This window comes from Paramisgurnus dabryanus, chromosome 6, assembly GCF_030506205.2.
Source record: "Paramisgurnus dabryanus chromosome 6, PD_genome_1.1, whole genome shotgun sequence".
NCBI lineage: Eukaryota > Metazoa > Chordata > Actinopteri > Cypriniformes > Cobitidae > Paramisgurnus > Paramisgurnus dabryanus.
Window position 1 is genome coordinate 8,463,239 of NC_133342.1, and position 72,089 is coordinate 8,535,327.

Consider the following 72,089-nt stretch of genomic DNA (forward strand, 5'->3'; position numbering starts at 1 on the left):
TTCTCCTACTGAAGGTTCGTAGCTGTGGGCACAGAATACACTTTACAGGTAATTAGGTCTTTACTCTCACTCATTACACTTTGGATTACACTTTGTGAAAATCATAAGAGATGCTGGCGCTGGCTGGCAACTTTTTTTTTTAAAGCTAACGGGGAAAGAGTTAAGCATGCTTCCAAACATATTTGATCCACACTCCAAAAGTTGCACGATATAAATGTTAATATTAATACATTAGATGAGTGTTGATTTATGAAAATAAACATCACAGTCTTTAATCATATTTTCATTGTGTCTTTGCTGCGTCTGTGTTGCAGCCACACTTGATTCTGAGGAACTACTTTGTTTGGTGGAAGATTAATATTTGTACAAATATAATATAATTACAACTTATTTGCTGCGTTTCATTTTATGAAAATCTGCTATGCATGTGAAGTAACTGTTTTATAAAAGCAATAAGCCCCGCGAAGCAGTGGTGTTACAGTCTATTTTATAACAGCTAAGGGGCGTTGTTAGGCAAAACGTGAAGCAGATCTAACCCTCTTAGCTGTTATAAAATGCACTGGTAACCCACTGCTTCGCGGGGCTTATTGTTTTATTTTTTGACATTCATTCTAAAATCATGCACAACATTTAATGATTTAAAGGGCTCTAAACCAGGGGATTTCAAACCTGTCCTGGAGGACCACTAGTACAGCACATTTTGCATGTCTCTCTCATTAGACACCCCTGATCGGGCAGTACTAGTGGTCCTCCAGGACAGGTTTGAAAACCCCTGCTCTAAACAATCCCAACCAAGGCAAGGGTCTTACTGTACAGTATCTAGCAAAACAATCATCATTTAAGCAAAAAAAGTACTTTTTAATCACAACCTCTCGTCTTGCACTAGCCGTGTGACGCACCAGCTCAACCTTGCGTATTATGTAATCATGTCGAAAGGTCACGCGTTACATATGTGAAACACAGTTTGCAGACCATTTTAAACAATAAACTGACACAAAGACATTAACTGGTATCATCAAACACAACTACATCTGAACGGTCCTCTTTCTTTACACTTGTCAACACTGGAGGGGTACTAATGAGTGACCTTTTAACGTGATTACATAATATGTGAGTATTTGTGGTTTAAAAGTCCTTTTTTTGGTGACAATGATGATCGTTTTGCTAGATAAGACCTTTATGCCTCGGTTGGGATTGTTTAGAGCCCTTTGAAGCTGTGTTGAAACTAAACTGTTGAAGTCCAATAAAGTCCACTTTATGGAGAAAAATCCTGGAATGTTTTCCTGTAAATACGTAATTTCTTCTTCTGAACAAAGAAAGACAAGCATCTTGGATGACATGGGGGTGAGTAAATTATCAGATTATTCTTTTCAGTAATGCGCGGGTCAATGTATAAACATCTCGCACCCCACCAAAGTTTTCAGCCAGTGGCGGCTCGTGACTGCTCATCCGAGGGGCGCTAATTCAAAATAAGTGTTCAGAGTGTCATGTGTGTGGTTCCTTTTTTCAAAATATTTGTTCGGCGCCTCGAGAGATCCTGTGTGCATCACGTGTTTTGTCAAAATAAGGGCCTGCTGCACACGCGTCAAAACCGTTTATGATTAAAGAGACGCTCACATTCACAAAATACATGCAAGACACTACCTTAACAGTAAACTCTGATTACACATGAGATTATGTGATTATCTAGCAAATGCGAGCGTCTCTTTTATCATAAACCCTTTAGATGCGTCTGCAGCAGGCACTTATTTTGACAAGACACGTGATGCACACAGGATCTCTCAAAGCGCAGAACACATATTTTGAAAAAAGGAACCACACACATGACAGGCTACATACATGTTGTTACAAACTTCGCATTGTGTGCCCTCGAAAAAAGAAGTAACCGGCCGCCACTGTTTTCAACTAACCCGCTTGCCATTCGGACCGCAAAAAAGATTTTGGATGACTCGTAACCCTCATTTTAGATCAACCCGTGCATCACTGATCCTTTTAGTTCTATAAGCATTATATTCTATATATTACATTACATATAAATATATAATATATTATTGTAACAGCAGTATGTTAAATCTGCGATAACACTGTGTCTCTTTCCTCCGTTACAGATTGCAGCTGTAATGTGACAGATGAGAACGGTCAAAAGCCTTACATAACAAACTTTTGAGGGCTTGTGAACAGCGTATAATAGTTTGTTCTTGTCCTTACCTGTTACACCTTCTCACAGTCATGGCCTGTATCAAACCTTTATGCGGTGGGTGACAGGAGTTAATCCTGTGGGATTTCAGCTGACAGCACTGCCGTAGCTTTTATAAGTAGATTTATGAGAGAAACACTTTAAAGCTTCTCTCTGCAGGTTTTAATGACAGATTAAAGTACCTCTTAATATTTGAAACGTTGTGTTGAAAGGTTAGTGTATCATTCACACATTTACAAGTGGTGCGATGTTAAGGCACTAGGCACATTAAAATGCTAATGCTAATAGATTCAGAAACAGTGTTCAACCTTCAACCTTTCTTGTTTGGCACCCATAAAATAAAAGTGCATATTGTTTTTGCCAGACGTGGAGGTGGAAATTTCATGTGATCCGTCAGAGCAGCAGGAATATGTTGTCATGACAACACAGACTGGTTTATGGAACCTCTCCTCCGCCTCATACGACACTATCGGTCATTCCCTTAACACGACCCATAGGGTTTACTGAATTAGTGCCCCATCAGCAGCAGGCAATGCCACAGAATGTATTGTGAGTATATCAGATGAGAGTTGCCTCTGCATTATGTGATCTGCATTCATAATGAGGCACTGCATAGTCATGAGCTCACCGTATGCCACTCTGACCTACATATCACAGTCCTGATATTCAGGTCATGTTTTGTGTCACTACACTGTTGAACTGTGGTTTATTGTGTATGTATGAGTGATGTAGTTCACTCACAAGCTATATTCACACACACCAGTTGCTGAGAAAATGAAGGAGTGATGTAGACATACATACTGAAGACTAGAAATTACATTTTCTAAAACATCACCCTCTGAATAACACATCACATACACAATGAAACATATCATCACTGGTGACACTAGCTGCAATTTTCATGTTTTTTATTTGACAGGGAAGATGAATTACCTCTATGAAAATGAAAAAATGAATAATTTAATTTAGTTCTGTGGCATTCAGTTGGCTAAACTGGTTTTGATTTATATTCTATAATTATATTCATATTTTTCATTTCGCCAGGAATAACACCCAATAGAGAAATTGAAGTGTTGCGAATAGAATAGGCTGCTGCAGGGATAATGTATTTTTGTAGGCCATTTCTGGAAGTTTGCGGCACATTGGTTCCCTTCACTAAAAAGCCCATTCATTTTTCCCGGCTTTGGATTATCACAAAAAAAAAAATGTATCCTTCTGTTTAACAAAAGTTTTGTATTCTTTTGCTATTGGAATTTTCAATATAACCACCAGGATTAATAGAGTGCCACAGAGGGATACCGTACTTTTGTAGGCCAACCACGGAAGTTATCACAATATTGGGTCCTTCAAAAAAATAAGCCCATACATTTTTCCCATACTTGAGGTGAAAAAGCTCTGTAAGTTAAAGACACTTACATGCTTTCTCCAACTAATGAAATGTAAATGTGTTTACTAGAAATATAAAAGATGAATTTTAAATAATCATAAAAGTTGTGTTCGTCTGTGAAGACTAACTTGTTGGACAAAACGTTTACGTGTTAACCTGTCAACCTGCTAACTTCCAGGTTAGCCTCCAAAAATACACAACAAAATCCCCAGAGTTAAATGAACACTGCTGGGTGTATATATTGTCCCAATCGTACATAGAATTAAAAAATAACACTGAAGAAGAGTTAAAAGCTGCAATCTGTAACTTTATCCTCTCTATCACCATCTCTGTTTGAAACCTAAAATTGCATTTTACATTTACTTGAGTTATTTTTTAACTTAGGTTTAGATGTTGGTTGTTTCATTTAAAGTCGCCATTATGGTGATCAGTGTTTGTTTTAGTTATACAATGATGACAGATGAATGACAGATACACTGGTTCAAAAACTGCGTCCAGAAGAAGTGATGATACTTCATCTTTGTTTGCGAAATAGCATTAGCTCTCATATGTCTCATGAACAATTGCTTCATTACGCCAGCTAAGAATGTGAAGCGCCATTGGCCGCCGTAAACAACTGTGTCATGTTCTTATGTTACGGTTTATGTTTAAATAATATCTGACTGTGTGCGTGTTACTTTCAGGGATTTTTCATATAAAGTGATTGTATGGCTTCAGTTGGCAAAGTTTGCTACACAAATAGTTTGTAATACGTTTATAATGTTGTTGTTGTTTTTTTAGTCAAGTTATACAATAAATACACGTGTTTGGGTGTTGTGTTTTATGTTGTTGAGAACTTGTTGGGTTTAGGGTAAGGGTGGAGTAAGATGCTCCAAAATATGTTTTAAACCCGAAATGTTTATGAAACGCTGAAAAATGAAAAGCATCTGATCTGATGTATAAGCAAAAAAAAATAATTAAATGTGACCACAGGTTTTATAAGATATTGGCCACTAAGACACTTAATCCTTTACACGAACCTTGACGTCGAAATAACGTGCTTGAACAAATGAACTATAAGGTTGTTATTTTTGAAGGAGAGTCTCGTCACACCATACCTGGATCTCTAGAACAGGTGCATGCATGCTAGTCTAGGAAAGATGCAATGGATTACAGTAGTAGTGAGAGGGTACAGAAAACATATAACAGAATAGATTGGTAAATATCTGTAGAATATCGTCATACGCAGACAGTATATGTAATACATTTCAGTGATGGACTGGAAGAGTTTGTATATAAACCGAGCAAGGTAATAATTAGATTTTGTTGGAATAATTTGAAATGCTCTACACTACAGTATATTTGCAACAACAGAAAAATGGAACGGCAATGAAGAGAAACAGTGCCACATACACACAAATATGTCATTACAGTTAGCTGCCTGATTGACTCCTGAATGAATGTCAATCATGCTCCATTTAATCAAATGCAATTGCTTTAGATGCTCATGCTCAACCACAACACTCCAAGCAGTCTCCCAGACACAGATGTGCAGGCACACACACACGCATGCTTTTTCAGGAAGTGGGAATTCTGCTCCTGAAATTGGAGCATAGTGAAAAGAGGGATTTGTGAAAGAGAGAAAGAGTGTATGTGGTGGGAAGAGCTAATGCTTTGATCTGCAATAGCTGGAAAAGACGTCTGAATCACCACGAGTTAAAAAATGTTCAAACTGCTCCTTTAAAGGTGCAGTGTGTAAATTTTAGCGACATCCAGTGGTGAGGTTGTGAATTACAACCAACGGCTCAGTCCACTGCTCACCCCTCGGTTTTGAAAAGCATTGAGAAGCTATGGTAGTCGCCACCGGAAAAACTTTGACGGAGACAACTTAGTAAAAAAGTTTGTCCGTTAAGGGCTTCTGTAGAAACATGGCGGCACAAAATGGCGACTTCCACGTAAGGGGACCCTCTGTGTATGTGGATAAAAACATCTCATTCTAAGATAATAAAAACGTAACGGTCCATTATAAAAAGGGCTTTATACACCCCTGATAATATAGTTTTGTATATCATTTTGCATTTCTGTCAAAAGACCCTTCTAAAAATTACACATTGCACCTTTAAGGCTCGTTCTCCTTTTTAGTTTGGAAATGCTGATTAGCAATGCAAAAAGTAATAAGGGCATTTTCAACTACGTCAATCATACTGGTACGCCATGTTTCTATAGCATCAAATTACTAGCTAAAAGGAAACTTATCACAAAAATGTACAATTGTAGCCTACATATATCAGCGTGATAACAAAACCAAAACCATCTTTCAGAAAATTTTATTGTAAGTTGACTCCCGTTCGTTTGCATGGAGAGGGCGGGGTTTATGACTTGTACTGCAGCCAGCTGCATTTCCCGAAAGCAACTATGGTCGCAAGATCTGTTGTTACCAATAGAGTTCAATGGTAACAATGACCATAGTTAACGATGCTTTTGGGAAATGCACCCCTAAGCTGCAGTCCATCTTTGTAGTGGGTGGAGCAGTAGACAAATATGATGCACAAGCTGTTTAACATTTTACAATACTTAGCATTTGAAATATCTAAATAATACAACTGATTCAAATTAGCTGTATTGTTTTTGACAGTCTATAAAAGTATGGATACTAAAGGCTAGTGACAGACCAATAATGACCAATCATTATTCACTTTTTAACAAGATGTTATATGGTGCGTTACTGGTGTGCAGCAAAGTGTTTTTCAAACAGTCTTGTGAAATGTCAGATCCACATTAATTATGTACTTTAACCTCTTCAACCCTGAGGACCCTGTCCCGGGTCCAGAATTTCGTATTTTGACTTAATATAAAATATTCTTTTAATTTTTGATGCTCCGTCATGGACCCCAGTAACACATATGAGATACTGTTTGAAAGCTTAGAGTCTCTACTTTCTGCAGATATGCATCACTTTGACACATCTTTTACTGTAAGAAAGTTATTTACACTTAATTTACACTATCACCCCCCCAATATTTTATTATATCATTTAATATTTACATATTTCATATTTTTCAAAAATGACAAACATGGGCAAGTCTTATATCAAATGAAAGCTCTCACTCTCAGGAATAAGGCTACAGTGTTATTTTTGTTCTAATATCAACACATATCCAACAATTGCTGAATGAATAATAAGGTAAAAAATGGTCTTTTGTAAACATATGTGAAACTTGAGTGTGGACTGCCTCAGATAGCACATATAGCCACAAATGATACACCATCTTTTATTTTAGGTCCTACTCTAAACAATGAGTCCATTCACAGCATTTTCTTTGGTTGTGTGCATAATTAATCCCTTGCTATTTATTATATGTGCAAAACAAAAAATTAATATTTATATGAAAAATGTATTTTCACACCCTTCAGTAAAATGAGAATAACTTTTGAATGCGACATGCTAAAGAGTTCATTCTTTCTTTGGGTGTTTACTGTCTGCTGCTGGTAACAACCAGAACTGTCTGCAGTCTGCTAGAGCACCCAGAACCAGAGTTATACACTATCAAAGACAGTGTTTACAACATAAAAAAGAAAATTTGGTGTTTCATCATATGAAAAACAACATAAATAACAATATTTGTCACAAACAGCAGCTTTTTGTGTAACTTCAAAGGGTTTTCTTTAAAATGATATAAAGAAATTGCATTTATTCCACTGTATGTGGTTATGGGGACACTTCAAATGTTCTTAGGCAGAAATTGTATACAAAAAGGGTATTATTCCTCCCTTCAGTTGGAGTAAAATAACTTTTGCATAGATTATGATAGAGAAAAAATTCCTTTTTCCTCTGTAAGCTGACAATTGCTGGAATCAAACAAAACTGTCTACAGGGACCTGAGATACCCAGGGCCAGAGTTATATACTTTCAAATAAAAACTTTAGAAAAAAACATCAAAAAGCGCCTATTTATTTTTGTGTTTATTAGAGGACTGATATCACATACAACCATGTTGAGCACTTTTAACAGTGTTTTATGTAATTTCAAAGGGTTACCTGTAAAATGATACCAAACTTTTGTATGTAAACCTCTGCATGTGGGTATGGGATGCTTTTGAAATTGGGTAGGCCAAATCCAGGCGAAAATCCCCAAAATAGCTTCAGGGTGTAAGAAGTTAAAGGGGTATATTTATAAATATTATGCATAACACGTTTATTTATTTTTACCAATTTTCTCTCATTTCCTTGAATTACATTGTGTTATATCAGCCTCGTATAATCGGCCATACTGCTTACTTAATCTCGGCCATTAACAAACATATAGGTTGACCACAATTGAAAATGACAATGATGAACATGTGTGAGCATGCAAACCCTACACATTTAGGTACACAGTTAATAAACAGAAAAGAAATATTACAAAACCATAGGTCTCCTATAATTGAAGGGGGACACCATAACTGTTTTTATATTCGAAAGGAGGAACAGTGATTGTGTGGTTTGTGTGCACTGTGGATTTGAAAAAAAAAAAACTGAACACATTGAGATCATCGTTAAAATTACTACTGGATTGTAAAATAAAATCCCATTTCTTTCCACCCCATTGTCTACAATAAAAAATATAGACACTGGTTTTAAGGAACTAAGAGCTCAGTTTGTTGAACTCTTTTCATTTCAGTATACATTGAGTCTTTCATTGCTTTTGCATTGGATATTCATTAAATATTTATCAATTCACTTGCTCCTCTTTGCACTTGTGGGCAGATAAGTGAGGAATTACACTAAAGTATCAAGACAGACCAAGATGGATTGCTATAAAGCAAGATCATATTAACAGTGTAGATGCTATAGCAACAGACAGCCAGTTGTTGTTCTGACATGATTTAATGTCACCTGCTTTTCTCTCACTGGATCAGAACGTGCAAACAAATGAGAAAGGCACATTATAACATTATGTTTACTAGTTGTCTTAGTTTAACCTAAGTGTGTGTGTGTGTGTGTGTTTTCCCATGGGGATTAAACTGATAACCATTTTGCGCTTCTTACAGGAACACTACGACCCTCGTGCTGATGGTGTGATATCAGCTTTTTCATGACTGTGAGTTTAAAGTCTACAGTAAACATTACAGATCTGCTCAACTGTACGGTCATTCGGTTGGTGCTGGGAACACAGACAAAAATTAATCTTTTATGATACAATACGTCTCAGTTTGTAGATTTCCATGTAAAAACTTGTGTATTCATTTTAAACAAGGGGTATGTTTGATTGTTGTTTAAAAGTGGTTTTTATACTTAACATTCAGTGAAAGTTGATAAACATCATACATTTTATGAACTGTATAATAAAAATTGTGTTTATTTGGCAAATGTTTTTTTTTTTTTGCAAATAAACAGTGCGGTTAGTGTTGGGGGTAACACATTACAAGTAACTTGCTTTACATAACAATATTACTTTTCTGAAGTAACGAGTAAAGTAACGCGTTACTTTATAAATGTATTTGAGTTACTTTTTAAAAAGGTAATACTTTTCAGTTTAATATATTCAATTCGGGAACAGTTTGAGTCAGAAACGGAGATGGCAGGCCAGACCTTGACATTTTTGCGATCATAAAAAACAGCTGCAAGGCCTGAAAGAGATCAAGCCTCAGCCGAGAAAAAGTAACAAAAAGTAACGTAATCATTACTTTCCATGAAAAGTAACTAAGTAACGCAATTAGTTACATTTTTGGGGAGTAACTTAATACTGTAATGCATTACTATTAAAAGTAACTTTCCCCAACACTGCATATGGTACAGTGCAAAATTTTTATTATGAATATGTGCTCTTAGGAATTGAATCAATGATCTCCGCATTACTACTGAAGTGCACAACCACAGGATCTATTACTTCAATTGGTAACCCTTAAAAAAATATGCTTTTTCCCTTAAAGTGAGTGTTTATTTTTTAGGTGTTACCAATTAAAGTATGTTTTAAGTTAATCCAACTTTCATTTTAAAAAGCTTTATTCACTTTAACATCAAGGTTGTTTCTGATTAAATTCAAACAGAATTGAGTACTCCCATCACATTTCTGTTGAATAAGACACCAGGTCATTAATCTAATTAATCTTGTCTCTACTTTTGGCCAGTAAAAGAAAGGTGACAGCATTCAATAAAATGTGTTGAAAGTTTCCAGTGAGCTATAAATCTTCATTATTGCACCATAATATACAGTGTCTAGATAGCAAAGAAATTGCAGATTGGCACAAAACATCCCCAAAGTCAAAGACAATGACAGAGATGCTTTTACTTTCTTTTAGCTGCTTCATACAGTAGAAAAGCTGAAAGCAATGTTTCACCCAGTGTTTAAATTTAGGGGTGGGGGGGGGGGGGGGTGGAATGGTCCCGGACCTCATAAGCATTGAGGGACCCACTATAAAGCACAAAAATATAAATTAGGGGGTCCCCTGGTTTTTATTAAAATCTAAATAATACATGAATTTAAAATGTTCATGCTGCGCTGCCACAAAGCGACACATTATGCTTTATTATGTGCATTATTTGTCCCAATTTCACAATAAACTAATCCTAAAGATTTCTGTCTGAAATAAATGTAAACTCCCAAGTGCACCTCACACTTTGACATAATTCGAACACTGGTTTCACCTACAGTAAATATATTTCTTAATCTATTTTTTTTTTGTTAGGCTAGTCACTGAATTTGTACAATTTCAAAATGTTTAGGTTAATCAGCATTTATCAATTCAAAGTAATCAGTAAAGCCTAATAAAATAGTAAATGACCTTTTATTATTCTACCTAGATGTAGGAATGTTCATGTCAGAGACATTATACTCACTGTATAATAAGAACAATAAAATATATTTAAAGTAGAGACTACAAAATAGCCCTGCGTGCATTAATAATTGAATGCAGATTTATGTGTTTCTAGCCCTGCACGGATACAAACAATCACAATGCACAGATTTCTTTGTTTGGCTAAAAGATTATGAAGTATTTGGCATGCAGTGTGGGTTATTTGGGGAGGGGTGTGTGTGTGTGTGTTTGTTGACAAAGCATCAATCATTGTGACCATGAGATAAGCTCTGCCTTTCTCTGCTGTATAAGGATTATAGATTATGCTGGAAGTGACACAATATTATTTTACATATTGTGTAGTGCACTGAAATATATGATAGTACAAATGAGATTTACAGTGTTTTTAAAGTAGATGATAGGCCAACATAGTACTCTGAAAAGAACTCATAACAGAAAAATATATATGTGTATGCGTTTTTAATCTTTGTGGAGACTTTGAGACACAGACAGTTAATTAGACTGATCATTTTTGTCTTATATACACATACAAATATAGCAGCAGTAAAAATGCTATAAAATACAGACAGCCTTCATCATACGAAACCTTACATAAAATTGTTTGTAATTTATATATTTGTTTACTTCTTCCAAGATCTTTTTGTCATTAGTCACGCAACACTGGTTTGCTTCTTGAATACGTTCCTTATGGGAACCCATGAATATAAATCAAGCTGATTAGATCTGTCAGGACAGCTCCGTGCTCTCGAGTTAGGCCCTCCTTATGTGCGTCCCCTACACCTGTGGGGTCCTTACATTTCAGGGCGGTCCTGATAAAAAGGATTTTTGAGTGATCCAGCAATAAAGATTCTAGTGTGAAGTGATCAATCACAGTTTATTTGTTATTTACGCACCATTTATGGCTGAGTTGTAAGAGATTAATTATGCAAGAATCATTGCTTTATATATGTTGGGTGACTCCTCTTTCTTAAAAACAGACTCTACAGTATATCCCAGATCAGTGGAAATGGAGTAGATTGAATAGATAAACTGAGGGTTGAGAACAAAGATCTCTGACATCTATCAAGTTTTGAGTATACATTCAGGAAAAAAACAAGATATATTCAATCATTTCATGTTGTTGCTCGGGGGTGACAGGTCTTTGATGCACAACTATAAAACCACAGAGACATACCAATAATGGGAAAGTCAGTCGAGTGTTTGTAAAAGACCAAGAGTTCATGTTTTTGATCCTTTTAGGATGGTTTAAAATGTCACAACTTTCCCTCTGGTGTGAGTTTTTAAATGCACTTGTTTGAGTTTTTATGGCGGTCCATCAGCAGCAGTATTTTTCTCGTTCAACACATTAGAAGTTATTTAGAACAAACCATAATAAACACATTAAACTATTACAATTATTCAGTATTGTTTTCTTTTTATGAAATGTTCTTTTTTACACACTAGATGGAGACATGAGCTTATTAAAATTATCTGCTTATTTTAAAATTATTTGCTTTTTCATTTAAAACTAGGGATGCACCGATAGGATTTTTTTTTGGCCAATACCGATACAGATTTAAACAGACAACTTCTGGCCGATACCAATATTAAACACTTGTATACAATACTATACAGTTGGTCTATTAGCTAGTTTATTTCTGCATCAAATTATTTTTACTGAACATGGATTTGATCTAATTAACATTCAACTGACCAACATAATAAGAGAGGCACAAATTAAGCTAAAACAAATATAAGAAGACAACTCGACAACCTTCAAAGGTGGTTTTTGCTATTCAGCATTTCTTTTATTAACAACATTTACTCATTTTTTTTTATATATAATGGATTTCTTTAATAAACATAAATAATGCCAGTGCTATTGCTTTAAACAGAGTATAAATACTTCTTTTCCCCCACTAAAATGCAGTCTGTTTCTTTTATTGTCCAAGACATTTGAGCCAGCTCAAAAAAGGTTTTCTGTCGGTGCTTAAGTATAGTGCACACCAGAACATTAAATCATTTTAATTAAACAACAGACATGCAACTCATTGCCTTTATGCGGTTAATTAATAAACAATCCGTATCGGCGTTTCTTGTGCTATTGCCGATATGCAGATGGTTTCAAATTCATAAAAAATCGGCCGATAAATATCGACGGCCAATACATCGGTGCATCACTATTTAAAACATAACAAAAGTAAGCGCAAACACATTAAGAACTATTATAAAAATGAACTAATAACCAGTTTATCTCATATATATATATATATTCTGTACTGAAATCGCATTTTTGTAATAAGATATCGTAGCAGAATAAATAAACCAGCAATTTTTTATAAGCATAATATTAGTTGTTTTTGAACAATTCTTGTATTTATTGTTTACTGGCAGTTTCTATGAAAGGTTTTCATGGGTGCATGTGCGCCACATACACATTCAGCTCTTGCGCATGGATTTTGGGTAAAACAAATGTTTTGTAGAGATTTACTGCGTTTGTTTTAGCTATTATGACAACCCCTAACTGCACAAATGATGCCGGTTTTCTTGGATTTCTTGATAAACATTAAACAGCCAGTCAACACGGCATACTCGGGTCCCTCGCAATATGACTACCATATGCTTTAGTAGCTCACATTTACATCAAAAATAAGGTCTGAGAATATATCCGGTTTGTAGTCCAAGGTTGCATAACGATTAATCACAATTAATCTTTTGCAGAATAAATGTTTTTGTTTACATATTTGTGTGACCTGTGATTAACAATTATGTATATATAAATATTCACACATGCATGTATAATTTTAAGAAAAAATATAATTATTTATATATAATATAAACATAAATATAAATATACAAATGTAAACATTTCCTAAACATGCATGTGTGTGTATTTATTTATACAAAGTTATTATTCACAGTACACACACATGATGTAAACAAAAAACTTTATTCTGCAATAGATTAATCGCGATTAATCGTTATGCAACCCTAGTCCAAACCGGCCATTCTCTGTAGTACTTGAAAAGCGGATTCTGTTGAAGAAAATATTGCTTGGCAGTAAACTTTGACTTTTATAATTTTGCAGGTATTATTTATGCTCTAACAGCAACCTGACACTAAAGTTTGAAAAAATGGGATCAGGAAAAACGTCCGCTTTAAGCAAAGCCATGATTTGAAGGTTAAATTGTGAGTTTGTCCTTTAAGACACAAGCAAAGAAACCTGAAGATGTTCCTAAGCTCAGACCATTTTCCTGCATGCTAAATAAACTCATTATTGAATCAGGACAGGAGAGAAATGTCTTATTGTTTTAGCATGTAAAGCTTATTGTATAAAGAAAAGCAGGTATTTATAACATCGACAACAATGACCTTAAAATGTTGCTCTGATATATTTCTAATATGAATATGGCTCCCTCATCTGGCCATATTGAAAAGCACTCATCTGATGATTCACAGGGTAAACCAACAAACAAGTGTATTATAACAAAACATCCATCAAACTCAATAAAAACTCATCTTTCAACAGACTGTAATTTAACTCGTTTTATTTTGATGTTAAATATCCTGTTTGGTGGTTTAACCATTGTGAATTTTTTATAGTTTGGTTGCACTTTTGAGCTTTTTAGTGGTTGCAGTCAAGCTCTTCTAAAAATACAAAGTCATATTTTTCCCCAGCACTCCCAGATGAATTAAAAACCAGATATTACCTCATTAGTTTGAAATCCAGTGGCAGGCAGTAATAAGAAATGAGTTAAAAGTCATCGTCTAGACATTTTTAAAAGTGGTACTACCACAGACTCTTTGGGTCAGGGGGTCTTTAAAAATATTTCAGAATAAAATTCTCAAAATGACTTGTTTTGGTGGCCCTGCATTTTATTTTTTAAATAACCATCATCAGTCATCATCAAATATTCAGAAATATCAGTGGAACGTTAACAGCTTTTTTTCCCACATAATATAATTATATTTCAATAATTAAATGAAAGTAATGGCTGGACCATATCACCACATAAACCTACAGAGCATTAAAACAATAACAGTAGATATGCATTCACCAGTCTTATGAATGCTACAGTACATTTAGGAGTGGTTTCCCAGACAGGGCTCAAGTCTAGATGCATGTTTAAGCTCCTCATATTTGACCTAAAATAAATGTAACTATTCAAAAACAGAACAACATAATGCAGGGGTGTCTGGTTTATGATCAGAGGATGCAGCAATCGCCTCCACTACTTGAATTGCTTGCATGCATTCTATTGATCATCATCTGCAGCTCTGCAGCCTCCTGTTGATGCCTTTCCTGAAGCAAACGCTCCTGTTCCTGTAATATAATATACAAAACATCATGAAACAAAATACCTGACAAAGACCCTTAACTGCAACAAAGAATATCTGACGTCCTAAAACCACAAATTTAATACCCAGCAAGCAATTTTGTGTTTAAAACACATCTAATAACAGTCCAAACACCCAGAAGTGTAGTCTTAAACATGGGTTTTCAAAATGGGGTCCGGGGAACGCCAGGGGGCCTCCAGGAATTTCAGAGAAAAATACATTCTACACACATTCCAGAATAATTTATATCTCACTCGCTGGGATTTGTAAGGCAGTATTTCTTGTAAAGCTGCTATGCAACAAGATTTACCATCATGAAATCCTACCCTAGGCATTTTCAGCAATATAAAAAGTAGTCTCTGATATCACCAGAATGTGTCTTTAAAGTTTCAGCTTAAAATACACCACAGATCTTTCATTATACGATGTTGAACATGGCCATTTGTTTTTGTGTGCGTTTCTTTAAATGCAAAGAACGTTTCTGTTCCCCTCCCCGTATGTAAAGTAGGGGGTAAAGCGCTTACACATGTGCTTTGGATTACATCAAAACATTTGTCCGTGGCAGAAGATTGAACAACGCGCTCATAAGGATAAGGAGTCTGTGAGTGGTCATGGGTGGGGCATAATCAATGTGACATCATATTGATAGGCGATGCCCAACAGATGTTTGACTGTTGCGGTTTACACAAAGGAGAAGAGATGGATTTGTATAATAACAGGATTATTCTGCACAAACACTAGCAACTCATTTTCTGATAGAAACACAATTAAAAGTGCATTTTCTAGGCTTTAAGACTTTTCCAAAGTTTACACATACAGCATTACTCAAGTAAAATGTGATACTATTAATAATATATAGTGTAGCCAATTATATACATACAATTATACAACGTAATAAATATACTTTCGGTAGAGGGTCTTTTACAAAAGGTTTATCACATAGATTGTAAAAAAAGATGACGCAACACCGCTTCCTTCCATTGTAATGAATTGAACGTAAAATGTCTGACAATGGGCGCTGACATGATACGTAAAAAACATCAGTTTGGAGCCAGGGCATGCACAGAAGGAATCGTCTGAGGAGCCCGGAGGGGAAGCTGCGGTAGAGCTGCACGATTAATCGTTAAAAGATCTCGATTTGACCCCCCAACCGATCTTAATCCAGCATTTCAACGATTCAGGTAATTATATTTTCAATGAGGAAAGACGCAATCTCGTCAGTTCTTTTGAGAACACGCAATCACACCGGACGCGATGACGTCGCACCCACTGTACAGCGGATGCTTTCGCCGAGAAGTTAGACAAAGAAACCGAAACTAAAGAGAATTAGTGAGGCAGAGCAATGTGCAGGTACGTCCGACAAGAACCTTGACGTAGTTTTAGTACCAAAAAGAGGATCTTATTCAGCATCTTATCCCTTCCCGGAAGGTTTTTAGCACAGGGGGAACAATGGCTGTGTCCAAATAACCACACTTGCTGTCTTTGCACTTGACTACTTACATTAGTTTCCTGTATTTGGCCCAAGTGCTCTGACGCTCCAATTCATTCTCTGGAATCCTCTCAAGCGGAGGTTTCTGCCTTCCGATTGTTTGCCGGCGAACGTTTCCGCCTTCGCCTTCTGATTGGTTGCCGCCGAATGTTTCCACCTTTGCCTTCTGATTGGTTGCCGCCGAACGTTTTTTGCCTTCGCCTTCTGATTGGTATCGGCCGAACGTTTCCGCCTTCGCCTTCTGATTGGTTGCCGCCGAACGTTTCCGCCTTCGCCTTCTGATTGGTTGCGGCCGAACGTTTCCACCTTCGCCTTCTGATTGGTTGCCGCCGAATGTTTCCACCTTTGCCTTCCGATTGGTTGCCGCCGAACGTTTTTTGCCTTCGCCTTCTGATTGGTTTCGGCCGAACGTTTCCGCCTTCGCCTTCCGATTGGTTGCCACCGAACGTTTTTTGCTTTCGCCTTCTGATTGGTATCGGCCGAACGTTTCCGCCTTCGCCTTCTGATTGGTTGCCGCCGAACGTTTCCGCCTTCGCCTTCTGATTGGTTGCGGCCGAACGTTTCCACCTTCGCCTTCTGATTGGTTGCCGCCGAATGTTTCCACCTTTGCCTTCCGATTGGTTGCCGCCGAACGTTTTTTGCCTTCGCCTTCTGATTGGTTTCGGCCGAACGTTTCCGCCTTCGCCTTCCGATTGGTTGCCACCGAACGTTTTTTGCTTTCGCCTTCTGATTGGTTGCGGCCGAACGTTTCCGCCTTCGCCTTCCGATTGGTTGCCGCCGAACGTTTCTGCTTTCGCCTTCTGATTGGTTGCGGCCGAACGTTTCCACCTTCGCCTTCCGATTGGTTGCCGCCGAACGTTTTTTGCCTTCGCCTTCTGATTGGTTTCGGCCGAACGTTTCCGCCTTCGCCTTCCGATTGGTTGCCACCGAACGTTTTTTGCCTTCGCCTTCTGATTGGTTGCGGCCGAACGTTTTCACCTTCGCCTTCCGATTGGTTGCCGCCGAACGTTTACGCCTTCGCCTTCGCCTTCTGATTGGTTGCCGGCGAACGTTTCCACCTTCGCCTTCCAATTGGTTGCCGCGGAAAGTTTTTTGCTTCGCCTTCTGATTGGTTGCGGCCGAACGTTTCCGCCTTCGCCTTCCGATTGGTTGCCGCCGAACGTTTCTGCTTTCGCCTTCTGATTGGTTGCGGCCGAACGTTTCCACCTTCGCCTTCCGATTGGTTGCCGCCGAAGTTTTTTGCCTTTGCCTTCAGATTGGTTGTGGCCGAACGTTTCCGCCTTCGCCATCCGATTGGTTGCCGCCGAACGTTTCTGCCTTCGCCTTCTGATTGGTTTCGGCCGAACGTTTCCGCCTTCGCCTTCCGATTGGTTGCCACCGAAGGTTTTTTGCCTTCGCCTTCTGATTGGTTGCGGCCGAACGTTTCCGCCTTCTCCTTCCGATTGGTTGCCGCCGAACGTTTCTGCCTTCGCCTTCTGATTGGTTGCGGCCGAACGTTTCCGCCTTCGCCTTCCGATTGGTTGCCACCGAACGTTTTTTGCCTTCGCCTTCTGACTGGTTGCGGCCGAACGTTTTCACCTTCGCCTTCCGATTGGTTGCCGCCGAACGTTTCCGCCTTCGCCTTCTGATTGGTTGCTGGCGAACGTTTCCACCTTCGCCTTCTGATTGGTTGCCGCCGAATGTTTCCACCTTTGCCTTCCGATTGGTTGCCGCCGAACGTTTTTTGCCTTCGCCTTCTGATTGGTTTCGGCCGAACGTTTCCACCTTCGCCTTCCGATTGGTTGCCGCCGAACGTTTTTTGCCTTCGCCTTCTGATTGGTTTCGGCCGAACTTTTCCGCCTTCGCCTTCCGATTGGTTGCCACCGAACGTTTTTTGCCTTCGCCTTCTGATTGGTTGCGGCCGAACGTTTTCACCTTCGCCTTCCGATTGGTTGCCGCCGAACGTTTACGCCTTCGCCTTCGCCTTCTGATTGGTTGCCGGCGAACGTTTCCACCTTCGCCTTCCGATTGGTTGCCGCGGAAAGTTTTTTGCTTTCGCCTTCTGATTGGTTGCGGCCGAATGTTTCCGCCTTCGCCTTCCGATTGGTTGCCGCCGAACGTTTCTGCTTTCGCCTTCTGATTGGTTGCGGCCGAACGTTTCCACCTTCGCCTTCCGATTGGTTGCCGCCGAAGTTTTTTGCCTTCGCCTTCAGATTGGTTGTGGCCGAACGTTTCCGCCTTCGCCATCCGATTGGTTGCCGCCGAACGTTTCTGCCTTCGCCTTCTGATTGGTTGCGGCCGAACGTTTCCGCCTTCTCCTTCCGATTGGTTGCCGCCGAACGTTTCTGCCTTCGCCATCCGATTGGTTGCCGCCGAACGTTTCTGCCTTCGCCTTCTGATTGGTTGCGGCCGAACGTTTCCACCTTCGCCTTCTGATTGGTTGCCGGCGAACGTTTTTTGCCTTCGCCTTCAGATTGGTTGCGCCCGAACGTTTCCGCCTTCGCCTTTAGATTTGTTGCCGCCGAACGTTTCCGCCTTCTGATTGGTTGCCACCGAACCGCGTCGTAGCTCATTAACATGAAGTAATTTCAATCCATGTGGCAGCAATTTGCGCCAAAACATTAATTTTTTATTTAGGCTACTTAAAATGTATATTTATTTTTTTTTAAATATAAAATGAATACATAATCACTCTACAATGAACATTAACTGAATAAAAAAATTATCTACACTTATCTGAAACTTTCAGAAGCAGAATTCTTTGCACCTGTAAAAACTAATGTTGACCTAATGTTCAGGGGTTGTACGTTTTTAAAATTAACAACGTTTTTGAGAATCGTGATCTTTATTTTAAGTAAAAGAATCATGATTCTCATTTTATACAGAATCGTGCAGCTCTAAGCTGCAGTAACAAACTTTTGCCCAAACCCTTGTGTGGATTTAGAAATGACCACACAACCCTGGTGTTCATCAATTTTTGAGGCGAGTGGTCGGAGAAAAACACAGACATTCTGGATTCAGACACCAATAAAATCCCTGACTATCCCCTGTAAATTATGAAAATACCTGATGTTCCCACGAGAAACAATTACCATCTGAATAGGGCTTTAGACATATGGCTAATTTTACAAATTGGCACAATAAAACAGTTATATATAATATATATGATAATTTATATATATTTAATGTGATATTGGGTAAAACTAATGTGTGTTAATGCTTTCCTCATAAACTCTGTGTAAAATATCTTAACAGTGTTCAGAAATCCTCTACATTTTCACAATATAATCCAGGTGCATCCCTCCCTTCTCTCTCTCAGCTCATGTCATGGCCTTGACGTATCTTATCTCCTTTCTGCTTTCTCCTCCTTAAACCTCTTTCTCATGGTTGTAAAAAAAACAACAACCAGCTTGTATTTCACTTTACTTTCATGCATGTTTTTTAAGAGTAAAACATACTGTGTATATATGGATTAAATGTTTAAGTCGCAACATGATCTCATGGAAATCCGTGTTATAGTCACGGAAAAATGCTGAATGCCGTGATATGGACACGGTTAAAGTGATACATTTTTGTGACTACAACACAGATTTTTCATGAGATCAGGTTGTTAAATGTATATATTCTTAACTAGATGTCAAAACAAAAATGAACTACAGTGGTGTGAAAAAATGTTGGTCCCTCTCCAGATGTCTTATTTTATTGCATATATGTCACGCTTTAATGTTTCAGATCATCAAACAAATTTAAATATTAGTCAAAGATAACACAACATGCAGTTTTTAAATGAAGGTTTTTATTATTTAGAGTTTTTAAACTGTAGGGGGGCAAACACTTTTTCACACCCACTGTATTTTGTGTCATTGTTTAAAAGAAATAGTAAAGCTACGGTAGCTGCCACAGGACAAACACATCATTATATGAGACAAAGTTGTGATCAAACAGGCTCTGTTAAACAGTTTGTCTGTTTAGAGCTACTGTACAGTAAAAACATGGCGGCACAGTGAATTTATTAGTCGTCTTACCCTTAGTTTGGCCTCCTGTATGCGTTCATTTTCTTGTCTTATTCTCTCTTCTTCAAGTCTTTGCTTCTCCATGAGTTGTCTCATATGCTCCTCGTGGGCTCGTTGTTGTTCTTCTAGTATCTGTTGCTGTCGCAGGTTCTCGGCCTCTCGTTCTCTTTGCTCTTGTTCTAAAAGAAGTCGTCTTTGTCTTTCCACTGTCAAGACAGAGACGGTTTAGTGCGTATAAAGACATAAACTCTACTGTAAAATTTTATATAATTTAGGTGTCATGTTTATTCCAAACATGGGAGACGAGGATGACGAATAAGTGGTTTATTAATGTATACTGGTGATACAAAAACGTTGCATAAATATTGACGAGAACCGAAAAAAGGCAAAGTTTATATATTATAGTCCAGATAATAGTAAACAGGTGATGGTAATGATACCAGGATGGTGGATGACAGGGTGCAAAGGATTATTGGAAAATGGAGTCCGGAAAGTGAAGGTAGCCGACATGGGAATCTTGAAACTAGGAAGGCATAATAAGATTTAGGGCCTGATTTACTAACATCTTGCGCCAGCGCAAACAATCATTTTTGCATTATGGATTTACTGAAGACGCACATTGGATAATTTGTGCAGAAGAGGTGTATGGTCTAGTTATTTTTGTGACTGACCTTATTGCATATGCATTTAAAAATGTATGGGAGGAGATTATTTAAATTATTCACCCAACATGATTTACTAATGTTTGTGCGTGAGATATTACTGGTATTTGCGCCATTTTTAACACCAAAAAAGCATGTCTTAAACCATTTTTACACTCTAAATGGCTGCAATTGTTGCTGATAGGAGGCATCACATGACGAAATAACGCAATATTTGTCAGCTCTGTCAAGTGTTGCATGCTAAAGATGCTGTTATATGTTTATTACCATATTTTACTTTTACATTTTGTTATTACTGGAACAGATATATAGTGTACGAAAATCAGCTATATGAATGTGAAGTGAACAATTTATGATAGATTTTTATTTTGTGCCAAAAATCATTAGGATAATATTAAAAGATCATGTTTCATAAAGATATTTAGTACATTTTTTACGGTAAATAAATCAAAAATGTATTTATGATTAGTAATATGTGTTGCTAAGGATTTGGACAACAACTTTAAAAGGCAATTTGGTAGCACTTTACTTGAAGGGGTGTTCATAAAACTGACATGACACCTTCATAATCATGACATGACACGGGTCATGAACATGAAGGAGATTTTATGCAGATTTATGACAACTGTCATGATGTCATTTTTAATGCAAAGATGACATTGTTTGAGATGTCTTTGTTATAACAACTTCACATAAACCAATATATTATAACTTGTCATGACAACTTGACATTACCAAGACCAGTGTCGGGAAAGTTACTTTTAAAAGTAATGCATTACAATATTAAGTTACTCCCCAAAAAGGTAACTAATTGCGTAACTTAGATACTTTTATTTGAAAGTAATGCTTACGTTACTTGCAAGTTACTTTTGCGTTACTTTTTCTTACTTGGCTGATGCTTGATCTCTTTCAGGCCTTGCAGGTGGCTTTTACAAGTTCTGCATTCAGAAATTGCATATTTTCATCGCAAAAATGTTGAGCCCTGGCCTGCCATCTCTGTTTATGACTGAAACTGTTCCCGCTCAAGCGCTCACGCAAAAAGTGTGTAAATCTTTGTTAATACGTTCAGTTTAATGCAGTTCATTGTAAAAAAAACATTGAATTAATTAAACTGAAAAGTAACTTGCATTACTTTTTAAAAAAAGTAACTCAAATATTAATATTTATAAAGTAATGCGTTACTTTACTCGTTACTTCAGAAAATCAATATTATTACGTTATGCACGTTACTTGTAATGCATTCCCCACAACACTGAACAAGACAATATAACCGACCAATTTTTACCACTGATACAAATTAAATCTGTCATTAAAATGTCATTAAGTGTTAATACTCTGCCAAATAGTATTATAACAGCATCATAAATATTCTTCAGTTCATATTTTTTATAATAATAATAATAATAATAATAATAATAATTGATAAAATTGTATTGTAATTGCATTTGGAGACCGATTCACATAAAATTTAAAGAAAACAGCACAATATTGGGTTTAGCCATGCAGCGTTTGGTCCATATTGCTGGAAAAATAGTTAATTACGTTAAATTTATAAAAATAAAAAAAATTCTATGTCAGAAAATTTCAGAACCCTCTGTGTGTATTTTGCACATACATAAAGTTAAGTATGATCTTTTGACGTGTCTGTTACATTTTTTTAAGGTATTTAAACTATTTGACAAAGTATTAATGCTTATTGACATTTAAATGAGAAGTTCAAATTGTACCAATGAAAGTTGAGGTCAAGAAAAATATTCATGATGTTGTTATAAAACTATATAACAGAGTATTAACACTTAATGACATTTAAATGCCAGTTTAATGTAATGTTAACCCATAAAGCTAGCTAGTTTCCTAAGTTTGATAATTATTCTGCTATGTCATGTTTATGACAAGTTATAATGTATTGGTTTATGTAAAGTTATCATAACAAAGACACCTCAAACAATGTCATCTTTGCACTAAAAATTACATAATGACAGTTGTCATAAACGTGCATAATATCTTCTTCATGTTCAGGACACGTGTCATGTCATGATTATGAAGGTGTTATGTCAGTCTTATAAACACCCCTTCAAGTAAAGTGTTACCAGTGATTCTCAATTTTTAGATTTTTTGCACCCTCAGATTCCAGATTTTGAAATACAGTAGTTGTATCTCTACCAAATATTGTCCTATCCTAACAAACCAAACATGAATGGAAAGCATTTATGTACACATTTACAAATGTGATATATTTGAGTTACTTACATTCTTTCTGATGTTCTGCTGCAGTCAGACATTCATCTGTTGCTTGAATCATTCTTCCAGTCTCTTCTTTCTCTTCCAAATACTTTCTTAATACCTCCTCGCTCTGTTAAAAAAGTTTAAAAAAAAATCTTACTTTTTGTACTATAGGTCTTTCTCGCTCTCTCTGTAACCCCATTCACACAACATGTTGATCCCAGAAAGTTCCCAGTGTGACTTCTGCGTGAACGCAAACACATCCTGTAATTGTTTCTGTACACAATTTAAATGAGAAAAATAAATGCAAGAAGTGTGAGTGTATTTTGTACCATTATTTGGGTCTGTATTTTTGATCTGTAATCTCTGGTTAGCTGCGCTAGTGTGTCTCTGTACCGTCTGTGTCCTCCAGGTTTCATGTAGTCTCTATTACGCAAGCTGTTTTCCAGCGGTTCAAACACACATCGCAGAACCGACTGACAGAGGTTCTCAGATGCTTCCTTATTCTGTTCACACAAACGCTCATATTGTGTTTGAATATTCATCTGCAGAAAGATATACAGAGATAAAGATGCTCACGCTATGACTCCATCCAGCTGGAAAAACATATGTGGTCTTTAACATAAATAATACCTATTTCCACAACATTGCATGTTTTATACATTGATTTATACCATATTTTATTATGGTTATGTACAATTAAGATGCATACGTCACCATGTTCATGCATTAATTACATTATTATATATTTTTTAATAGTTTTATTTGACTTCCTGGCTATCACCGCACTTCCTTTTCTGTTGTTTATCTGTATCTAACCGTTTACTGTAGTTTGTGTACAGTATGTTTGCAGGTACCGCAAGCTGTTGTTGGTAAGTTTTATCCGTGTCGTTGAATGACTTGCGAATGAAGACTTCAATGGCTTTATTCTTCGCATTTTCGTGAATATTAAACAGCTGTTTTGGGTCAACTGGAAACTGGATTGATTTGAGCATCTCAGACACGTAGAGCTGAAGAGCTTCATCCACTGCTTGTTCATTATGGATCTTAGCCAGGGAAATCACTGCGTTTTCCAGACATGGTACACTTCCACTGCGGATTGACTCCACATACACTTCGGCCAGATTACCCAAAACTGCCAAAACAAACATATTCACACTTCTACTTCATTTTCATTACTAAGTAAAAATATGCTCATTTTCCAGCGCCCAATGAGTTAAACATTAGATATAGTTCCTAGCCATATCTGCCTAGAAAATTGCAACTTAACTTTCCGTCAGTCTTAGTACACAATGTAACTACAGAAGAGTCAAGTTTTAAATAGGAAAAATATTTAAACTCTTTGGTTATTTTTAGCGTGATGCTAATGGTCTAATCAGATTCTATGGATTATGCTAAGCTTTGCTAAAACTGATACCGCCAGATTTGAAGATCGCCTGAATGGATTCCAAAACTGTAAAAAATCAAATGTTTAACTCTATGGGAGCTGTTGGAGTGTCCCTTTAAATATCAGAAGTAAATCCACGAACATACTTGATTAAAAGAAAAAATTGTGTTATATATAAAAACGGCATTTATATGTCTTATAATAGATTCTGAGGTCCTCACCGGTTCCTGTGACCGTGCAACCTGCCCCTATAGTTTTTGACGGTGCACTGTTGTAGATGTATTGACAAAAAATGTTTGCCTGTTGCAGGAACTCTGGATCGAGTTCAGCCTCCGTCAGCTTCTCCATTCTCTTCATGTCCTTCGGTGCAGCAGGTCGAGGGAAGACGAAACACTTTCTCGTCTCAAAGAAATTTCGCAGACAGCGGCGGGGCAGATTATACCGCTCAATTCTATCTGAGTCACCTTTGAATAATAAAGAAATACAAATTACCACTGCTGTAATCTGTAATGTATCCAAGACTGGCCTGGTCACACTTTCCTAGACTGGCAATCAAGTCACACTTTCAAAGTATTAACTCATTCCCCGCAAGCATGTTTTTTTTTTTAAGTTGTCAGCCAGCATTTTTTGTGATTTTCACAAAAGTTTCAGAAAATGCCTTCCAGGAAATTTTCTTCTGTAAATATATAAACATGCAAATAAACAAAACGGGTTCATCCTATCTTCATCTGGTCTCTTTTTATTACCTCTCAAATATGGGTGGGTTTCTTCAAAAATACCAAAATTTATTAATAGCAAAAAGCTGAAATAATTGCATTTTTGTAAAGGAATTTTGTTAGAGATTAGATTCAGAACGGTTATCATAACATAAACCGAGTTTAAAATTAATGAAATTTTTTTGCTTCAGTTTTTTATAAGTTGGGTAAAGGCGTCTAGTGGATAATAGCGAAATTACAGATTAGTGTAAAAACTCACCAGAAAATGTCATTTGGCAGGGAAATGTTATCTCTTAACTGACGAGAAAACTCTTTGTATAGACAGTTTCATCTGATGCAAATGCGTTGCTGCGGTTTCGCGCCTGACCCAAAATTAACTTTCAGTCTGTGCTAGTTTATCGATCTGGCTATTGACTAAACTGACCTCTAGAACAAATACCTTTTGGAAATAAAATGTTTTGGTTTCCAAAAGACATTGAGCATAATCCACTGTGTGCATTTGGGAGCTAGGCAAGAATTTAAGACACTGTACCTTACATTGTATACATTAAAATAACAATGTTTGTACATGATGAAAACCGTCAAAACGAAGGTCAGAACGTTGTGCTATTAATAAAATATTTGGACCATATTGCGGACTTCAATGTTTCTCCTTTTTTGATTTACATTTTGTTGTCCGGCACCTGAACCCAACCTGGGTACTTGGATGTGCAGACCTTTCGGCGTTGTGTTGAGTCGATGCATACATTTTTGCACTATAAAGAATTCTGTTTTTGGTATTTTAATAACTAAAAGTAACTTTGCAACTTCTTGTCAACTGCCAGTCATTAGAATATTGAATAGTGTTGGACCAGTGTTGGGGAAAGTTACTTTTAAAAGTAATGCATTAAGATATTAAGTTACTCCCCAAAAAAGAAAACTAATTGCGTTACTTAGTTACTTTTCATGGAAAGTAATGCTTACGTTACTTTTGCGTTACTTTTTCTTACTTGGATGAGGCTTGATCTCTTTCAGGCCTTGCAGATGTTTTTTATGATCGCAATATGTCAAGCTCTGGCCTGCCATCTCCGTTTCTGACTCAAACTGTTCCTGCCCAGGTGCACAAAGTGCATAATTCTATGTAAATATGTTCAGTTTAATTCAGTACATTATTTTATTTTACATTTAATTAATTAAACTGAAAAGTAACTTGGATTACTTTAAAAAAAAGTAACTCAAATATTAATGTGTACATTTATAAAGTAATGCGTTACTTTACTCGTTACTTCAGAAAAGTAATATTATTACGTAATGCGCATTACTTGTAATGCGTTACCCACAACACTGGTTGGGACGATAAATCGTCCAATGATGCTTGCTATGCTTCTTAATGAATAAGGGTAAAATGCTGCTACATCCAAAAGCCAGAGGGCGCTCTCGTGCAGAAACTTAATATGGGCCACAGAAGAAGAAACCATACACACACACAGCTCCAGGAAATGGCTTAAGCATAAATGTATTGCTGTTCTTCAAACCTTTTTAGGTATTTTCATAACAATAAAGAATATGAATAATGATTATGTTTGTTATAAACGACTCAAACTAACAGTGATTTCAGATCGATAAGGACTTACCACTAATTGAAGAGCCTGTAGCACATGAAAAAGTTGTGCATAATATCGGTTGTGCGATTCAGAATCGATATCGGAAAGGTGTTATTAGTGGGTATTGGCATTTATCTCATCTTAATCCCATCCCTAATATTGAATAACCTCTGAACCATAAAATTGTCCTCTGAAGTTTATCACTTGAAGTGTGTGTGTGTGTTTTTCTTACCTGGTTTAGGTTCCAGAGCTCCCTCCAGATATTGGTCAGCTGTGATTGGTTTATCGTCTTTTTCTAGCTCTAGACAGAAGTCACGAACGGTCCAGACAAAGGCTGGAAAAACATTCAAGTATTGCTCACTTTCATCCATGTCGTCTTGTTTCGCCTTTATACGGATGTGCTCTCTCAGTTCTGTCATGTATCTACAGCCATGGCATTTAGGAGAAATTATTCTGTGTGCTTGTGTGTGTACTGTATAACAAAGAGTGGGTTACAAATGACCATAAACCTTAGTACCCCCACACTTAATAAATAGTATTTCATTATTTTAAACCAAAATTTGTCATAATGTTTTGAGAATAATAATGGATAAAATAATTTTATTTTGAAACTGGGATTTAAGTCTAAACACTTAAAAAATGCTGGGTTATTTTCAACCCAGAGTTGGGTCAAAGAAGGTCGAGCCCAGCCATTGGTTTAAAGGGATAGTTCACCCAAAAATGAAAATTCTGTCAGCATTTTCTCATCCTCATGTTGTTTAAAATCTGTATGAATTAATTTTTTCTGATGAACACAGATATTTTGATAAATGATGGTAAGCACACAGATGATGGTAACCATTGACTTCCATAGTAGAAAAAAACAATATGATGGAATTCAATGGGTACCATCAACTGTGTGCTTACCTTAATTTATAAAAATATCTTCATTTGTATTCATCTAAAATTAAAATAAAAAACTCATACAGGTTTGTAACAACATGAGGGTGACAGAATTTTCATTTTTGGGTTTAAATTAATTAACCCCAAAATTGTTTATATTTGACCTAACAATGGGTTAAAACAACCCAGCATTTTGGTCTGAAACAAATCAGCATAGGTTAAATTACAACCCAATGGGCCCTTTTTGACCCAATGCTAGTTTTAAAATTACTCCGCATTTTAAAAGTGTATTATAGACTAGGTGTCATTATTATGAGATTAGGTTATAGTATTATATATAAGGATACTGTAGTCTTTCCAGTGCCATATTATCTATGACTCCCAAGCTGTTGTACACGAGGATGCTGCTGAGCAGAAGAGCCAGACAGAAGATCCAAGTGTCATGTTTCTCATCTCCCTGAAACATTCAGATGCAGTCAGCGGACAAATAGTTCAACTTATGTTAATAGCCCTGTCAACAGATCAATATGACAGTCCTTAACTCTTTCCCTGCTATTGACGAGTTATCTCGTCAATTAAAGGAATATTCAATTTTCTTAAAAGAAAAATCCAGATAATTTACTCACCACCATGTCATCCAAAATGTTGATGTCTTTCTTTGTTCAGTCGAGAAGAAATTATGTTTTTTGAGAAAAAACATTGCAGGATTTTTCTCATTTTAATGGACTTTAATAGAGCCCAACATTTAATACTTAACTGAACACTTAACAGTTTTTTTCAACGGAGTTTCAAAGGACTCTAAACGATCCCAAACGAGGCATAAGGGTGAAAGAAAAAAAAAATTCACTTTTAAAGCACAACTTCTCGTCTAGATCCGGTCGTGATACGCCAGCTGACCCCACGCAATACGTCATGATGTCAAGAGGTCACAGAGGACAAACGCGAAACTCCGCCCCAGTGTTTACAAGTGTGTTGAAAGAGGACCGTTCCTACGTTGTTGTATGTCAACTGATACTAATTAATGTCTTTGTGTCAGTTTATTGTTTACAATGGTCCGCAAATGTGTGTTTTATATATGTAACACGTGACCTCCATACGTCACTACGCATTTACGTTAGGTCGCACAGGAACGGACCTAGACGAAAAGTTGTGGTTTAAAAGTGCATTTTTTTTCAACAAATGACAATCGTTTTGCTAGATAAGACCCTTATGCCTCGTTTGGGATTGTTTATAGTCCTTTGAAACTCCGTTGAAAAAAAACTGTTAAGTGTTGAGTTAAGTATTAAATGTTGGGCTCTATTAAAGTCCATTAAAATGAGACAAATCCTGCAATGTTTTCCTCAAAAAACATAATTTCTTCTCGACTGACAAAGAAAGACATCAACATTTTGGATGACATGGTGGTGAGTAAATTATCTGGATTTTTCTTTTAAGAAAATTGAATATTCCTTTAAGAGAAAACATTTGCATAAAAAAACGTGTTTCTGATTAATCTATATGTTAATCTGCAATACCGCGATTTTCAACCTATAACAAACAATAATTTTGATATCATTCTATGTTACACATTATTTGTACACGTGAAGCGTTCCAAGAGTGCTGGCAAAGTAATTCTGTTATATTTGTGTAATTTAAAGCAGAGTATGTGAGTGGTCTTGAGTTGAAGCACAGTAATTTGCCTTATGCAATGAGCAGATTTTTCAGTAATTGTGTTTAAAATATCTCACATGAACAGAAACAAATCAGGAAAGTGTTTTTTTGTGATATATTGATGTACCTTGTCCACATCTCCAAGTCCTTCAGTGTCCAGCAGCACCAGAGTGTGTCCTGCTTTAGAGGGATGAGGGACACACCACATCCAGATGCCTTTGGTCTTTGACTCGATCGTGTTACCGAGAGCAAAGCCTGAGACCACAGCAAAATAAAATATGAAAGATATGAAATTCACATGTCTTTCTGTAAGAGAAGGGATATCTTTTAGAGTTTGGAGGATACCACAGTGTAAAAACAAAATGCTGCAGTGTAGGGTGCAAGTTTAAAGGGCACATCTCATAAAAATCTGACTTTTTCCATGTTTAAGTGCTATAATTGGGTCCCCAGTGCTTCTATCAACCTAAAAATGTGAAAAAGATCAACCCAGTAATTTTGTTTTGGTCAACCATTCTCTGCAAGCAGGTGATAAAATAGGTCATTGAAAATTGGCTCCCCTTGTGATGTCAGAAGGGGATCATATTATAATAATACCGCCCCTTAATCTGCACTACCCAACCATGCCACTGCCATTTAGTGCAGAGAGAAAGAGAAAAAATGGGTGGAAATATCTTGTTTTGAATCAGTGGAACTGGCCAAGACCAGTATCTAATATGTTTAGGTGAACTCTGGTCATTTTTATTACACAAACTCAAAAAACATTCATCCTTCTGACTAATAACAATTACATTTTGTCTACTTTTTGTTTATAAGACAGATTTAATGACAAACATGTTCATAATTAAAGGGGAGTTTAGAGGGTTAATGTTTGCCCAATTTAACTTATGTTTTAATTAAGTTTTAAAAAAATCTTTAAAACCTATTATTAAAAAAATCTTATAATAATTATTTTGTAAAAAGTGTAAAATGTTTGGACTGAGCTCTTTTTGCTTTTACAATGTTTTCGCCAGCAGGTGGCGCCATTTTTAGATGTTTCGAGCGGTTCGAAACAGTGAATCGTTTTCCGAGATTCAATTGATTCAAAGCTTCGAAAAGCTTTCTCCCATCACTAAATCAAAAAGTTGATATGAATTTTAAAGAAAGAGTGACAGCATAGTCACAAAAATTTTAAATGAACTTTACGAAAAAGATACGCCTCTCGTCCTTTGCGGTTTCATTTACACTTATTTAACCCTTATGTGTTGTTGGGGATGTTTTCATCCACTAGAGGGTTTTTTTTACTCTTAATTTGGCCACAACTTTTTCTCTGTTTTATCAAATTGAATGATTTTTGGTGACAAATCTTATATTTACATATATTTTAAGAAAATGCTTTGAAATTTTTTAAAAACTCAACGATATACCGTGGGCAAATTTACTACCCTTTCGTGTTGTTAGTGGATGAAAACATCCACTAAATTCAACGGCTGTAAAAATTTATCAGATGAATATTTTTTCCAAATTTTTTTTCATAAATCTGTTAATCAACCTCAGTACTGATCAAAACTACCAAATCTTCACAAAAATTCCATGATTTTAACCCTTTAATTGCCAAGTTTATAAGGTGTGTCACTGATTTGGGGAAAAAACACACACAAAATGACTGATTTTCAATATAAAAAGTGATTGTAAACTGGATTTTTGTTTACCTTTTTCACAGTCTTGGGCATGCCAAAGATTGGTAAAAACATTGGCTTTAAAGCATTTTTAGTTTTTGTGTAGCATCAGTTTTAATTTTTTTCTCCCTCATTTATTGTTAGTGGCTGTTTTTTCCCCATTGACTTCCATTATAACCACATTTTTTGATTGAAGAGCTATGACACCTTTTTATCATGCATTTTTGAATGTTGGTGTTTTTTCCTTTTGCTAAGAGGTCAAATTTGTCATTTTTACAGTTTATCACAATGTGGCACTATTAACCCTTTAGTAGCCCTGTGCAAAAACAAAGCTTAATTTCTGACTTGTACATTGAGTTATATGGAGTATAACTCCATAATAAAAGAATATTATTATTGTGTGTGTGTGTGTGTGTGTGTGTGTGTGTGTGTGTGTGTGTGTGTGTGTGTGTGTGTGTGTGTGTGTGTGTGTGTGTGTGTGTGTGTGTGTGTGTGTGTGTGCGTGTGTGTGTGCGTGTGCGTGTGTGTGCATGAAAAAAAGATATTCTGTAAAAATCTTCTCTGCATTAGACATTAGATTTATGAACATCATTATTATGAACACATAAGTGTTTAGTCATTCCAACAGGACTTGCAGCATATCACTTGGCGCTCTCTGCAAGTTTGTCTGGAGGGACAGCAACTCATGCACGAGGGAGGTGAAAAGCTGTTTAGGAGAAGGCTTTCCTAGAAGACCTGGGAAAATCTCTGCAACAATATTAAGGAGAGAGCATCACCCTCGCACACCAGTTGCTGCACTGGTGAGAGAGATTCAGTCTCCTGCAGCTGTCTCTCCAGACACAAATCCACAGACACCAGCAGGCACCAGCAGCTCAGGAGTGAAGGGGAGAACATGCAATTGGTGCAAAGAACAAACATGTCAGCACTTGCATCTGTTGTGGTGGACACACTTTCAGAGAGCACCAAGTGATATGCTGCAAGTCCTGCTGGAAATACTGAACACACACACCTGCACACATACACACTAAAAGTTAGTTTGATTGTTTAGTTCTCCATCCATCCTCTACTCTTGCTTCATTGTTCAATTTATTTGAAGTTGCTTTTGTGTTCATAGTAAATGATGTTCATAAATTTTTACAGAAAATCTTCCTCACACATGCATTTTATACCATACAAACTGTATATTCTATTCCCCTTACCTACCCCATTCCTAACCCCAACCATCACAGAAACCCTTCTACTACTTCACATTTTCAAGAAACATCATTTTGTTTGATTTATAAGCTTGTTTCCTCATGGGGACATCAAAATGTCCCCACAAGGTCACAAAAACACTGGCATTCCTATCTTTTACAATTGGTCCCCACAACGTGATAATTACCAGGTACACAAACACACACACACACACACACACACACACGCACACACACACACATACACACGCACGCACACACACACACACACACACAACAATATGATTTTATTATGGAGTTATACTCCATAAAACACAATGTACAAGCCAGAAATTAAGCTTTGTTTTTGCACAGGGCTACTAAAGGGTTAATAGTGCCACATGGTGATCAACAGTAAAAATGACTAATTTGACCTCTTAGCAAAAGGAAAAAACACCAACATTCAAAAATGCATGATAAAAAGGTGTCATAGCTCTTCAATCAAAAAATGTGGTTATAATGGAAGTCAATGGGGAAAAAACAGCCACTAACAATAAATGAGGGAGAAAAAAATTAAAACTGATGCTACACAAAAACTAAAAATGCTTTAAAGCCAATGTTTTTACCAATCTTTGGCATGCCCAAGACTGTGAAAAAGGTTTAAAAAAATCCAGTTTACAATCACTTTTATATTGAAAATCTGTCATTTTGTGTGTGTTTTTTCCCCAAATCAGTGACACACCTTATATACTTGGCAATTAAAGGGTTAAAATCATGGAATTTTTGTGAAGATTTGGTAGTTTTGATCAGTACTGAGGTTGATTAACAGATTTATGTAAAAAAATTTGGAAAAAAAAAATCTGATACATTTTTATAGCCGTTGAATTTAGTGGATGTTTTCATCCACTAACAACACGAAAGGGTAGTAAATTTGAACAATGCACAAGGGTTAACCAGTACATGTCGACAGCGCGCGCTGTTTTGAGCCGGTCCGGAACTTACAAGCAGTTATTCATGTTGCTTAAGGGACGATAATTTCAGTTTGTCGATTTCCCATCATTAGTTTAGCTTACTTGAATTTATTCTGCCAAACAACCGGCTAAAGTTAATCATATAAAAACTGTTTTATTATATCAAAAAGTTAGTTTCTCTGACCTGACTGATGTCCTGCCAGGCGGTTCATGAGGTAAGATTTGCCTGTCCGATAAAGTCCCACCACAGACACGACCACAACCGGCTCGGCGATGTCGTCCAAAATGACTTTAGCCTCTTCATTCACACACAATATCCCGTTTACATCATTGTCGATCAAACACACGGGAGCTGACATCAACCTGCACGACATCTCTCTACTTCACACACACACAAACGCAATAAGAAACTGTAACAACAAGCACATATTCAAAAGATAAAAATATGGCATGATACTTAAGATTTTCTTTAAAAAATACTTACAAATTAAATTGAGCTATTGGTCACCCTTGAATAAAAAAGCACTTAGGGGTTTATTCTTCAGTTCACCTGCTGTAAAGTCCGCTGCTCCTGCAATAAAGAAACTCATCCCGCTTCGGATTCATATGAATGCGCGAGTCACGTGCTCTTAGTGAAAGTGAAAGCGAATCTCTTTTTGTAGACCCGTTTCAAAGAAATCCCCATTTTGTGATCTATCACCTTCAACACAGGAAAGTACACGATGATTTTGTTTTTAAATAGAGGAAATAAGGGACAGGGGACACTCAAAATATGTGTAGTGCATTTATAGTGTCTGCAGTAGGCTATATTAATAAAAAAACAGACATGCAGTTCTGTCTTGTGTTTCCCCTATCCATGTCTTTTATTTTGTGGCCCATGTTTGTAATTCTGTGTAGTTCTTTTGTTCATTGGTCCTCGTGTTGATTATTTCCCAGGTGTTTCTTGTTAATGTGTATTGCCCTTGTGTTTCAGTTGTCCTTTGTCGAATATTATTTAAGTGTAATGTTGGTTCTTTTCCCTGTTCATGTCCTGTTTAGATTATCTTGTTTATTAAACCCTACTGCATTTGATCCACTGCCTACACTTGTTACAGTTATGTTTTGTTTTTTTCTTTCTAGAACTTTGTGGCCAGTTGCGTAACTTCTTCTAGTCTTAAAAGTTAGTTTTGTATTTTTTTCCTTCAAGAATGATCATAACTGTTTTAAGTAGTTATGTTACACAAAAGGTAAATTAAAATCGGACTTTTCCCATTTTTAGGGCTATAACTGGGTCCCCAGTGCTTTTATCAACCTAGAAAATGTGAAAAAGATCAACCTGGTAACTTAGTTTTGGTAAACCATTCTCTGTAAGCATGTGAAAAAAATAGGTCATTGAAATTTCTCTCCCCTTGTGATGTCAGAAGGGGATACCGCCTATTATCTGCACTATCCAACCACTGGTATTTAGGGCAGAGATCTGAGCTGCGTTCAGCCCCAACAAAACATTGCACGACAACGTTTATTAAACAGAAACGTGATGTGTTGAACTCCCTGTTGTGATGACGCAAGAGTTGAAAGTACGGTAGTTGAGAGGTCATGTTGCTGCTGATTGGACTGCAGTTCAGAAATACCCAACAAAAGAAAATCTCAAACCCAGTTGCACATCGATGCACACCGTTTCCAGGAAACATGACGTTCAACCCGGAAACCGTAGCAAGATGTTGCGCACCGTTTTGAACTTGAACGTGCCCCAGCTCATTTGCATTTAAAATGTTACACCTAAAAACAGCACCACCTATTTGCCTAAGTGGCAATTTCATGCTATAATAAATGATCTGTATGGTATTTTGAGCTAGAACTTCAGTTATGTACTCTAGGGACACCAACGATCTATTTGACATCTTAAAAAAGTCTTGTGAAATGTCCCCTTTAGATCCAAATTGTAGGAGCCAAATATGAACATGCTATGCTAACCCATAGGGGGCAACCTCTCTAAATGAATAGGGTGCACCTGGGATAGAGGAGGGGTGTTTCTGTGTACAAAGAAAGCTCAGTTGAAATCGAAACATGGCTGTGAACCTTATCTGAGTGTGTTTGTGCTTAACTTCATTTGAGATTTATTGTGTTTTGACTGGGAAGCATACTTTCACCGTTTTGGAATTTTTGTTAAGCTACACATGTGATGTGATGTTCTGGATTGGCTTGCCTTGGACTATGAAACTATGGTGATTGTATGATAATTGCTTGCTCCAATAAAAGACACAAAAAAAGACATTCCTGGCAAACACAAAACATTCCCCTGCAATCTTTCCTGGACCCTGCCCACCTGCCACATATGACTGGAAGAGAGATTGTTTTGAGGAGGGGAGGAGATTTGCATTTTTGATTAAAGATTATGAGGGCACATTAATAAAAAAAAGTCATTTGTAAAAAAAAACACAATATTACAAAACAAATTACAGGTTTTCCATTTCAATTTTATTGTGACATTAAAGGTTGACTTAGAGTAAATTTCGAAATGTTTTATGAACAGACATCTTGTATGTCAACTCTTTAAAGGCTGCACAATAAAAAACATAATTGTGAATTATTTTCCCTGATATTTTATTAACAGTTATCATTTTGATTAATAATATTTACATTGTTTTCATTTCATTATCACTGTGTGACAAGTAACCCCGCTGTGTGAAAAATGTTTTCAATCTCAGCTATCGGTTACTAGGAGTTGCTGACATGTTTAAAAATAGTGTTAGGTAACAAACAGTGATTAAAATAATATAAGTTTGGATTAGTGATTTACACACCCAACTCGGAAATCAAGATGTTGTACTGTACATGATGGTTATAGTGCTGACAAAAAACCTGAAAACTACCTTTCAACAAGACGATGACCCCGGAAAACACCAGTAAGCAAACAGCATCTTGGTTCCAAACCAACAAGATTAATGTTATCCGTAATGTAACTTCCACTAAACTTTTTAGTAGTTTATTTCTAATAATGTGGTGGCAAAAAGTCTTAGCTTAATTCTTTATAAGAAAAACTCAGATGCAAAGGTTCCAGGTGCAAAACAAAAATTACTTTATTCCCTCGAACCAACAAAGTGAAACAATCAAACACCCCTCAAATATCATCTGCACTCCCAACATCTGACTCCTTTCTTTAAACACTTGACTTCAAAAGTACTCTTGGTTCTCTTGGCCTTGGCATACCACAATCTACTTATTGTTTGGTCTTTGTTGTTATAATTGTAGCAAAAACACAGTTGGACTTTATTTTAGAAAAACGAAAGCTAACAGAGAAACGAAAGTTACCCGAGTATATAGTACCAGTGTTATACTCAATAATAAATCCAATTGAAACCCACCAAAAACTACCAAAATAACAAGCAAACTAAACAACAAGTAGATTACCTTAGTTCAAATAATAGCTTAGCGTATCAAAAACTACACTGAGCTACGTTACTTTGTCAAATGAATGTTTACAATCTTAACTACAGATCAGCTGCCAAACATAGAGGTGATTTATGATCGCCGTCTCCCACATGCAAGTTGTCGCAGTTAAGCATCACTGGACGAAACTTTACTTCCTGTTTTCTAATGGTCTGGCTAGTGTCTAAACTGAACTTGGCGAAAATAACAAATGTTTTGATTTACTAAAGACGAGGGGAGACGGCAATCATGGATCACCTCTATGTAAAGGGTGGTTTGGCAGCCGATCTGTAGTTAACCTTTCATACATTAATTTTACACAGTAACGGTAGCTTAGTGTAGTTTTTTTATACGCTTTAGCTGATTTGAACTAAGGTAATCTACTTGTTGTTTAGTTTGCTTGTTATCAGAAATAAGCTACTCTAAACAGGACTCTCTTGTTATTGATTCCTTGTGGAGTTTACCAGAAGTTACGTTTGTATCGTGAAAGTCGTTTGTTTATGTTGTTACTGCTGAAACTGGTATCTCCAACCCTGCTCCTAGTGAGCTACCGTCCTGCAGACTTCAGTTCCAACACACCTGTCTGTATTTATCAAGCAACCCTGACACCTTGATTGGCTGATTCAGCTGTGTTTGATTGGGGCTGGAGCTAAAATCTGCAGGACGGTAGCTCACCAGGAGCAGGGTTGGAGACCCCTGGTCTAGAGGGGTCTAGCCCAATCCCTGGACCTTAATCCAATAAGAAATTTGTAAGGTGACATCAAAAATACTGTTTCTGAGGCAAACCCAGGAAATTCAGAGGAACCGTAGTACAGTATGAAGTGCAATTGACCAAATAATTACAAAAAGGCTACAACACAATCACTTTATTATGCTGTGATTTATTGGTGCTCGTTTACAATTATTATCATATACTGGTATGTTCTATCAAAGTTAATCAGACCTATTAATTACAAAGCAATATATTCTCATTACAATTATTACTTCAATAATATTGTTAGAAATGTAAAGGCAACAGTGCAACCACTAAGCTACATTGTGGGCTATAAAAGTGCACACAACCAAATATCAAAGAAATGTAAAGAATCATCTGTGAAGACTAACTTGTTGGACAAAACGTGTAACTTTTGTTAAACACAGAGCTTATTATGGGAAAAATAAATGGGCTTTGTTGCAAGGGAACTAGTATCCCACTAACTTCCAGGTTAGCCTACAGAAATACGTTACCCCTGCGGCACTCTTATTATGCAAAGCTTTCATAATTTCTAAATGATTTTTTATTAATCAAACCCAGGCTTGATTAGCGCAAGTATCTGGATTCTTTCAAAGTTGTTTCATCGTCTGCTTATACAAACATAAATTAACATTTTTTTTATCATATGATATAGTTTATATAAATTTTCCAAAATTTCTAAATAACTCCCATAAATTCCAATTAAGGTTCCAATTTGTAATATTTCCAAAATTCCCTAGATTAAGTTACCATGGAAAGTTTCCAGGAAATTTACCGGAAACTTTCCACACCTTTGCAACCCTGGTTTGCCATCAACTACAAATTGCTCAGTAAAAGCTTTGAGAGGCAGGTAGACTTTGACCGTTCTCATGAAGGCAAGCATGCGGTACCATGTCCTGAAAACTTTTCCTTATCTTCAAAGTCTTCAAAACGCTATTATTTCAACTATAACAGTTTGTATTACATTCAGTTTAATTATTAATATACATATTATTTAATATGTGTTACACTTTGCTGTGAATACTGTATATAGCTATATCTAAGTATTTTCAGAGGATACTGCAACCACCTTTAGGCTTCTGTGCACGCAGACTATTGATCTCTGCCTGCAGGCGGCTGACCTCATTACTGAACCCATTCTGGAGCATAACCCGCTGTTCCTGTAGTGTGATACACAAAAACAAAAGGACACTTAATAGCTGACACAGACCCTGAACTGATAAACAAAAACTAACTCAAAATATTTCGATCTAACTTCTGGACCAGACCTTACCTTAAGTTTTGCTTCCATCACTCGTTCATTGTCCAACCTCATTCTCTCCTGTTCTTTCTCCATCCTCTCCATGAGTTGTCTCACATGTTCATCATGGGTTCTCTTCTGGTCTTCCATCATCTGCACCTGGAGCCGGTTCTGTTGCTCTAGACCTCTTTGCTGCTGTTCTAAAACTTCATTCTTTAGTCTTTCCACTGTGGAGACAGAGAGTCAGGATATTATGTACGAAGACTAAACCAATACAAACATAACATAACCTAAACAGGCGTTACAAAGGTCTATACAGCCAGAAAAAAAAGGTTAAAAAAAATGGTCCCATTGCTGTCACGTGGGCAGTGCCCTTTTAAAAAGTATAGATGGCTACTAGTTTTACCTTCTTTCTCATGTTCAGCTGCAGTAAGAGATTCATCAGCTGCTAGAATGATCATTCCAGACTCTTCCTTTTCTTCCCAATACTTACTCAACACTTCTTCACTCTATGGGAAAAAAATATTTTTTTAATTGTCAGTTATATTAGCTTCTTTAAATGTGAAAGCAACACTTCAAAAGAGCAGTTTTCAATCAGGTATCTTTCTTTCTATTAGGCATCTTCCTTTCTATCATTGAAGAACCTACTTGATGGCATGCAGTCAGTCTTCAAATGCAACCACTCCACCAAAACAGCACTGCTTTTGGTCACGGAAGCATTACGGCGAGCTAAGGCGGAATCTGGTTCTGATTCTGCTAGACTTGTCGGCAGCCTTTGACACAGTCAACTATCAGATCCTACTATCCACCCTATTGTCAGTAGGGAGCACAGGTACAGTAGTTCTCTCCAATGGTTCAAATCTTATCTCTCCAAGAAATACTTCAGGATTTCGTGGGGGCACATTGTCCACAACCCTTCAGGTGGGTCACTGGGGTCCCTCAGGGATCGGTGCTTGGTCCACTCCTTTTCTCCATCTACTCAACATCCTTAGGACCTATCATACATGCACGTGGCTTCTCCTACCATTGCTATGTTGATGACACCCATATCTTCTCATTTCACCCAGAAGATCCCACCACAGCAGCACACATTATAGCCTGCTTAGCAGACATCTCGGCTTGGATGAAGAAACACCAACTCCAGCTGAACCTACCGAAGGCAGAGCTGCTGGTATTTCTGGCACAACCCAAGATATAGCACACCCTATCCATTCAACTGTGAAACACAACCATTACTGCCAATTCCAAAACTGCCAGAAACCTTGGTGTAGTCTTTAATGATGAACTGTCCTTCACTGATTCCATTGCAAAGATCATGTCGATTTGCATCATTTCGATAAACGTATTCCATACAGAGCATGCTACACAACTCCTGATCCAGGCCCTGGTAATCTTTAGCCTAGACTACTTTAATGGAGTTAGTTTATGTGTATAGATTTTATCATACTCAACCTGTATAAATACAGAATATACATGGAGAAACGTACAGTATATTGTAAAGATTTCCACTCTTGTTGTACAATCTGCTCAATTAAGCATGCTTTGTTCAACAAATGCTAACATGAGAATACATTGTTCATCTTAAATTAAGGATAAAATTGTATTGTATACCATTAACTGCGTTGCGGTTTCTGATCTGTAATCCTTGGCCAGCTGTGTAAGTGTGTCTTTATACTGCCTGTATCCTCCAGGTTTCATGTAGTGTCCATTATGCAAGCCGTCTTCCACCGGCTCAAACACACGTTTCAGAACGGACTGACAGACGTTCTTAGATTCTTCCTTATTCTGTTCACAAAATTCTTCATATTGACTTTGAATACTCCTCTGCAGAAAGACATAGAGAAGAGACAGAGAGATAGAGAAAATATTAATCTGTTTGTTTGTTCATAGGTGGTTATAAAATGTGTGTGCACGCTTTGCATGCAAGTGTGTGCATGTGTGCATTAATGCATATAGGCTTATATATAATGCATACATAATTTTGAAATAAAAATGTAAGCGAGGTTCAGATATACATTTCTTAAAAAACGTGCATGTTCATAGGCACCATTTTTTTCTGCCTGTGGGTGCTCGTCACAACATCAAGCAATTCTTAGGTTATTTAGCAATGGCAGACGCTCTGGAGCGGCCAAGCGCTTGGTAAACAAACTTCTCGCTGGACATGGTTATATTTTTTGATAGTTTGTGACATGCACACCACCGTGGATCACACTTTGCCACCGCGGTAGTGCGGTGGTTATGAAAACCGTCACAAATAGCCTACAACACTTTTACTTCTGTTCTAGACTGCAAATTAATCTTGCTTGTACTTTAAACTTTCTATTGTACACCCACATTTGATGAACATTGAAATGCTGTCAATCATTTAAAAAGCTATAAAGACCATTAACACCAAACATGTACATTATTTATCTATAGGCATCTCTCTCTGAACACGAGTGTATGTGTTTTGAGAGAGTCCAATGTAAGAAAACACTACTTTTTAATGCAAACAATAATGCATAACAATGTCAGTGGCGTGACTGCCATCTCAGGACTTTTTTTCGAGGAGGCACAAATGCGAAAATCGTCAAAACATTGTCATGTGTGTGGAACGTCATGTCAAAATATGTGTTCCGTGCGTCATGTGGACTTAAGTGCATCACGTATTTTGACATGATGCAAGATGCACAAAGGTTCCCATGACGTACCGAACACATATTTTGATGAGCCACACACATTAAACACATATTTTGCTTCTGAAGACGCACTATGGTGTGATTATATTATTTTATGGGCAAATTCAAACAGACATGTCACATAAAAAAATGGAATGAAAATAGAAAGTCTATTAAGTTTACCAAGATTTCAAATTTTTTTGGGGGCCATTTATGCCTTAATTTGAAAGACAATATCTCTTTAGGCAAGGAGAGGACAGGAAAGTACTGGATGGAGACCAAAGGATCGGCAAAGGACCTTGAGCCGGGATTTAGTTCGCCCAAAAAGAAACTTTTTGATTCTAGATTTTTTTATGGCGACACAACCTGCAACTTTGTTTCCTGTCTTCTCTCTGTTTCCTGTCTCTCTCTAACTGCTCTGTGTTTGCGTGCACAGTATGTTTGCGTGCACAGCATGTTTGCAGGTACCGCAAGCTGGCGTTGGTAAGTTTGATCCGTGTCATTGAAGGACTTGCGAATGAAGACTTCAATAGCTTTCTTCTCTGCAAGCTCATGAATATTAGACAGCTGTTTTGGGTCAACTGGAAACTGGATTGATTTGAGCATCTCAGACACATAGAGCTGAAGAGCTTCATCCACTGCTTTTCCATTATGGATCTTAGCCAGGGAAATCACTGCGTTTTCCAGACATGGTACACTTCCATTGCGGATTGACGCCACATACACTTCGGCCAGATTTCCCAAAACTGGCAAAAAACAAAACACAAGTATACACACATTTTTTTATGCACATAGAAGCTACTCAAAAGAGATAAGGTGCATATTATTTATATGGCATGGGCTTCACTAGACCTTTCTATCAGAACCAGCATTCACTTTTTCAGCAATTTCAGCTACAGTAGCTCATCTGTTGGATCGGACAACACAGGCCAGCCTTCGCTCCCCACGTGCATCAATAAGCCTTGGCCACCCATGACCCTGTCGCAGGTTTACCACTTTTCCTTCACTGGACAACTTTTGATAGGTATGGACCACTACAAACTGGGAACAACACACAAGAGCTGCAAGAGTCTCCGATCCAACAGACGAGCTACTGTAGCTGAAATTGCTGAAAAAGTAAATGCTGGTTCTGCCTTGATGGGTCAGGGCTGTTTTGGTGGCAAAAGGGGACCTACACAATATTAGGTGGTCATAATGTTATGCGTGTATGTATATTTATATATTTTTAAAGGTAGATTCTGACCGGTTCCAGTGATAGTGCGACCTTCCATGATAGTTTTGGACTGTGCACTGCTGTAGATGTATTGACAGAAAACGTTTGCCTCTTGCAGGAACTCTGGATCGAGCTCAGCCTCCTTCAGCTTCTCCATTCTCTTCATGTCCTTCGGTGCAGCAGGGCGAGGGAAGACAAAACACTTTCTCGTCACAAAGAAATTTCGCAGACAGCGGCGGGGCAGATTATACCGCTCAATCTTACGAGAGTCACCTATAATTAAAAGAAATAACAAACAAGCACAGTTATTATAAGTAACACACAAATTTGCCTTGTGCTAAATACATTTAAGTACACACTTCATTATTTACACGCAAAATTATTTGAAAAAAAAAAAGAATAAAGAAAAAAGTCTGCATCTCAGATGTTTCTCCATTTTCTCAGACTGAGCAACTGGACATTGTTATAGGTGTTACCTGGTTTAAGATCCAGAGCTCCCTCCAGATATTGGTCAGCTGTAATTGGTTTATTGTCCTTTTCTAGGTCCAGATAGAAATCACGAACGGTCCAGACAAAGGCTGGAAAAACACTCATGTATTGTCCACTTTCATCCATGTTTTCTGCTTTTGCCTTTATACGGATGTGCTCTCTCAGTTCCGTTACATAACTGTGAGCATGGTGTTTAGGAGAAATTACACTGTGTGCTTGTGAATAAACAGCATGTGTATGCAGTACACACTTATAAAATATCATTATATACACATAATTGTAAACTTGAAAATGTATTAAAGGATTTATGATTTAAATTTATGTTTTATTACATTCAGAATATTACAAGATTTAGGTAGAAATATTTTAAGAAAGTTAAAATTACAAGATTAATTGTAGCATAACCATTGAAGTGTTCGGATACCAATGATAATTTTGTCATGGTGCACCAAAACAGCAAACTCCTTTTTCCTAGCAAACATTTCTTGGTGGGGCCAATGTAGGCACCCTATGGGCTTGAAGTATTGACCTTTAGTGGGTTTGTTTGTGGGTATCATGCTGGCCCCTTCTGACTTAGCCCACATGAACCTTGTAGAAACTGAAGCCAAAGTGGACTAAACCAATGCAAAGTATGAGTGTGGTTGGGTGAAGTTCATTAGATAATGAAGAGATGAATAAAGTGATGATTGACTATTAACACCTGCTGTTAATAAACAGAATCACTAAAGAAAAGATGAACAAAAAGAGAAAAAAATAAAAGCAGAACCATAACAACTACAAAAAATTATTACGGTTTAGATGTTGGCTTTGTTTCATTTAAAGTTGCTATTATGGTGATCCGTATTTGTTTTAGTTGGAGTCTTGACTCTAGTTTTTGAGCTTGTTTGTTATTTTCTGGCTGATATAACCTTATAGGTATGACATCTGACACTCTCATATTAGTTTGTCATTCTGAAGAATTGTAAAACACCATACAATTAAAAATGAACCGTTGTCTTATTTAGACACACAAATTACAAATCGCTTCCAGAACTCCCAGAATGCACTGCGGCATGACAAAATCATGAAAAATGTCTTTGTCACCATTGTTAAAGCAACACTATGTAGTTTTTTACCTTTAAATAATGTCTCTAAAATTATTTCAGTGATAGAACAACTTTTAACTGGACAAATTGTACTGTTGCTGCAACCTGAGCAACCTCCTAGCTGCTACAAGCACACTCTGAAAGTGGCGGTGGAGGGTAGGAAACACAGCCCCACCCCTCCCCCTGCCTGCAGAAGAGTGTCTGCTACCAGGCACTGTTGCGCTTTTCAACCACATGGGGGAGCTGTAAGTCATTTTTACATGGAATCTACATAGTGTTGCTTTAAGATTCATACTCTGAGTTTTGATGCTTATGTGTTTCAATTTCACGAAGGTTAAGTTTTAGGTATACAATGTTTCAAAATCTTCAGAATGACAAACTGCTATAAGATTGCTGGATCTCATACTGTAGTATCACATTACTGAGAGATAAAAACACTTCTGATGAGTGAGCAAACACTAAATTAATAAATCAATTTTCTAGATCAACCACCATAATAGAATTGCAACATGGTCTCTTCTTTGCGATAACAGACAAACAAAGTTATAGCAGCCAGAAAAAAGCAAACAAGCTAAAATCAAGAGTCCTACTAAAACAAATACACTAAAACAAATACTGATCGCCATAATGGTGACTGTAAATAAAACTTATATAAAAGGTATAAGTAAGATGTACAACTTTAGGTTTTAAACAGAAATAGTAATAACAAGAATAAAGTCACAGATTGCAGATTTTGCTGCAGAACACTCAGGTTATACATTGACTCCACCAAAAAAATATATATATTTTGTAGTTGTTGTGGTTCTGCTGGTCTTATCTCTTTTTCTTCTTGTTAATCTTTTCTTTAGTGATTCTGTTTATTAACAGCAGGTTTTTATCAATCACTTCATTCATGTCTTCATTATCTCATCACTTCTTCAACCTAACCACACCCATACATGGCATTGGTTTAGTCCACATTGGCTTCAGTTTCTACATCAGGTTCATGTGGGCTGAGTCAAATGGGACCAGCATGAAACCTGCGGACAAACCATGGTATAGAATTATATATAAGGATACTGTAGTTTTTCCAGTGCCATATTATCTATGACTCCCAAGCTGTTGTACACAAGGGTGCTGCTGAGCAGAAGAGCCAAACAGAAGATCCAAGTGTCATGTTTCTCATCTCCCTGAAACATTCAGATGAAGTCAGCAGTTGCATTGGGTGGTTTCCTGTCCCAGACTAAAATGGACTTCTTGGCAGTCTTAACTAAAATCAACTCAGGGACATATCTTATAATATATAATTCAATGTCATTGTTTAATTATATATTACTACACTTCTACAACAACAACAACAACAAAAAAACATGGTTGATTTTTGTACAGGATGAATAAAAGCAATGTGTATATGGCCAAATTAGGCATACGGTCATTCAGAACAGTCGCATTCTTGCATATGTGATATTACTTAAATGTAATCTAATTTGATCATCTTGAAACCTGTGCCAAAACAATGCTTTGAGATGTAGTTGTGAATGCTGTGTTGCTATATATGATGAAGATGATGATGGTGTCCTCACCTTGTCCACATCTCCAAGTCCTTCAGTGTCCAGCAGCACCAGAGTGTGTCCTGCTTTAGAGGGATGAGGGACACACCACATCCAGATGCCTTTGGTCTTCGACTCGATAGTGTTACCGAGAGCAAAGCCTGAGACCACAGCAAAATAAAAAATAAAATTAGAATTAAAAGTTTTTACCGATCAGCGTATGATATCAAAGTATCGCGAGAGCAGACTGATTAATATGCTGTAAAATCGCTCTCGCGGTACTCTGAATGCGCACCTAAGCTGCGCACTCAGCAGCACAGCAGTGCTTAGGATGACAGGAAAAAAGCAACTTCCAACATCTGGATATCCTCTTCCTATACTTTCACATTTTTTTCCATACGCAAGACTCTGCTTATATTTTCTCTGACCTGACTGTTGTCCTGCAAGCCGGTTCATGAGGTAAGATTTGCCTGTCCTGTAAAGTCCCACCACAGACACGACCACAACCGGCTCCGTTATCCCGTCCAGAATGGCTTTAGCCTCTTTCTTCACACACATCATCCCCTTTACATCAGTGTCGATCAAACACACTGGAGCTGACATCACCATGTTACGCGACATCTCAATAAGACACGAGAAAGTACAAAACCTAAAAGAAAAAGAAAACGCATAAACCTACAAAAGAAGTATAATTTGAACATTTGCCCGATCAAAACATTTGGAAAAATACACACCGAAACAAAATGATCAAATTAAATCGTATTTTAGTCACTATGAGGTGAAAAGCCCTGTGTCAGTTAACGGATTATCTTAACGGAAAATTGCTGCTGTAAACCTGCTGCTCAAGTCCCAATTCACGATCGTCCGCTCGATGCTTTTTTTCTATGGTAGCCTGTCACGTGTTTTTTTCTTATCGAAAGTGAAAGTGGACCTTGATGCTGTTTCAAGGAAACCACGGGATCTATTGTTGCTACTCTTATCTGACAAGTACCTACTGGTAGGCATTAGGTGAAAGGCTAAGTTTGTTTATAAAGAAAAAACCACATCACAGCTAACCAACCTAATGAATAACGAGATAATGAAGTGATGATTGAGTCTTTAATGATGAACACCTGCTGATAACAAACACAATTACTGAAGAAAAATAAACGACACAACTGATTTACAGCCAAAGATAACAGATGAATACATTAAATCAGATTAATCAACACTTTTAATCTGATTATATCTCTCTCTGTGTGTGTGTGTGTGTGTGCCTTCTTTTAGCACGAGCTCGCAGTTTGAGCTTTAAAGCTTTAAAGGGTACACTCGACTACTTTTTTATTCTTTATATTGTCTTTAATTACTAAAAATCGTTGATTTAATAAAAACACATTGAAACCCCAACATGTAATACTCATTGTAATCTATGTATGCCGCCATTATGTTTCACGTTCTGAAATTGATGATGTGATGGTTGTTGTAAAATATTCCCTGCTAAAAAAAACAATAGACACCATCACAGAAATTCTATTGGTTTTGTTGGGAATTTTATTGGTTCTAATGGGATATGGGCCAAAACACACTACAGTGTATTGGTATTTGTTGGTCTCTAATGGTATGTATTGCCCTGCTGAAAAAAACAGCATCAAACCAGCATGGACCAGCATGGGAATTATGCTGGTCTATGCTGGTTTAGCTGGTGGTCACAGCATACCAGCACCAAAACACAACATATGCTGGTATGACCAGCATGGGATGCTGGTGCTAATGCTGGTTTAGCTGGTGCTGATGCTGGTTTGATGCTGGTTTAGCTGGTGTTCACTAGAAAACCAGCACCAAAACACAACATACGCTGGTCTTGCTGGTATGCTGGTTTTTTCAGCAGGGTGGTTCTATTGGTTCTATGTATTGGTTCTCTGTATTGGTTCTAATGGAATATGGCCTAAAACACAATACAGTGTAGTAATTTTAATGGTAAAAGCTAATGGTGCCTATTGGTATTTTAATGGAAACCATTAGAATTTTCTGTAATGGTTTTTCAGCAGAGTTACTACAGTTTACTATAGTTAATACTAACTATCTTCTATAGTTTTTTACAATAATATTTTTATTTCCCACTCACACATTCTTACCTGTCAGATCACTTTTATTTTGATCTTCTTTCATTAATATGTTTTCTATTTTATTTTTCATTTGTTACTCTCTATTTCAGTAAAGCGGTTCAACCAACTCTGAGTTAAAATTCGAACTCTGAGTTAACTTACTCTGTGATGGGGAAACTCTGAGTTTTCAGTTACAGAACAGCTGAAACTTTAAATCCACTCTTAAGTAGGTTAACTCAGTTAACTGCGTGCACATCCACTATGAAAAGGCATCAACAATGGAGCTCTTATATTACGATTCACCATGGCAACAGTATGTGACATTACTAAAACTGAAAGTAGGCCTACTGCTGCAACTGTACAGCAACTACAAGCATGTATTTTAAAGAAGAGTTGTTGTGGGAAATTGCTACTTGAGTCAATGCGTACATTAAATTTTTCATCACGGTTAAAATATCAGATGTAAATAAACTGAGGACTGTAAGTTATTGAACTATATATTTATTTTCATGCAGATGCAATCCCATGGACAAAAGGAACATGACAGCAGCTAAAAATGAAATTTAAGGAATAAGACTTGGACATAAAAGGCTACCATACTTTACAAAGGTTTGACATTAATGAAAATAAGTACATTGACACTGCCCACTGTGCACAGCACTACCCACTAAACCAGATTAAAAGGTTGATAATTTATCACTTAAGGATAAGTATTGAAATATATAAAAAATGAAGGCAAAGATAATAAAATATGATACTGCTTAATTAAATGCACGTGGATATGACAAAAATCCATTCTGGGTCTCATAATACTCTCCCAACATAAATGTAACTCAATACAAATGAATGCAACATCATCATCTACACGATCCTCTATAAAAGGACATGACATTTGGTCACTTAGATGGTCACATCTTTCAATACTCTTAGTACAAAGTTCCAAACTGATCACACTTCACTTGTAACACAGCTAGTCATTCTTTCAAAACCTGATGTAATGCTTTCAGTAAGTTGCACATGTTTTCAGTCCACATAATCATTGTTTCAAATACAAGATTATTGTAATATGTAATGAGAACATTTGATTTAATCACTAAAACACAACAGTATGATCTTCTTTCAGTTTAGTACTTTTAACAATCAGTTCATCCAGCAGCAAACAATGCAACATACATGTTGGATCAAATCGGCCTTAAAAGTGCTGAAATTAATATGTACTATAAAATACATATTACACAGTTTCACATAGGCAATACATTTACATTACCCAACATTTACATAATCTATCATTTCCAAAATATCCATCCTATGTGTAATCAAGTGAAGGATCAGTAAAGACATCCTCTACAATCATTTGGGCAAATTCGTTTTTATTTTTTCAGATATAACTAGGTATACTTTCTATAACTAAATGAGAACAAAGCAAAACATTTAGTGCACACATTACATCAAGCCTGTCTTGAGCATTTGTAAACTGACCTGTAAAACTGACCTAAAGTAAACAGGGAACCTGGATGAATACGACATCAGCATTAATATTAACATTAGCATTAGTGATCATGTCGTTGCACATCTTTATTTAGAAAACTATGTAGGACTCACACAAGCCACTTTCTGTACTTTCCAAAGAAGGAACAGGAAAAGGAACTCTTTTTGATCAATCACACCGGTGACCGGTCACTGGGACTTTTCAGTGTTGCTAACTATTTCTCATTGCAGGTCACTAAAAGCTTGCTGAAATGTTTACAGTAAGAATCAGATAAACTCCAGTGTTTCCTGTGTCTGTTGTCTGGTCACATATACAGTATGTGTACTCATTGACCTTTATTTGGTGAAGTACTCTTCCATTTTCTTTCTTTCACTTTGACTTGGATTAATAAACTGTAACTGTATTAAAATCATGAAGCCGGCTTAGTTGGCTATAGTTTAGGATTAATTAGTGCCAATACCTGGATTTGGGTACCATGAAAGTATCTTGGTTTTAAAAATTGTCCATTGCCATAGTAACTTACACTACATGGCTAACCTGCTCAATGGCAGGTTATGTTCTAGATAAGAAATACAACCAATCAGCTGTGAGCAAAGTGACATGTGAGTTACATGACTAATTCACAGTTCATGTGCAATGTTTTTTTTATCCTGTGTACATTTATGCACAAACCCTTTAGGAAAATGAACCAGGGTTTTATCATAGTAAAAGTGTAGTAAGCATGTTTTTGGTGGATTAATTTTCATTTGTGTCACCATATGTTTACTAAAATATCATTGTTAAACTATGAGTCAATCACATAGACTGTTCATGTCATTCACTGAGATTTAAATACTGTTGAGCAGGTTTTTATGAATTTCTTAACTGGCACAGACCACTGGTGGGCCTTTTTGTTGATGTATGTTTATGTACTATTACATTTAGCTTTAGTTACTAGCTTAGATTCTATAACTTTGTTTTAATTTGACATTTTCTATTGCTGTCTGCTTTCACTTCAACTCTTTTGTGTGTTTTTTTCAAAGTATAGCGTAATATATATGAAGGTAGTCCAAAGCGCCAACCTCAAATATAAACCTAAGTTTTTTAAAGGTTTGGATGTCACCTGCTGGTCATTTTAGGGAACTGCACTCAAAACTAAATCCTATTACATGGTTCTTGTTTGACATATGTCCGGTGTAACCTGCCTGGCCTGCATGACTAGATTTATGCTGATCCCAAAATGTTTAATTTTTTTCTAATAATATCTAGATATGGTTTCTACCAAACAGCAGTGTTTATCTTTTGATAATGACATGTATTTTGTACAATATTATCTGTCATGATGAACCACATTCTTATTAACTTTATTTGTTGATATTTTAAATTATGAGATGTCTCAAGATGATTCACTTTTCTCTAAATATTGTATATTTTTGTTTTACTCTCAGTCCAGAAAGAAAATATTACATAAAGAAAACTATAAAATTAAAAAAAATTACACAAGTTTCTTCTGTCAGTTTGTGATTTCTCATCATAAAAGCAATTTCTCAAATTTTTTGAACAAATTTCGTATACTTTGGTGCATCCATGCATATATATATATATACTGTTGTCTTCTGTTTCCTACATTATCAACTGTTGATCAAAAAGTTGATAAAAACTATATTTGTTCTATGTTAAATGGTCTTACCGTCACATAACATCTAGGCATTAGGTGTGTTCGACTTCGGCTGTGTCCAAATACCCACATTTATAGTCTTTGGATCTGACTACTTGCATATTTCCTGTATTTAGCCCAAGTGTTTCAGTGGATGTCAAGATCCCAAGTGTTCATGTAAAATTATTTACATACTTAGCAACAGAGTTCGAATTATGTCAAAGATTATGGGGGTCCCCTAGCTATGCCCCCCCATCATTATAGGAGGATAATTTTTTTTTGTTGGTCCTGGATCAACGTTTTAATTGAAGAAACCCCAAATTACCCTTTACTAAAACCCTACTCAGATAGCAAGCAATCATTGAAACAATGTTAAAAATGGTTGATTTGTCAATGTTAATCCCATTGAATCAATCACGTTTGCTCCCACAATTAATATTGAAAAAATATTGAAATTTCAACAAACCACCATTATGGTGATCATTGTTTGCTTTAGTTATGCCCCTGACTCTTGTGTTTTAATGTTAAGTTATCTTTGGCTGTTGAAGCATGTTTTAAAATACATTTGCTATTGCAAAGAAAACTTAGATCTAAGCGATTTACCTTAATTAAATATGCTTGTATGTGTGTGCGGTGTTAATGATGTGTAAAAATAGGTGATATTTTTCTGTTTACCTTGTCACGGTGCATTTACAAACCAGAACAATTATAGCAGTCTTCATGTAAAGCAGCTTAATTTAATATCATCTTGACGTCACGTCTTCATAAAAAGCAACCAATATCAACTTAACTTTGAAACAAATCTTTCTTTTACAATGCACACGCATTTCTACATAAACACATACAAACACTAAGATTTACCTAAGTGAATGTCAAGGGATTAACTAAAGCAAACACTGATCACCACAATGGTGGTTTATTGAAATAAAATTGTTTTAATATTAATGGAGGGTGCAAACCTGATATTGATTTAATGGGATTAACATTGGCAAATCAACCATTTTTACTATTGTTTTAATTGTTGCTTGCTATCTGGGTAAGCATTTATACCCCTCAAGTATTTATACCCCTTAGTGTGAACTAATAGTTTGAAAAATAATTTTTTAAAGAGCACCTATTGTCCGATTCACATTTTAAAATTTTCTTTGGTGTGTAAGTGTGTATTAGAACATGTTAACAATATGCAAAAGGTACAAACCTTAAAGTAAATGATGACGTGAGTTATCATCTCCAACGTAAATCTCTTTTCTTGGACTACAACAAACACATGGATTGTAGGCAACAGTTTACTTCCTGGGATTGGTGATATAGACAAGACCAACATTATCATAATTCCTTCCGCTTGGACTTGTAAATTAACTTCTTTTAGCATTGCGACCAAATCTTTCAAACATGGTAAGAAGCGTCACGTATCAGGCTGACATCAGAGGTATTTAGGCCAATCACAACCTACAGATTAGCTAGCCAATCAGAGACACAGAGCATTTCAAAGCCATGCGTTTCAGGAAGAGAGTAAAATCTGGAGCTACAAAAACATATGATATGTGGAAAATAATGTTTTTTTTTAACCATAAACCACACAATCACTTTGTATTATACCAAATCACAAAATTCCCCTAATCCAATCCTAAATCTAACAATCTGTCAATTCCTCCAGAAAACAGCATGAGGTGCACTTGAGAGGATAGGTTTTGGTTTAAATTTGTGCAAAATTGGGACAAATAATGGACAGTGTCGCTTTTTCGCAGCGCAGCATAAGAATTTAAAATTTTAATAAAAAGGGGACTAGGGGATATCCCTAATTTATACTTTTGTGCTTTATAGGGGGTCCTTCAATGCTTATAAGAGGGCCAGGACCACCCCAGCCCCCCCCCCTCAATTCAAACACTGTTTAGCAAGTGTAAAAATTTCAATTCTGCTAGTGGCAAGAATTTGCACCAAATCTTACTCGTTTCGCTGCCTATAAAGTTTTAACGAATGCCTTTTCCGGAGCTGCCTTTATGCCACCGAAGTCATTGAGGCAGCGAGTCAGCTGCCTTAGTTACAGCCAATGAACTAAACTACTCCGGACCAGTTTATATTCAGACAGTCCGATGCTATGGGTTACTTACATAGCTTGAGGTTACCTCAGTTTTTGGAACCAAAAACAGAGGTTAGCTATCCACTTGCTTACTCTTAAACTTACCCAGGTAAGTCACATAACCTGCTTCTAGCAGTACTCGATCACCAGGTGATGCAGTTGCCTACTTTCAGTTTTATGACCTATAGCTTCAAAGACTTATTTTTTATCTACTTTATTCAGAGTCACAAGTTATTTCAGTGTACGACCTTACGGGGTGTGCGCACCAAAGCATTTTTTTTTTAAAAATGCTGAAAACGCCAGGCGGACACCGACTGTATAGGCGCTAGCCAGCTTTATTCAGCGGAGTGCTTTGGTTGCTGTGATACTTATGCTTTGTTTATCAGTCGTTGAACGATGCTCCGGTTGGTTGTTGTGATATTTGTCCCGCCCCTCCTCCATTTTGATTGGACGGCTGAATGAGAAGTGACATTGACGAGCTGAGCTTTGCACCCAAAACTGCTGGCGTTTTTAAAAAGTGCTGTGCTTCCATTAAAAACCATTGAAAACATATGCCACACAAAACATTCGTTGCAATTTCTGTGATCGTGGCTCTTCATCTGTGGTCCTATGTCATACAGTGAGAGAGGTTCAAAGACGGACGTTTTCCGGTCTTGCTTCCAAAGATAGTAATAATAATAATTCCTTACATTTATATAGCGCTTTTCTCAGTACTCAAAGCGCTTTACATATGAATGGGGGAATCTCCTCAACCACCACCAATGTGCAGCATCCACCTGGATGATGCGACTGCAGCCATATTGCGCCAGAACGCTCACCACACACCAGCTTATTAGTGGAGAGGAGACCGAGTGATATAGCCAATTAGTATGAGGGATGATTAGTAGGCCAATGGACAAGTTTGGCCAGGATGCCAGGGCACACCCCTACTCTTTTTCGAAGGACATCCTGGGATTTTTAATGACCACAGAGAGTCAGGACCTCGGTTTAACGTCTCATCCGAAGGACGGTGCTTTTTGACAGTATAGTGTCCCTTATCACTATACTGGGGTGTTAGGACCCACACAGACCACAGGGTGAGCACCCCCTGCTGGTCTCACTAACACCTCTACCAGCAGCAACCTGGTTTTTCCCAAGTGGTCTCCCATCCAAGTACTGACCAGGCTCAGCCCTGCTTAGCTTCAGTGGGCAAGCTGTCTTGGGCTACAGGGTGAGATAGCCTTCGATAGGTTTCTGACAGCATCAGAAATTCAGCATGATCAACGCACAATGTGTTTGCTGCTATGACCTGCGTACTGGTATTTGTTTACCACTAGCACATGCTGGTGACGTTGCACTAACGTGTGATGCAGCCGCCAAAGCTTCCATGTCATCATCATACAGTCTACATGCTTGTCGTACCCGACTTTAAACGATCCATGTCGCACAGGGATATAGGAGTGCAAAAGTCCTGCAGTGTATTTCGTGCTTTAGTCTCTTTTTTTGATTATTATTTTTTTTGCTTTGCACCTAAAATCCAAAATGTTTTTCAAAAATATGATTTTTTTCTGAGAAGTTTAAGTAAGGGATAAAGGGAATGCTTCGCGTCGGGTCCTGATCACACTGTCGGGGCTTATATCCCAATAACTACCGGCTGCCTCTACATTATCCCGCTTATTACACGGCTACTTGCCACATAAGAAAAAAAAACTGGACATGAATATGAATTTGAAACATTTTATTGGCATATTTGTTTTAAATTAACATTTTTATCCTTCCGCGAAACTTTGCACAGATGCATAAAATGATCGTAATACCTTATTAAGATCCTCTGCTTCATACTTGTCTGTCTCCATTTTTTTCTCTTTTAGCCAGTCTTTGAGAAGTTTTAATGCCCATTCTGTATTTTTTTTTGTGTGTGTTGGCTTCGTAGCTGTCATGCTCTATTTTGTCAAGTTCAGTCTCAGTAAGCTGTCTGTGTCTTGTCGTGGTTGTCAAGTGTTTGGCACAAGACGGTGCCAAACAGACAGTAATCTTTATTGATCTTTATTGGCGCAGAGCGATTTTACTCGTGCAAGTAGTCCGGCTATGCGTTATTATTTTGGAGCGGTCATAGACCTTTCTCACAGTAACCGGAAATACGTAATCGTCGTGTAAGCGGAGTTCCTGTCAAGCGTCAACACACTAGAAAAACATAAACCCGGGCAAGTTTAAAATGGATCAAAAAGTCTACACAACTTCGTTAACGGATTTGCCAAATATTACATTTGCTGATGTGACACGACCAGTGTTGGGAACGTTACTTTAAAAAAGTAATTAGTTATAGTTACTAATTACTTCTCACAAATTGTAACTGAGTTAGTAACTCCGTTACATTATTATAAAAGTAATTAATTACCAGGAAAAGTAATTACTGCGTTACTTAAAAAAAATTAATATTTCAAATAACTTGAATGCCCCTTACAAAATTAAATATGTAAAATTAATAAAATGGCTACTAAAGAGAAATCATTAATTTTGTGGCAGCATGTGACGATGTGAGGTGCTTTATTAGGTCAGAATTACTTGCCACAGACGTGGAGGGACTTTTTCTTCATGGGCATAAGCTGCACATTACACAAACATTCCTGCCTTTCACCTCAACAATGGAAAAGTAGTGCTTTATACTTCGTGTTTGCGACCGCTACCTTTGAGCTTGTTGTACTTGCCATCACCCTGTCGCCGGTGTTTTCGGAGTGATTGATGCGCGATGACCGGGCTGCATGGCAGTGCTTTGAGATGGGGCACAGTCAGCAGCAGCACCGCTGCTCGTTGAGAAGACAAAACGACGCGTATTTTCATGTCAGTCTACAAAAGTCTCCAACCACGCCAGAAAAGATAGCTAGATTTGTCCTATAAAGTCGCTAAAGTGATAGAAAGTTGCTAAATCTAGCGACAAAGTGACCAAGTTGCTCAGACTTTTTAACACTGCTGCTCGCTCCTCTGACTTGGACTGCGCGTGTGGGCGGGCCTTTTTGTGAACTCTGCCTCTGGTTGGCTACCGATGGAAATTAAGCCAATCATCATTCGTTATGTTTCTCCCAACACACACACAAGAGAAAATCAGTGTTTGGCTGAGAGAGTGAGCATACGCGGCTGAAAATCACTACAGCGAGATCAATTTTAGTAACGCGCCGCATTTTAATGTCAGTAACGATAACGGCGTTATAACGGGGGAAACAGTAATTTATTTGATTACTCGTTACTGAAAAAAATAACGCAGTTACTAACGTCAATTACTTATAACGCCGTTATTCCCATCACTGGACACGACTGATGGAGGAAAACTTTTTCCATGAAGAATTTGTCCATAAATTTCTAGGTAAGTAGAGAGCGAGTCTAACTGTTACTGAACTGTTAACTAAAACGACACATTATAAGTCTCGCCGAATAGCCTGAATCCACTTCTGTCTAACTTCACCATCAACAGAGAATTGATGGAACAGATACGGCTTTTTACATTGCCTTGACTGCGGAGGAAGTAAATTTCCGCGACGATTGCGTATTTCCGGTCATAAATACGGAAGTTGTGAGAAAGGTCTATTATTTGAAAAGAACGAACCTGCAAATGTCTCAACTGACCAATCAGAATCAAGCATTCCAGAGAGCCGTTTAATAAACGGTGATAGCCAATTTGCTATGTATTTTCTAGCAGCCATTTTATTAGTTTTTTTCAGCTTAATTTTGTTTTTAATTAATTACTACATCCATAATTCTAAAGGGGGATACTCCATTCAAAGACATCACTGTATCCATGAAAAGCTAAATGTCCCATTTCACCGTGTCATGTTGTGTCTAAGAACACCACTAACCCGGGGTAAATTCACTGTACATGGCTTCTGTGGCTTATTGCTTTAATGCCAAAATTGAAAACATATGTTTTAAACTTCCAATAATAGCACAGGTATTAGGAAGCGGAAATCCCAGAACTGCTATTTTCACATAGCCAGAGAGATTGTAGCCCATATTGCCTGTCTCAGCTGCTACGCACCAGTCGAGCATCCTCGTACATTCCTGAGTGCATCTATTAGAACCTTACATTTTATGTCACATCAAATAAATATGTTCTGAACCTCCTGAAAGCTCCTAACAAATCCAGTGTTTGACAGCAGCTCTTCAGAGAGATGTTAAAGTAGCTGCAGGCGTAGGCAAAGACCCTCAGCAGGACACCTTGCGTTCAAATACTACAGAGATGTTTCATCTCTCTGTTGGTTTTCTTTTGCTTTTCATCCCAGGCTTTAGACAGAGAGGGTGGCTTGTTAACGTACCGTCTCGTCTGTGTCCGTGACAAGGGCGCTAGGTAGGGGGTGAGAGCTTAAAAGTCAAACGATTTGACAGAAACACTTGTATTTTATACTTTATTCACAGCGTGGGTTTTCTACTCTAAGTACGTTTTACAAATGAATTATGGATTTGGAGAGGGTTTTTCCTAAGTGAAATACATGCCTCTTAAGATTATTAAAATGCATTAAATACAGTGTATAATGTCCAGTGTAATTGGGCATTGTTCTTGTGTATTTAGTCACAAAACCTCTTTACATAAGGAAATCCTTTTGGAGAAGCATGAATGTCGTTTGGGGCTGATTTAATCCTAAAACGTATACATGGGTCAGAAATGAATAATGGCATCCATTTATCTTTTATAGAAGTGGTCTGATCTGCCATGCCAGAAATTCCTCAAGTGTCTTTGATCATGTAAGATAATTGTTTTCACATTTCTTTTTCTATTTTTGTGTAGTTTATACATCTCTAGTTTACATGTGTGTGTCATATGTAGTTTTGTGAGACCATTACTCTTTAGCTGCCGACGTCACTGTTTCCTCCTGAATATTTCAGGCAGTGTTAAATGTGTAGTTATCTTATATTTGCTAAATAGAAACATACATGCTTTAGACTTTTATTGTTTTTATATAGAGTTTATTACAATTATTTTAAATTTAAGGTAAAATATATAAAAATAATCTGATTTAAAATATGATAATTACATACATTACAATATGACATACATTACAAATCTCAAATCTCCTGAAGTGAAAATTTTGTTAGATTATAATATTTCTGTAGAAATTACAGTATTACTGTAGCTGGTTGCCAGTAACTTACTGTAGATTTAAATTTATGTTATTTAGGAAGCAAAATGAAAGAAAAAAATTGGTTCCCAGAATGCTTTGCACGAGGCTGTTATTTTATAGTTTTATTCTGTAAAGATAAAGACTTGTTAATGTTTAATTTTAATTTAACTTTAAACAAACTCTTGCCAGTAAGTTACTGGGAACCAGCTGCATAACTACAGTTAAAAGTACAGTACAGTGCCACCATCTGGTCCAAAATGATGGTTTTTAAATGATCATTAATTATTCATAATAATTAATAAACATAATAAAAGTATTTAGAAACAATATCTAATTGTAGTTTCCAACCTGCATATGCATTGTATGTATACAATCTGAGTTTAATATACAATTCAGTCTATAATGACTGCTATCAGAGTCTCATTATAGTCTGTGAGCAGAAAGCAGATGCAACCTAAATACTGATTCCACTGGGCACATGTTTCCTAAAATAAATATAGATCAATCCCTATAGATCAATGACCTTCCTATTTAATGACATATTATCTCATATAGGATAGGGGACGCTGGGGCTGGCAAACACAGTTACATTTCTCTGGAGTAGAAATGTTTAAATAACCCAAGTATATGCAAATATGTATGTTATATATAAATATGCATGTTGCGCATGGACGTTTGCCACAGATGTTAATAAACAACCAAGGGAAGACCCAGACAGAAATGATGCTTTTTTCAAATTAACATCCACATATTTGTATTAAACTTGTTAAGTTAAGTTTAATAGCTTTCGATTCATATAGCTATAGCTTCTTAAAACCAATGGGCCAGTAATCCTCACTCACACACCTTTATGAAAGGTTTACTCTCATGGTATTATTTATTACAGGAAACGTTTAAATCAAACAAACAATAATCTTTATTTTAATTATCTTTTAACTGATTTGCGAAATACTTCTGAAATCCGTGTCACTATTTGCTGTTCTTATTACAGCCACCAGAGTGCGCTCTGATCACAGACTACACCATAACTCATGCTTTAGAACGAGACATTACTCGTTGCCTGTTTACCAGTTACAAAGACTTCTATATTATGCTGATAGTTTGAATGCCTAGGCCTCTCTGGCGTGCCATTTATAAAGATGTCTTAGACAGAAAACACAGTTACTATAACAAACCAGTTGGTTTTATGACAGAAGAAATTTTAATTTCTCATTTGTTCTCCACCGAGTCATCTGTTCAAATAATTCTTGTATCATTGATTTCTCTAATTAATTAAATTCAAGATAATTATGTTAATCATAATTTAGCCCATGCACTGCCAATCTGTTTGACTCATGTTTTTTATTAAAGCTTTGCATAATTTCAATAATCAGTAGAATTGATTTTAGCTTAGGGCACACACCTTTTTTGAGCTCACTCCATGTCACACCCCTTTTAATCTCACATCTTACCTCTCTCCATGTTACACTCCAAGTCACTCCTCCTTGAGCTCACACAATGTCACGCCCCTTCTGATCTCTTACCACGTAACACCCCTCCTGATTTTATCTGTCACACCCTTCTGATCTTACTCCATGCCACACCCTTATCTCACTTTACACTTCACTTACCTTTTGATCCTACTCCATGTCACACCCTCTCTGCTCTCACACCACATTACACCCCTCCTGATTTCACTTCACATCATACTCTTTCTGATTTCACTCCACTTCACTCCCTATCTGATCTCACTCCAAGCCACACCCTTCTTACGTCTCTCCACGTCACACTCCAAGTCACTCCCTTATGATCTCACTCCATGCCACAGCCTTATCTCACCCCTGATCTCACAATTTCACACACCTTCTGATCTCTCGTCACGTCACACCCTTCCTGGTTTTACTCCATGTCACCCCCTTCTGATCTCACTCCATGTCACACCCTTATTTCACTTAACTTTGCATTCCACTCACCTTTTTATCTCACTGCATGTCACATTCCTTCTAATCTCACATCACACCTTGTGATTTCACGTCACTCCCCTTATGATCTCACTCCAAGTCACTCCTCCTTGATCTCACCCAATGTCACACTCCTTCTAAACTCTCTTACCACGTAAGTCCCCTCCTGATTTTACCCTGTCACACCCTTATCTCACTTCACACTTCACTTACCTTTTGACCACACTACATATCACATCCCTTCTAGTCTCATGCCACATCATACCCCTTCTGATTTTACTTCACATCACCCCTTTCTGACTTAACATCACTCCCCTTCTGATCTCACTCCAAGCCACACCCTTCTAATCTCTCTCCACATCATACTCCAAGTCACTCCTCCTTGAGCTCACACAATGTCACACCCCTTCTTATCTCCCTCCACGTCACACTCCAAGTCACTCCCCTTCTGATCTCACTCTAAGCCACACCCTTCTTATCTCCATCCACATCACACTCCAAGTCACTCGCCTTTGATCCCTTCTGATTTCACTACATGTCACTCCCTTCTGATGTCACTCCAAGCCCAACCATTCTTATCTCTCTCCACATCACACTCCAAGTCACTCCCCTTCTGATCTCACTCCAAGCCACACCCTTCTTATATCTCTCCACGTCACACTCCAAGTCACTCCCCTTCTGATCTCACTCCAAGCCACACCCTTCTTACCTCCTTCCACATCACACTCCAAGTCACTCCCCTTTGATCTCACAATGTCACACCCCTTCGGATTTCTCGCCACATCACACCCCTTCTGATTTCACTACATGTCACTCCCTTCTGATCTCACTTCAAGCCACACCCTTCTTACCTCCTTCCACATCACACTCCAAGTCACTCCCCTTCTTATCTCTCTCCACGTCTCACTCCCCTTCTGATCTCACTCCAAGCCACACCCTTCTTACCTCCTTCCACATCACACTCCAAGTCACTCCCCTTCTGATCTCACTCCAAGCCACACCCTTCTAATCTCTCTCCAGGTCACACTCCAAGTCACTCCCCTTCTGATCTCACTCCAAGCCACACCCTTCTTACCTCCTTCCACCTTACACTCCAAGTCACTCCCCTTTGATCTCACAATGTCACACCCTTTCTGATCTCACTCCATGTCACTTCTGTTCTTACTTCACTTTGGATAAAAGCATCTGCTAAATGCCAAAATGTAATTGTTCTTATCTCATTCCACTCCACACACCTTCTGATTTCACTTTCACTCCACTCCATGCCACAGCCCTTCTGATCCCTCTCTATGTCACATCTCTTGATCTCACTCCTTTGGCTGCCTGTAGCTGCCTACATTAAACTTAAATCTCTGACGCTGGCCTAAGGAACAGCAACTGAATCTTCTAAAGATATACATCTCCTCTCACCATTTACTCTTGTTAAATGAGCGACGACTAGTTGTTCCATCACAATGATGTACCGAATGTTTATCCTCTTTTGGATAGTGTTTATTATTGTTTATTTTGTTGCTCGGTTACACTTTATTTTGATAGTCCACTTTAGACATTCTACTAACTATAAACAACTTTGCAACTACATGTCAACTAACTTTCAATAATTTGCAACTATACGTCAACTAACTGTCATTAGTGTATTAGTAGACTGTAAAGGTTGGGGTTAGGGAAGAGGTTTGGGTTAGTGGAATAAGTTGACATGCACCTGCAAAGATACTTATAGTCAGTTGAAAGTTTGTTGAGATATCATCCCAATAAAGTGTTAGTAGATATAAAGCAGACAGTCTACTAATTCTCTAAAGAGTGGTAGTTGATAAGTAGTTGCAAAGTTACTTATAAGTAGTAAAATGTTTAAAGTGGACTATCAAAATAAAGTGTTACCTGTTGCTCTCTGCTGGAATGAGCTGCCAGTCTCTTCCTTGACCTCAAGAGTCGATCACAACCTTCAGGAGACAACTTAAAACATACCTTTCTGCATTCAGCTAACAAATCACCTAACTTACCACTGTTTAATATTGACGTTCATGTTAATTTTTCTATGTTGTTCAGCCTGAGCTCTACACTTACATGTACCAGGGCTGTGCAATATACAAAATTATAGAAGCATTGCATATGTGCATATAAGCATATGATAGCAATTATATATATATATATATATATATATATATATATATATATATATTTATTTATATATATATATATATATATATATATATATATATATATATATATATATATATATATATTTATATATTTATATATTTTAATTTATATATTTATATATATATTTAAAGACAAAGACAAAAAAGATTGTCTAAGCAATGTTTTCTTAAAAGGTTGAACAACCTCTGTTACGTTTTGTTTATTTTTTGGTGATGTTGCAACCCAAACACACACAAAAATTCTAATTGTTTAAGGTGACTGAACACTGACATTAAGACATTTTTTGCATATTGTGTACTCATTTAAATTCATTAAACTGGACAGTAAGCAAGTACGTATAATATATATTGTACACGTCCTTAATGAAATTCATTACAACAGTGAATGAGATCAGAGCTGAGACACAACTTGGTGCTGCCCTACAAAAAGAGACAACTGAGAATTACTCAAACCAGACAAACATCCTTTATAAAGGGAGTATGGATCTGACCATAATAGTGTTAAAATGGGTTAGTGGATGCATTTTATTGCTCCCATGGGAGCTGTTGGTTACGCTGTTGATGGAGGCATAGCAATTTAGAGCACATAAGAGATTGTGAACTGTCCCTTTGGAGCAATATTCACTGATACCACTGCAACACGAGTGCTGGGATGCAATACTGTAATAGCACAGACAGGCATCAATCACATACTAGGTCAGCTGTCACAATTCTAGTACTTTGTGCACAAACCATAAATACTGTAAGGGTACTTCATATTTTCAGAAGTATGCCTGACATTGGGCTCATCTTTAAAGTGACAAAGTATTGCATTATGGTAAAGTGAAAGTGTACATGTTTCACTAGATTTAAATGAATTTTTTTTGTTTGCAGTTCATTTGTAATATTGTGGAATGGTAATATTTTACCAAAAACATACTTGCTTCACATTTAAAACAATTTACATCACAGCTGACATCACACATTCCAATCACCCTTTAACAACCTGTAAAGCTGCATTCAGACTATAGCAGTAGCAGAGTGACGCGATCTCATTGATTTCAATAGAAGTTTGGCGACACGAGGGACAGTGACCATTGGCGACTGGATGGGGTGGTCCCGTCGTGCGACAAAGTTGATAAATATTTACTTTATGCAAATGAACGACTTTTTGGAGCGACTTCCAATGAGAACGAAGCAGTGGAGTTCATGTCATCCGTCACTCGTCAGTTTCTGGAGTGTACGTTACTCATTTGTTTATGACAAATAGATTTAGAAACACCTCTTTTGAAAGAGACGAGCGATTCACACAGCGATAAAAAACTCTTATAATGTGAATGTACCTTAAAAGTCTTTGGATTTTTTTGCCTTATTTAATACTTTTTTTGCTCCAAAATTATGTTAGTACAGTGGTTCTCAACGTTTCTGCATGCCCCCCCCCCCCCCAATGTATAGGGTGCATCCCTTCGCGCCCCCAAAGAAAATTAAATAATTAAAAACAATAATTATTTTAATTTTAATAAAAAATATTTATTAAATACATCGTATTAAAAAGTATGTAGGTTTTAATAAAATAAATCAAATAAATCTAATACTTAAAATAAATAAATAAATAAAAATAAAAGAATCTCAAACATCGAATTTGATTTTAACAAAACCTATAAAATTACACAATGTAATGCTGTTATTTAGTAGTTGTATTTTTCTGAGGCTAAATTACATTTTATTGTGAATTAATGTATTTTATAAATGTCATGAAACTGGGGCCCCCAGCACCATCTCCCAAAGGGGGGCCCGTCCCCCAAGCAAACAAACTAACATTTTACATATTTATTAGTGGCACCTTGTAATTGTTTTTCGTTTCACATTCCCAAACATGTTCATTCCATGACAGGCAAACCAATCAAACAAATATAATAATGTTTTGAAAGTGCCGCAAAACCTCAATATTGTAAAAATCATCCTATGAAATTATTACTTATTTATACACTTTCAGAAAGAAAGCTACTTACATTGTCAATGGGATGGAACCTTTTAAAAAGTGTCCTAATATGTACCATTTTGACTTTTTTTGCGCCGGGAACGTTGTTTGTATTCCTGCAATTGGCAAAGGTGGATTATCGCCACCAACTGGGCTGGAGTGTCTATTATTCAAGCTCTCAACAGAAGAATGTAAGATGTGATGCGTTTGGAAAAATAGGTCCACAAGTTTACAACAAATGCTAAAACACCTGTTGGAAAGCATCTTTTGCAGAGATTTTTGTGTGAGCATATCAGTGAACACCCCTGACCACTCTGTGAGTTTCACGTCTTTGTAAACGAAAGTTTAATGAATTTTAGGAAGGATTGTTCCAGTGCACCTATGCACCCATTGTAGAGGTGGGGGCTGATACAACAGAAACCGAAAAATTCTCGGGCCAGCATCATATGTCCAAATTTCAGTCAAAACGGTTCTATTTCATCATAAACAATCTGAAAACAGGGCTTTAAGTGTAAAATACCGAACTTGTCCTTTAAGACAAGATCTTTGGAGTATACAGGTCAGGGCAAAGATCTGGAATGAAATCCGAAGTACCATATGGAATATTGAAAGAGGGAATCGTTGTATAAGTCAGACTGTGTTAAACAACTATGAATCAGTCCAGGACTGGTCTGGTCATCCACCAGAAATGAATTTGTGGGCAAGGAGAGTAATTTAAGGAAGTTTCAATCCCCCATGATGGTAAAGAGAAACTGGATGAGAACAATAGCGCTCATCCTTCATAAATCTTGCTCGTATGAATGGGTGGCAGATAGAGGAGCCTCTATTGAAAGAAACTCATATCATTTCTCAGCTGGAGTTGGCCCAAATTTGAGAGACTCAGCAATATGAAGGAAGATTTTAGTCTAATATAAGTGCTGTGTTTGGCACAAACCCGTGCTACTGAGAACACCATTCGTACAGTACATCATACTGAGATGAAGCACTGTGATTTAGAAATGCTTTTCTTTGTTAGATGCATAATAATGCTTTTACCATAACCCTGCCCTTGTAAAATTTTACTTCATTCTCTGTACGCCATACTTTATTAATAGCATATTGTTTAATTTATTGTGGAAATTATAAAAATACAAAAAATATAACATAGATAACGTGTGTTTATGCCTATGTGATAACTAGGAAAACCTGTTTACTTTTGGTTTTAGGATGGGACATGTTCAAATGTCACGAACACACTATTTGGTTGAATCATTTGTATAATGTTATTAGTTATTATGTATTTATATTAAATTTTTGTGCAATATGAAACTGTACCTGTCAAAATGATTTGCAGCATCTGGGTTACCATGCACTCTAAAAATGGCTGGGTTATTTTTGACCCATAATGGATAAATATTGGACAGAACACACATTGGGTTAAAATTGACCCAGTGCTGGTTTGTTTTAACCCAACTGCTGGGTTATTATACCAAATGGTTGCATAACAACAACCCAACATTGGGTAATTTAAACCCAGCACATGTTCTGTCCAATATTTACCCATTATGGGTCAACAATATCCCAGCCATTGTCAGAGTGTGTGTTATTAGTGTTTCTGAGCATTTGTTATCTGAGAAGAACAAACCTGCAAATGTCGTGAATCAGAATCAAGCTTTCGAATGAGCTGTAAAATAAACCTGTAAGTTGAGACCAGTGTTCAAATTGAGGGGGGCTGGGGTGGTCCAGACCTCCTAAAAGCATTGAGTGACCCCCAAAAACTATAAATTAGGGGGTCCCCTGGTTTTTATTTAAATTAAAATACTACACTACATTTAAAGCTCACGTAACGCACACTGTTTCTGAATTTCTGATGTTAATCTGGAGTACCTATAGAGTAGTATGACATCCTTTATATCTCAGAAGAGTCTTTAGTTTAATCAGATTTATAAAAGAAAGATTAGCTTTACCGAATCTTTCCGATAACGTACGAAAAAATGAAGAATGTGGAGTTACTACCGCGGGAGGAGCGAGTACGAGTCATGCAACACTATACAACACTGTTTAACTTATGATTCACTACATGTTCGTGTCATTTATATAATATGGACGCGACTATTTCCAACATAACACAGAAGTCTTACTTACCGCATGAAACTCATGACCTGGTTTGGAAAATCCAGCACATGAAACACACACGCAAAACTCCGCTGCTACCCCGGATAATAAACTATATCCATTGTTTTCATAAGGCTGGCTTTCTTCTCCTTACATCCAAAAACACACTTCTTCTTTCGTGCCATTGTTAAGTTTTGAAAATAAACAAAGCTGTTTCGTGTGATATGATGTTTGCAAGTTCTAGCGTCTCCCGCTGATTGACGGGTGGGTGGGGTTTTCTGGTGGAAGTGCTCATATAAAGAAGTGATACGTATAGAAATCCCTGAAATGTCAGCTAGACCCGCTGCTTTTTTAACATTTTGCCTAAGTTTAGCATGAGAAAACAACTCTATAACTGTGTTAATAAGTTAGAATGCATGAAATACCATTGAACCACCCCTTTAAAAGTCTTTTGCTGCGCTGCCAACTGTGTATTATTTGTTCCAGTTTTTGCAATAAACTAATCCAAAAGATTTCTCTCTGAATCAAATAAGTGCGCCAATGAGTCAATGTCTCTATGTGTGGATTATTTTCTTATCTAGGGGATTCCCCATAATCTTCGACATAATTCGAACACTGGTTACAGGTCTATCCTGACTGGACCACAGGGCTAAAACAATCCTGAATGCAAAAATACAGCTAATCGTATGATATTTTGGTTCAAAGTAAAAAGAAGAATCTTTTGTTGTTGACTTTAAATCCACTCAAGCTCTTTACAGCAAATTCCTCACTTGGTAGCAGCCAGCCATATGAGACAGATGCCATCACGGACAAGTGGCTTGACAAAAACCAACATTAAAACCCTAAACAAACTATACAAGATAAAGTTGTGTTTGTTTCATGTGTTTGGCTGGTAAACACACTGCTGATGCTATATTTACACAATGGTCACATTGTGGAGTATGATTTACATGAGAAAAAGCTAAGAAAACAGTAGCTTTATAGCTTTTATGATAGTTCTTTTAAAATTAGTAAAATTGTTTCTTTTTTACTAGCAAGTTTTTAGTTAAAGAGCAACTATGGTCCAATTTACGATTTTACATTTCCTTTGATGTGTAAGGGTGTACTCACATTATCCAAACCAAACCATGCTCGGGCGCGTTTGACCCCCAAAGCCCGGTTCGTTTGACTAGTGTAATCGCTCTGTACCGCGCCCGGGCACGGTTTAGTTAATCGCGCCCTGGCCAGGTTGCAGAGGTGGGCCGGAGCGCGGTTCACTTGGGCTCAGGCGCGGAAGGCTATGGTGTGAGCGCATTCACGCCTGAGCGCAATTCAAAAGGAGAGACGTCAATTGCGCGACCACTCGCCTTCATCTGCCTTCTTAAAAATCTTTTGATGCGCGCAGCAGCGTTTCGTGAATGTCCGAGCTGCACATGTGACAGATCAACTAAGCAATATGATGGCATGTGAGAGGGCTGTGTGTCATTGCACACCAAAAGACTCTTAATAAAAACCACAGACTTAACATTATGATGGATTCCAGTGTTAAGAGAGCGCTTTACTTCCTGCTTTTTTCAAAACAGTCGCATCTTAATGACGAAAGCGCCCGGGCTCGGATCGATAAAAGTAAAGTGTGAGTGCATGCTTCTGGGGGAGTAGGGAGGGGGGACAATTGCGCTGGGGCATGGTTTGGTTTGGATAATGTGAGTGCGCCCTAAGTGTGTATTAGTACGGTATGCAAAAGGTACAAACTCCAAAGTAAATGATGATATGAGTTATCATCTCCAACATAAATCTCTTTTCTTGGACTACAACAAATTCACGAATTGTAGGCGACAGTTTACTTCCAGGGATTGGTGATGTAGACAAGAGCAACATTATCATAATTCCTCCCGCTTTGACTCACAGCCTGTAAGTTAACTCCTATTAGCATTGAATTGTGACAGAATCTTTTAAAAATGGTAAGGAGCGTCACATTTCCGGCTGACGTCAGAGGTATTCAGGCCAATCACAGCGTACAGATTAGTTGGCCAATCAGGGATACTTTCAGATCGATGAGTTTTGTACAAAATCAGTGGTTTGAGGAAGGCAGGATATCTGGAACTACAAAAATGTACGGTATGTGGAAAATACTGTGTTTTTAAACCATAAACCACAAGAACACATTGTATTGTAACAAATACACAAAATAACATTAATGTTGTTTTTTTTGCAATAAAATAGGTGCAATTTGAAAATTGTAAAATTTGATTACTACTACTACTACTAATACTAATATTTTTTTAAGATTAATAATAAAATCACATTTTTAATAATAATAATAATAATAATAACTGTAAAAAAAGTTCAACTTAAGAAAGTAAGATACCTGTTGCCTTAAAATTTTGAGTTAATTCAACTTACTGTTATTAAATATTAGTAGACAACACGTTTTACACGATTCTTTCTTCATGTTCATTTTTGAAGTTTGGTCAACATGATCTCACAAATTTCCGTGAAATAGTCACGCATTATTTTGCTCAGTTTTGCGTGACATTGTCACGTATTTCCACCACATTACGTGCCCCTGACACGACTTTCTTTTCCGTGACAGTTTCACTTATTGGTTACTCAACTGTTTTTCCTATTTTTAAACAATTGTCGCTTCGGTTTGGGGTTAGATTTGCTGTTTGCGTTAGGATGTCACTTAATGTATTGGTTTATAAAAAATGTTCGTATGCTTTTTAAACCATCGTCGCCTGACGTTGGGGTTAGAGTTGGGTTTGGGTAAGGATGTCATTTTATGTAACAGAAAGTTGTTCTAACCCCAAACCGAAGCGATAATTGTAAGAAAATAGGAAAAACAGTTGAGTAACCAATACGTGAAACTGTCACGGAAAAGAAAGTCGTGTCAGGGGCACGTAATGTGGTGGAAATACGTGACAATGTCACGCAAAACTGAGCAAAATAATGCGTGACTATTTCACGTATTTTGTGAGATCAGGTTGAGTTTGGTACTGGGTCGCAAATTGACATTCAGCGAGAATATTTGACCACTGTTATAAAGTAATTTTACAGCAATTTTCTGTGGTGCAAAATACAGAAACCCATTGGTTATTGTGGGTAAGGACCCAAATTTCAGGTCAGTCCAAAGACAAAAAGCAAGGAAATGGAACAAAACATTGCAAACTGTTTCTAGCAAAGCTATATTTATAAATTTTCCATTTTTATCGACTCAAATTTGACAATTTGACTCAAATTGACTCTTACCGTGGCCAGATCATCAGTTGTAAACTCTGGCTATATGCTGTCAGATGTTGTTGATGCTTGAATCTGGGTCTGAACGCTTGCTTGTTAATGCAGAAGCTGCTCTGTAATTCTCTTTGTAAAGCGTTGCTTGCGCTTGCAGTCCAGAGGCTGAGCAGCCGTATGAGGATTATACACAAGGGAGACAGTCAGAACGTTAAGGTATTAACATCAAAGCTGTTTGCCAGCGCAAGGGATCACAAAGGCGCATTAGCTTATATGAGCATTGAGGAAGAATACAGACTACAGAAGAGCATAGCAGATCAAGGTAGCGTGCATAATGTACAGCAGTCGCTGCCCTCCTTTCTCCTCCGCTAGCTGAATAATCTTAACTTTCTTTATTAATTAAAGATCTAACAGAAGATGATATCTAAAGACTTGGCTGGAGGTTGATCTGTAGATTGTGAAGACCATGTTGCCCACACAAAATACTTTTTTATGATATTTTCTTAAGGGATCATGTCAGGACCTGTCTATAACACCGCAAGAACATAACATCGGTACTGAATCGTGGTTACAGTGGTAATTAACACCTGTTATTCATTGAGACATACAGATGTAGCTGTTATGTATTTGTGAGGTCTTGTTAGTATATTTTTTTACTCGCTTGTCATATAAACATGTTTTGAGCTGTAATTGGATTTGTTGGCATTCAAATATCAGTATGTGGGTATACTAGGAATTGAATGACATTAGGGTGTATCCACTTAGTGGATAAATGCAGGTTAGTATTTTGCTACAGCATTATTTAGTGCTAAAACAATAATTCAACCCAGCTGCATGGCCCAGCCTTCTCATGAGACCTATATTTATTCAATACATGCACTGAAAAAGTTGTATCAACTAAAAAATTACTTCAATTGGTAACACCTTAAAAAATGTAAAGGTATTCTTCACCCAATTTAAATATGAATATATTATTAAATGGGGTGACCTATGTAGTAGAAATGTAAAGTTTTTTAGAAATTGGTGCCTTCTAGAAAATGTGTTTTTGGCTCATGTGGATGATAAACACCAAATCCCAGAATGCATTCGCTGCTCTACGAAGAGACGCCTACCAGTTCGAGAGGGCAGGAGGGAGGGACATTCAAATAGGCTAGCTACTAGCAAGTTGACTCGAAAATTGAAATGATACCGGTTAATGTGAATCTCTGTGACGAGTTAGTTCATAGATTATTTTAAATACTACCTTTTTTCCATCTTAATTGTGATAAGTTGCTTTGTACCGGGATGTGCAGTCAAAGCCAGGAAAGGACAAGTAGTAAGTTTCCATCATTTGCCGGTTTTGCCAGTTTATAGATGGAAATATAACAACCATAGCTCAGCTGAGGGACGTGAAAAACAAACAAAATACTAACTTTATACTCTGGCCTCCATTTCTCCCTATTATTATGTCAGTATCAGTATTTTATTTCTACCATGCACAAATAAAAATGTCACTGAACTTTTGCGGTGTAATTGTGTGCACTCAAACACACCAAACCAACAATTACTAAAAACACACACAAAAACAGATTATGCACGGGCACTGCACTAGTTCATAAAAAGACATACCTGTATTATGAAATAGCGCATCAGTTGTAACCAAACGTGAGTTTGCGTTGCTGAAATATCCATTTGTGTATTATTCAATGTATTACATATGAGAAATATTTATATTCCATTGGATTTAGTATAAAATAATCAGTACGCCCCAGCTCGAGTCTGCCCGGGCACTGGCCATTCCTCCTGACCACCAGCCAAGGCTCGCTCCACGGCTAAAGCAGCTGCTCCGACACCCTCTTGTTTCTCGCTGTATTGCGGCTTGTACATGTAGCCACAAGCATCGGATTTGTGCACCAAAACTAAGATAGCTGACACTGTTTGTTGCCTGTTTACTGCTTAAAAGAGAGAGCTTAGCAAAGATTCAAGATGACGGACTCTCGTTTTGATTCATACTTTTCCGAATGGACTCGGCAGTCCAGCTTCTCTGGGTGGGTTGAAAACATGCGGAAATAGCTCCTACTACTGACTGTAGTCTTTGCCTCTGGCCAAAAATCCTCCATGGAAGCAAAAATGACGATGATACAGATATCTCTCCTCTCAGGGGGACATGAGGGAGGGAAAAACGTTCATTCAGAAATACTGCTGGGTTTATACTGATTCAAAGCTGAATGCTAAATCTGTGAAGTATCCCTTTAATTTTTTCAACTTAAAAATTTCACCTAACTTCTTCCACCCTGAAGCTATTTTGGGGATTTTCGCCTAGATTTGCCCTACCCAATTTCAAAAGCTTCCCATACCCACATGCAGAGGTTTACATTCAAAAGTTTGGTATCATTTTACAGGAAAGCCTTTGAAATTACATAAAACACTGTCAAAAGTGCTCAACATGGTTGTATGCAGGGCCGCCTTAACCTAATGTGAGGCCCTGGGGCTGAGAGGTTTTGGAGGCCCCCCATCCCCTCAATTTATAGTCTCATTTAAAAAAAAGTGTAATATCTAGGTAATCTTCATCACAAAATGCATTAGTTTCTTTCAATACATACAACAGTGAGTTTTCCCTCTTTGACCCAGAAAACACCATAATATCATTATTAACATACAGTATCACTGAGCCCACTTGAGCATAAACACAAGACACTTTATTTAACAACCACACACAGCAACTTGTGGTGAAAATAAAACCAAAATGTATGAGAGTATATATGTTTATATATCTTTATGTTTATTATAGTTTTTGGAATATACAAATTTGCAGAAAATTGCACACTAACTAAATGCTCACCACAGTTTTAAAAATATAAGAAGTTAAAATTAGTTTTAAAGTGAAAATGCATTAATGTTAACAAAAGATAAGTCTTTATAGACAGAATCTTGTTTTTTAATCAGTTATTTATT

At 37.2% G+C, this 72,089-nt stretch overlaps 2 protein-coding genes across 4 annotated transcripts; both read right to left on the reverse strand.

Annotated features, from left to right (window-relative positions):
• Window positions 1-13,465: 13,465 nt before the first annotated feature.
• LOC135744262 (guanylate-binding protein 1-like) lies at window positions 13,466-34,065 on the reverse strand. Of its 3 annotated transcripts, none has more exons than XM_065262268.2 (11): window positions 33,610-34,065; window positions 33,244-33,440; window positions 29,389-29,516; window positions 27,959-28,068; window positions 26,962-27,152; window positions 24,652-24,894; window positions 23,901-24,178; window positions 23,376-23,588; window positions 23,071-23,173; window positions 20,171-20,364; window positions 13,466-14,663 (listed from the first exon to the last, which is right to left on the reverse strand). In XM_065262268.2, the coding sequence occupies exons 1-11, from the start codon at window positions 33,663-33,665 to the stop codon at window positions 14,547-14,549; spliced, it is 1,830 nt and encodes a 609-aa protein (XP_065118340.1). In that variant the 5' UTR covers window positions 33,666-34,065; the 3' UTR covers window positions 13,466-14,546. The 3 variants fall into 3 exon arrangements, with proteins under 3 accessions (XP_065118340.1, XP_065118341.1, XP_065118343.1); XM_065262269.2 differs by having other exon boundaries at window positions 13,468-14,663; window positions 33,544-34,062; XM_065262271.2 differs by having other exon boundaries at window positions 13,468-14,663; window positions 33,244-33,437; window positions 33,544-33,651.
• Window positions 34,066-37,367: 3,302 nt separating this feature from the next.
• LOC135744118 (guanylate-binding protein 2-like) lies at window positions 37,368-46,303 on the reverse strand. The gene is made up of 11 exons (XM_065262089.2): window positions 46,148-46,303; window positions 45,842-46,062; window positions 45,447-45,574; window positions 44,944-45,053; window positions 42,787-42,977; window positions 42,341-42,583; window positions 41,566-41,843; window positions 40,052-40,264; window positions 38,847-38,949; window positions 38,474-38,667; window positions 37,368-38,360 (listed from the first exon to the last, which is right to left on the reverse strand). The coding sequence occupies exons 2-11, from the start codon at window positions 46,032-46,034 to the stop codon at window positions 38,250-38,252; spliced, it is 1,764 nt and encodes a 587-aa protein (XP_065118161.1). The 5' UTR covers window positions 46,035-46,062; window positions 46,148-46,303; the 3' UTR covers window positions 37,368-38,249.
• Between the last annotated feature and the right edge of the window lie 25,786 nt (window positions 46,304-72,089).

What these genes read in the sequence shown, in the direction of transcription:
- LOC135744262 (XM_065262268.2), bottom strand. Translation starts at nt 33,665, where the DNA reads ATGAATCCGAAGCGGGATGAGTTTCTTTATTGCAGGAGCAGCGGACTT. An exon ending in TTGCACGGTCACAGGAACCG is followed by an intron (nt 24,179 to 24,651) that starts GTGAGGACCTCA and finishes TTGTTTTGGCAG; the next exon opens with TTTTGGGTAATCTGGCCGAA. An exon ending in AAATACAGACCCAAATAATG is followed by an intron (nt 23,174 to 23,375) that starts GTACAAAATACA and finishes CTTTTTTAACAG; the next exon opens with AGCGAGGAGGTATTAAGAAA.
- LOC135744118 (XM_065262089.2), bottom strand. Translation starts at nt 46,034, where the DNA reads ATGTCGCGTAACATGGTGATGTCAGCTCCAGTGTGTTTGATCGACACT. An exon ending in AGCTCTGGATCTTAAACCAG is followed by an intron (nt 42,584 to 42,786) that starts GTAACACCTATA and finishes TTTTAATTATAG; the next exon opens with GTGACTCTCGTAAGATTGAG. An exon ending in CTTACCAACGCCAGCTTGCG is followed by an intron (nt 40,265 to 41,565) that starts GTACCTGCAAAC and finishes GTCTTTCTGCAG; the next exon opens with AGGAGTATTCAAAGTCAATA.